The sequence below is a fragment of the Pseudochaenichthys georgianus genome, chromosome 13 (genome assembly GCF_902827115.2).
Source record: "Pseudochaenichthys georgianus chromosome 13, fPseGeo1.2, whole genome shotgun sequence".
Taxonomy (NCBI): Eukaryota; Metazoa; Chordata; class Actinopteri; order Perciformes; family Channichthyidae; genus Pseudochaenichthys; species Pseudochaenichthys georgianus.
Window position 1 is genome coordinate 32,625,277 of NC_047515.1, and position 60,625 is coordinate 32,685,901.

Sequence of the window (60,625 nt, forward strand, 5' to 3'; positions counted from 1 at the left end):
ACAATTCTTTAAAAAAAGGTTTTATTTGTTTTTTAATAACTAGCCTGACATTTTTTACCAGGCTCGGGATTCGAACCCACGATCTCACAGCTCTGGATATGGACTGCCTGGTTTAACTGAGCGATACAGCAGCTTGTGCAGGGATTGATTTGAGGTGACTCGATCACATGACCTTTTTTTTCGTTACCTTATGGCTGGCCAGGACACAAAATCTCTACAAAAAATGGAAACATAAAAAGTCCTGTACCTTGTGTGTGCTTCTTTCTTAAAGCTGCAAACACAAAATATTGTCACACCATCTACACTTTGCCATGCTGAAAACCACCAACCTTCTGACTCAGAGACATCCATTTACCCTTTGAGCCAAACACCCAGAGACACTTCATCAGTACATTTGTGGCGGTACGGGTTGCTATGGAGGACGAAACATGACATAAGTATAAATAAATAAATAAATAAATGTATGACTAAATACAGGAATAAATAAATAAAATAAGACATTTGGAAATAAATACAGAAATAAATAAATGCGTAAATAAATATGGAAATAAATGAATGTATAATAAATAAAATAAAAATATATAAGTTGAGAATAAAACAGAACACACGTATCTTTAATGTATTTCTACATTTATTTGTACTAACATTAATATATTTATTAATTTCTGTGTCTGGGCATGTTTCACACAATGTAGCCTTTTATTCTATGGATACGATAACATTTATAACAATTGTACTTTCAATTGCTCTGAACGTTGTGCATGTGTCTTTAACAATATCTTTGAGTTGCTTATTTTATTTCACTTCTTCTGACCAGTCCCCCTCAAATAGCACAATACAGGATAAATCAACATGATAACTGCATGGCTGGGATTGGACCCACCACCTTCTGACTCAAAGACAACAGCTCGTCCTCTTAGCCACAGCCAAATTATGGACTGTTGTTCAAAAATGATGAAGTCATAGCTGGAAAAGGTTATTTTTAAAAACGTATTTCATGTTCTGTCCTTCAAACCTGTGTGCTCATGTGCATAAAAGTACAAATTCACTCCAAATCACATCATAGCAAGACCTATAGTTGTGCGTTGTTAATGTTTTAAAAGCACATTTGTGGTCCAGAGGTCTATGCACTGGCTTTTCATGAAGGTGCTCAAGGTTCAACACCAAGGGAGGAACATCTTTTGTCTCCGACTATGCTGATGTTAAATCTAGAGAAATTGTCCCCTCCACTTTTTCTAACGAAATGAAATAAAATAGTGCAAGATTATGTTGCAAGAGAAGTAAAATATATAAATGTCAAATAGAATACAATAAGCTAAATGTTGCAGAGAATGTTGCAAGTGACCAAGTAAATGCAGAAATCCATATGTAAAATAGAATACGATAGACAAGAGCAGAATGTAAAATTAAACATTCTTATAAAAGTGGCTTGTTCCAGATCATTTATTCCACCATGACACGGACATAGACATTTGAAAGGAAATGTAAATAGATGGGGGCTAGTGAGTGATCTTCGAATAAAGGGAGCGCTGGTGCCATTCCCACTGCCTCTCACCGCATATTGCTCCTGTGGGGATTGCCGACAGTATTGAATCTATGTAAGTTGTTTTGGATAAAAGTGTAAAACAGTTGACATGTCATTGTGGTTTTGACTTAATACATTGGCATAGGTTGACGATAAAAGGTTTGAGAGACAGAAAATAAGTATATACATTTATAATACAACACAAATTAACATTGATATCAGCTGAGGAAGCAAGTAAGTTGAATTCAATTCAAAGTTCAATTAGTTTTGCTTCTCTTTTCCTACAATAGACCGTCTCTCTCTTGAGATGGTCCTAGACAGTCCCAGTAGGAAGGCATAGAGGGGAAAGAAGTGGGTGCTAATACACTGTCCCTGTCCTTACTCTCCATGTTATGTCCCACAGTGTCTTTAAGGTGGTGGAATAGTCCACACTGCTCCACCATCAACGGGGCCGGGTCCTCCTTTCCTGAGGGCGCAGGAGAATGCAGTTTGAAAGGTAAGTATCCAGCAAAGTTTTTCTATCGTGTATTAATAGTGAACAGATTTATTAAATCTTCCAGCATCACAACACTTGAGCAGTAAGGTTGATGAATACAGCTGAACGTCACATCACCTCTGGATAAACTCACTAGAGGGCATCTGTTAAAGAATATATCCTGTAACCCTGCAACGGTCATGTCTAATCAGAAAATAAATCTAACAAATACAGAAAATTCGAAACCAGAGGATAACTTTATCTAAATAATAAATTTAAGTTTCATAGGCGCTTAATACATTTGGTTAAAATACATTAGAAAAATACATTTCAATACATTTATTAGAACATTTGTAATTTTCCTCTTAACAATCCCTGTGTTTAAATTGTGGATTAAAATGTATTATTACGTTCAAAACTATAATAAACATAATGTTCTGAAAAATATGAATAATGTTAAGTTGTTTCATCCAATATGTCTGTTCATTCAGAGAGATACTCACTGGTTGAAGTGTTGGATCCCCAGCTTCTCTGCTCTCTGGGTTTGGTGGTGAATGACTCAGCTCTGCCCTCTGGTGGACACCACACATCTAGGGCTCCGGAAAAACCCACCCTGCACACATTAACAGACACATACACACATACTGTAGATAATGTATATAGTCATACAAGCATTGTAGACTGAGACATGCCTGTACACACACCTCTATATAACCACCATCATGTTCCTTGCAGTTTTACCACACATGGCCAATAACCTTTTATGTGTAAACCCCCTTTAAAAACAAAGGTCAAATATTAGCTATCATGGGGACTTTTGCCTTATCAATATGTTCCAACTGATAACAGCGATAAAGATAAACTCTGATCTAGTCAACTGGCCTTTTCGGAGAAGTGTTTCACGTGTTTCTTTATCATGGAAACCTTATACAGACATGATTGAATGACACTCACCGGTCCTGCAGGTCTGTAGTCCTGAAGCCTTTAGCAAATGGGTTGCTAGCAATTTTTAACTGAGTTATCTGAAAGAAAGAAGGTCAAATGAATTATTTCCCAATGCTAGTTAAATCACAATGAAAATCCCACTGATGCCAGATTCCCTACCCGATGATTCTGATAGGCAGTGACTGCCATAAAGCGTGTCTCAGGGAAGGAAAAAGAGCAGAAGTTCCTGTTTGCATTTAAGTGACTGTTGGGAGCTGGATCCACATACACCACATGGAAGCGCGGCTGATAGCGATGCATGGAGTTCAATATCATCTGGCAGGGAGGAAGGTGGAGAAAAACACACAACAGGTTAGACGAAAGAGAGTATTGGTTTGTTTGTGATGCAATGGAAATTAAAAAAATGTACTTTGTATCTTCGCTCAAGGTCTAGGTAAAAACATGTGGGAGTCACATTAAAGACATTGACTGACATGTCCGTTGTAATCCAGCAGGTTGTTGGTGAGCTTGAGAGTGTCGAAGGAAACTGTCTGCTTCATCCACTGGGCGCCACATGCAGGTGAGTCTGGGTGGAAATGCATCCTGCTTGGGGCTATGACATCTGCTCGCCCTGCCACCAACCAAGATGAGCTGTGGAAAGCATATCTGACACACACACACACACACACACACACACACACACACACACACACACACACACACACACACACACACACACACACACACACACACACACACACACACACACACACACACACGTTTCAAATTTGTATGGGAAGGTGAGGTGTGCTTTCAGGGTGGAAAATAGCACAGATAAAGGTTATACATGAACAATGATGGACTTGAATAAACATACACAAGCTCAAAACAATTCTGATTTCTCAATCTGTATGTGTGTCTGACCTGTATCTTTTATCATCAACGGGGATAAAGTCCATGAGCAGGACATATTCAGCAGTAGGATCCATCCCGGAGATTTGCACCTGGAATGTTGGAAACATCCTCCTGCAGTTTATGAACATGTAAATTACCACACTGTTGTAAGAGAGAGCAAACAATGGATAAGTGAGGAATATAAGTGTTATCGTCACCTTCCAGCTTTAGTAACAATCATCTCTGTGCCCAGCTGGTCAAACTGCTGCCAAAGCGCATGCATCTCCAGCTGAACTCTGACCCCACTGACTTGGGGAGTCTTGGTGCACGATAGTGACCCCCCGTCTGCACAGCAGGGCAGAGATAGTTCACAGCTCCGAGACAGATGAGGATCTATTAGGAGAGGAGAAATGTGTGCTGAACATTGGCTCACATTGGGTTCAGACTTTGTGTATAATGATCATTATGTTAATCTAAATAACTCAATTGAAATGAAAATGAACACTTACCATCCATAGTTTGAAGGTTTACAGGATGAATAATATGAACAAATTGTCGTTTTTGTCTTTAAAATGTTGTTCACTCCAGGTCTTTCTTCCACTTCTGACCAACAGAAGCAGCTCCTGTCATTAATGTAAGACCAGTAGAAAAGAAAACACACAACTTAACTTGGAAATTAAGACAAAACTCTTCCTCCCAGTCCAGTGTCCGGTGCTGCGGTAGATGTACATCCAAGTGTTAGGAGCGGCTGTTTGTGTCCAGGAAAAAGCTGGTTTTATACACCCAGAGACTCTCACTGGGGACCCCATGCCTGCCTCATCCATTACAATACTCGTAGTGCCACTGACATGCAATAATCCCAGCTGCACACGCATGCATTCATTGCAGACCCAAGCAGTGTGAATACGCAAAAGTGCGCGCACACACAACGTTTTTAGAGCATCCCCTGCTTGTATTTCCTATTGTCTCAAATAGCCTAAAGCCTTAAGTGGAAGTTATCTTGACGGACCAGTAGGACATTAATAACACCTTAATCAGCTCAGTGTTAAAGGGTGTGGACAGGTAAGGACAGCAACAAACTGCTTTTATTATTCATAGCCTATTTTCTTGGAGCAGAGTTTCAACACTTTACTAATTAGTGTTAGAGAGTCAGGAATTGTCTTGGTTTAAAGGTAATTCTAGTGTATTTATAAATGCAACATATCAGTGTCAGGGATACGTTGACAGGCATGGACCTCTATCCCTTGTCAAACTAGCTGTCAAGGTTGTAAGATGTTCGGAGGTTACTTTTTTCAGTGTGTTATGCAAGGCGTTGTGTACTATGAAAACCTTAACTAATGAAATAGCCTCAAAGTAGGACACACACAATATGATATATATTTGTAATGAATCAAAATGGTCTGCTTTGACATTTGAGATAAGGGTTTAGTGGTGTGGTGATTTTATACCATCAAGTGCCTCTATGATGGGACAGTGTTGAAGGGCTCCACCCTCAGGGATCTAGACCCTAATAAAGCACAACAAGTTAGTCAATAGGCCCCCCCCCCCCGATCAGCTCATTAATCACAGCTATCAGGACCACATGCGAATATATCTCATATGTTATTGGATGTCTCCTTTAAGTAGAACTGATTGTATCAATATTTTTTTTTCAAATAGACCTTGTGATCAATGATGACCTCTCAAAATGCTGTCTTTGTCATATCATAGTCTGTTGTACTGCTAAATTCCTGAGGGGATTTTGTTATAAGACCGCATTGTATATTTATATGCTTAAATTGGCTTTCTGTGGTGCACTGCATTGTGTTGTACATTATTAAGGACATGAATCTGCTTAAATACAGACAAAATCATTTCGGAAAGATTCAAGTTAAGAGTCAGAGAGCAAAGTATTTTTAACAGTCAGATGTTTATTGAGCTGTATTTTGTCGAGGCACGGTTTTCATCAGACAAGCATCATTACACGGATGTTTAAGCACATACAATTCCTACACAAGATGTAAGCAGTTGGCAATGAAGACTAAGCATGTTGGTGCTGAGTATGTATGTGTTTGTGTATGTGTTGGTCTGTGTGTGCTTGAGCATGTGCGCACTAAGGTGTTTGCATAAGATGGAAAGAGCAAGAGTCCCGCTAGTTTGTTGCAAAGAACTGCATCAATCAGGCATTGGCATTTTTGGAGGTCTGGCTGCACATTTGGGGAAAGAAGGAATGGAAAGGAATTTGGAATGGATCTAGGCCTGAAGTTAGGTGAGGTTAGTTACAGAAAGGGGTAGGGAGGATTTAGTGCTTGTTGTAGGCAGCAACGATGGTCTCAAAGATGGCAGTGAACTTGAGCTTGATGGCTTCGACTAAAGGTACGATCTGGGCTTTCAGATCAGCGAGCTTCGCGCTGTCCATGCTCTGGCTACTGGCGTAGAGATTCTTGATATATTCCTTGTATTCCTCGACGAAGGGAGTAACCTGGGTCTTCAGCACCTCCAGACGTTCAAAGAGCTTGGTACGCACAGCATCCACCATGGGCATCATGGCGGCCTTGGTCTCCTCAACGTTTAAAGCGATCTTCACACGCATTTCCTCCACAATGGGCTCCATCTTTACCTTCAGGCTTTCCAGTTCGGAGGTGTGCTTGGCGGCATACTCATGGATGATGGGCTCCATCCTTGTTTTGTAGTCTGCGATGTGTCTGTCGATGACTTCTTGCAGTGCAACACGTTTGGGCTCCAGCTCTTTCTTCAGGCTATCAATATCAGCCATGATGGAGGCACGGATCCCAGAGGTGGTTTCACTGAGGGTGCCTACGACACCGTCGGTGACTGGGCCCACGGAAGCCTGCAGAGTCTTGATCTGAGTGAACACGTCTTCCAAGCGCTGAGAAATGCCAACCCTGGAACAGAGATGGGAGAGCGGAACTTAGCTTAAGTCAAACACACACATACATGAGTAAATGGTGACTGGAAAAAAGTGACTGGGGAGAATGGGAATGAACCTGTGACATAGCCTTACTTGAGATCACTGTAATCGGTGCCATCGAGCTGGTCCAGTGCTTTCTTGGCACTGTCCTTCACCTGAACCAGGTACAGATCCATAACAGTACGGATATGTGCCAGCTGGGATGGGGCATCGGCCTGCATGGAAGCGGCATGAGAGCCTGAGAAGGAAAGGGGGAGAAAAGAGATAAACATTTAGGGTGGGGAGATGAAATAGATGGCAGTCTAAACATACAGTTTTTAATACATAAATATTCAGTTGTAATAATTTGAGATATAACGTAAACGCATGTTAAGCAATACTTTACATGCAGGTTAAATATGTTCCCTTTAGTAGGAAAAATATTAATTCCGAACTCACCGACAGCCAGCACAAGGGCGAGAGCGAGAGCAACGAATTTCATGATGGTGGTGGTCTAGAGTAGGAAAAAAAAGGCAACATGTCAAACTCACAGTTATACATGTAAAATGTGTTTCAATCTAACATGTTTAAATTACACAAAGGAGCAAACAAAAGCTATGTAATGATGGAAACTCAGTAAACTTTGAATCCCCCAATTAAAACAATTGGAAGGCCAGATTAGAAGGCTTAAAAGTAAGAAAGCTTAAACACACTGTAAGAGCTACACACGGGTCCCTGAGTCCACACTAAGCATATGGCTGCCTATTAAAGGCACCTTTAATCTGGGTAGATTATGCAGGGTTATACATTTTGAGAGACAGTTTAAGCTGATAAACAGTGTTTTGTAAACTAATCCAGTCTTCACAATAAAACAGTCATTGAGCTCAAACACAATCAAAATCCCGGCACACTCAAATTGAGGAATCCTTCTCTTCCTAAAATGAGAATGCTAAAACCAACAATGTTTACTATCACTTCAAGCTAAACAGCACTATCCCAAAGTTTCAATCAATTTAATTAAATATCTCTTATTTAAGAGTTAAAACCAAAACATGTCTTTATACAGAGAAACCTATCCTTTTTTCGTCAAAGCCCACAGATTGCTGAAAGCTTGCAGATGTGAAAAAATTCCCCAGCAGTCTAGTCTGACTACCCAATTTCCCAGTAAGAGCCACAGAGGCTGTTTGTCTTACCTGGAGGAGTTCTTGATGAGACTGAACAACTTGAGCCAGAGCAGACTTTTTATAGTGCCTGGATGAGGGATCGGTCTGTGTGGGGAGGAGGGGTGGGGGTGGAGGTGTGAGGCGTGTGTGTCTCCGTGGAGGTGGACCTCACCCCCTGCCATCTCTCTCAGCAGGGGAACTGAGTAGAGAGTTCAATGGTCGCCTGCTGGGAGAAGATCACTCAGCACACACGCTGACACACAGAGTCACAGATTGGCTTTACATTATCAGTAACTTTTATTGAAGCACAAATGTTTCTCAGCAACATCAGCTATCCTCTAAATGCACTAAGCCTTTCAGGGCAACAGGACATTTTACTGGTGATAATTCCAAGCTAAGCTTTTGTTTCTGCTTGACAAAGAGCTTTCACATTTGTTCTCTTGCAAAGCTACTCTTGTTGTGTGTAGGATAATAAAAGGCTGAACTAAACAAGCTAGTGTTAAGACGGAGCCATGAAGGTAGTTTAATTTGGAAAAGAGTGTGAAGGGACAGGAAGGCAGGGTTTGAAAACATTGATGTAGGAAACAAGAATAAAATGAATGTAAAGGTGTCCCTCAGGGGACTATACATGATCCTGTTTTTGTTTTTTTTACATTTGTGTAGCACAACTTCATACAACAGGTTTTTTTTGCATACTATTTGTTGCAGAAGAGTTTATAAGAGAACACATCCAAATGACTGACTGTTCCAGTGCTGTCATAGGCCTGAAAGTGAAACAAATAAGAGCAAACAGAAACATTGCTATCAACTCTGAAATGTAATCACATTCAGTCCGCAGTCCTTTCATTGTGAATGAAAAATATGCATGCAAACACACATTTACATTTTTTGAGGGGAGACAGGAGGATTTCGGTTCACTGTCCGCAGCTCTCCTATCTGACCCTGTCAATATACAATAAGCATCTCCTGTGGAATGTATAATGTATTGTGTATGTAATGTCCTGTGTATGTCACAATCAGCTGTCTTAGGAAGTCATCCTTGCATCCCCCCCCCCATTACGTTTTGTTTAGTTGTTTGTTGTTACATGTTTTGTTGTATGTTCTGTTATCTGGAGCAATGTCTGTTTATTTTATAACTAAAAAATAAAAAAATATATATAAAAAACACATACATTTACCAAGACCTATCAAATACCACGTAAGAGTGCACCAATCGATTGAGAAAAATGACTTATCTCAAGTTTGTGACTGGTTAGTGAGTGCGATGATTAATAGGTCAAAGGGTGGTGAGTGCCATGCTGTTTGTTGTCCTATCACAAGTGGACTTTGCCACCATGGCTTTGTGAAATTTGAGAAATAGAAATTACCATAGTATACAAAGTTACCTCCAATAATACATTGGATATACTATAGGTGCTATAATGTATTCTGTCACACAACCCTTAAATCCCTTAAAAGGTCAAAGTCTATTTGCAGTTTGAAAGAGATGAACCATGCCCATTTTAGAAATACAATTGTGCAAATGTCTCTTAAAACAGAGAGCGTGACATAATGTATGCATTTTTAATCATGCTTGTTCATTTTTTGCTAAAGAAATCATTTTGCACAAAGGCCAAAGGTGCAGGGTTATTGGGTGCAAGGTTAATCATTGTGATTGTTAGTGATAACCACCAAGACCCTGTGTTTCTTGCATAATATGCGGTATTGTATTTACAGTAGGATAATCGATGCACGCTTTTCTCTGAACATCTTCACTCAGAAAATCGTGCACTGTCAATACTTGCTCAGAGCGATTGCAACATTCAAAGGTCATATATTGTGCAACATGAAGCAACACAAGGCAGCAAACATTTCAATCATATTCAGTAGAAGTTGGAGATAATGCTTTTTATCTTAGAAACAACACTTACAACTTATTTGATCAGAACCAAATAACTAATGCAATTAAAATCTCTTTATTCTGGCTTATTTGTTTCCTCAAAATACCATAAAGTACACCTCCATGGTGGATCAAATTGTTTGCAAAAGGTCAACTAATATCTTTCACAGTCTCAACAAAATTCCTTTACTGCATTTATTGAACAGCTGTTTGGTCTAATTTCATACATTTGTGTCAGCGTTTGTAATGTTTATGAGTGTAAATCACAAGACACATTTCTATATTACATTTAAGATGGTTTCAATGCGTCTCTGACGCATTGACCAAATTACCTTTGTCCCTCTTTGTCTTTCTCTACTTCCATTTGCCTTTGTTATTTATCATTTGACACAGGTAATCTTGACCCTCACCCCCTGACTACAACACAATGTTTATAGACAGGAGCCAAGCAAAGCTTGATGAGGCTTTGATGACAGAGGGGTGACGACACTATCGGCTATACAAGCCACTTCAAGGTTCCGATTGTCGTTATCAATTTGTCAAATGTAAGGAAATAACCATTAATTGCTATATCTGAATTCCAGAGTGCTTTATTTAGCCAGGCAAACTGCAACAGACAAGCAAGAAAAAACAATGGTTTTGAACCAATGGTGGGCGTAAACAAGAAACCTGAAGGTGCTTTCTCTGACTTTGAGAAATAGTGATGGGCATAATGCAGTATTTTATCATTTGTTTTCTGACTAAACCATTTAACAAATGTGAAATAGGCCTTGACAGAAAAATTAACCTTATCTAGAACCACAACCTTTGAGACTGACACGTCAGCATCCACACAGAGCCTTCAAGATAACTGCGGTTGTAATTGTTATCAATTCAAACTAAGAACACCTAACTGGCAAGACAACTGCTAAGGTTGCATGTTCCCTGATACTCAAGTGACTAAACACCTTATTATTATTATGGTGAGTGTCACTAACATTTAAACAGGGAAACTGTTGATCCTGGGGATTCTAAAGATTCAGGACACTTGCAAACTGCTTAAGGGAAGTTCTTCACTGACAACTAGTTTGTGTCACAATCACAAAGATCTCAATAGCAACAGTTACATCAATCTAAATGATATTCTAACATGTGATAGGATTTCGTGACACCAAAAAAAGGGAACTTCTTTGATGCTGATAAACAACCAGTTTAACAGTGACCATCAACAACCAGACAGATGTGGAGTAATTGCCTGAAGCTGATAAATATTTAATCAGAAAATCACTTGATCAGGCCCTGGCTGAGGTTCAAAGGTCACGTCATTGTTCCAGCTGCCTCCATGATGGAGCACTGCTCTCAAACCAGCAGGGGAGGTTATCTCAGCTGCGAGCAACAGTGTGGAGCTCTCTCTCATCTTCTTCAAGATTTCAGAAAGCTGTATCCAAGTCTTCTTGAGAGTATTGAGGTGGTTTTGCAATGTCACATCTGTTGAGGTCGGTTTAATACAGATATTTTGACCAGAGACCTGGTTGCAGAGTGTCACTGCAGGTTGTATCGCTCTGCGGGTTGTGCAGCGGGACATCAAGAAAATCCACCCTGAACTCAAATAACCTAAACATTAGAGGAACAAAAAAGGTGCCGTGCATCTGTATCCAGTACAGTCACTAAGGGATATTGTTTGAATAAAAAATACTGACAAACCCTCACGTTATCAGAGAGTAATGAGGACAAACTTGGGCTACTTATTTGCCAACAAACATACAGTGAGTTGTTGCTCTGATAGGAACACTATCTTCTGCCTTTATGATTCTGTGGAGCAATTTGCTGCCTTTTACACTGTTCTTAAGATAATGCACTGTAGTTAAAGTGCAGAGTTAAAGGTTAGGCCCTGCTGACGTGATAGGAACACGTGACACACCTCTGAAAGCTCTTGCAACAGCAAATCCAACAATAATCTGTTTTCGGTGCAGAGTCTTTAAATGATCAACACATTATTTGAAAGTGTAATGGTTACAGGTTGAAAAACATTCTGCATATGTTCCTTCAAAAAGTAAACTGCCAGAAAAAGCCCTTTTCCCGCTCAATGTATTATTCTGTAGAGATACAGATACTTATAATTAATACTAGATAGTACAGATTTATATTTCACTAGAAACAAATTGCTATCGTAAGGCACCTTAATCTTCATATGTATTTTTTAAGTAGACTTAACTGTTTAATGCATTTTTTTAACAATTAAAATCCCACTAGTTTGAGTATTTTAAAGGTTTTAGGACTATTACATAAATTGTTTTATACTTTTGAAAAACAAATGGAACCCATTAATCAGTAGAGAAAGAATTTGAACACAATTACTTGGTTTCATTGCTTTTCTCAATTTATAACTATATTATCCACTCTTAATATAACTGGAGGCTGTGGCTCAGTGGGTAGTGTGAATCGAATCAGGGGATAGCAAGTTCGAGTCCCACTGCAGTCAGCATGTCGTTGTGTCCCTGGGCAAGACACTTTACCCCAAAAAGAAATGTAGAGATAGAGATGTAACTACCTAAACAAAAGAACAATGATTTGAAATGTTAACATTTAAAAAGGTTAACTTCATGCCTACTAAAACAAACACTTTAGGTCATGATACATGTTTGAAGTGCGAAAAATGCACACTGCAATTTCACATTAGGACTGTGTAATATGTGTGGTAGGTGCGTAGGTGTTGAACATCTGAGTTTCAAGGCCTGTTTGTAATGGGAGAGCTACCATTGCCCAAGATGTAGAGGCCATTCACCCGTTTACCAGAACCAGAACGCCCACTCAAGACAAATATAGGAGTTGAAGTGATTTCACTTTTCTGAACCCGTGCATGTCAAGGATTCTGGATCACTATTTCGTACCTATTAATCATTATTTGTATCTGTTTTTATTCGTTATTTTTATTTTGTGATACTTTTTACCAGAAGGAAGCATGTCTAAAAGAACCCAATATGTTAGAGGGGAGATAATATAAATGTTTGGCATGAGGATAATTGAAAACATACTCAAATAAAATAAAATCCTGCCAATCACTTCATGTATAAAAAAAAACATAAGCACAAGCTGCTTTTTAAAAGGTGGTGTTCCACAACAATACATTTAGCAATAATTATATTTTGCAACAATGTTTGCAATATTTCTTATAACTTAGAGGGGTATATATAACAATACAAAAATAATTTGTTGAAAATGTTGAAACAACTTGCTGTACACTACATTAGCCCTGAGAATGACTTGTATTTACCAAATAGTGAAACACCCCAGCTTCTATGTCAGAGAGGTTGACTAGAGACATACTTGTCACTAGAATCATTCATGTTGCATCTGTCCTCCCCTCGCCTGCTCTCTTTCTGGGTAAAGAGACTAGGACGGTCATACTATTTTTTTATTATTATTTGCTAAATGTAGGTGAGCAGACAACAATAGATTGCATGAGAATATGTGACGACAATCTGATATCACTCCCTGGCTCCGGGATGGGACAAAGGCATTCTTTAGCAACACAGTGTTAATGCAGCCCCCAGCTGTGAATGAGGGGCTTTAGGACAGAAAGTGCCCTTTTGCCACACCACAGGGATCCTTCCAAGTAAAGACACATGCAAAACAGATCACCTTTTCGCTTTGTAAAAATAATCTCACTCCCACTAAGCTGTTTTACACACATTTTAAAAGGATATTTTAATTTCAAGTCACAATGAAGACACTGTAGTGCTAACTAAAACAGTAAATGCTTCATCTGTATTTCAATGTGCCTCCTGAGGGAGACATGACAACAAAACTAGCTGCTGCATTCAAAACTATTTGAAGATATTTCAATAACAAGTCATACATGCTTATTTAAGGCAAAGATGACTAAAACATACTTCCCCTATACAAAGAACAAGATGACAGTACTGCTCAGCATGAAGGTGCTTCTTCAGTCCTAAACCACAAGAAAAAAGAAAAAAAACAGTTATAGGAGGATAAATACAGTAGCCATGATGCTAAGAAAACTTAAAAACCTTTGAGAAAAGCTAAAAGACAAATAAAGTTAACATGTAGTGACTGTATTGATATAACATTGTACAGCAATTGATGCTTTCAGCTACAATGCAAAATAGTACGCGCATACATAGGCTAATTGTAAACTGGTAAAAAAAATACAATGGAGATAAACAATGTGCACCATGTGTTCCATCATGTATTCATGTACTAATTACTTGACTAAATGTTACATCTGAATTTTGTATTCACTCATATTGGAAAGTTATGTTAACAGTCATGTTGTCTTTTCCCTCAAGTCAAGTTTAATTAAAGTTACTTCTGTGCTATTTGTGCAATATATATATATATATATATATATGCCGTTATTAACTGTGCAATATATGCCTGGCTGCTAAATCCCAATAACTGTTACAGGATGTGTATTTTGTATATTGTGTAACTTTTTATTTTATTCTATTTTTTTTTTACTTAGTACTTTTTTATGCACGTAACATAATGTAAAATATATAACACTAAGCTGTCTTTGGCTCTTTTTCTGCTGTAACAACGTACATTTCCCCTCTGTGGGAATAATAAAGGTATTCTGATTCTGAACACTTTTAATTGCTTATCCAAAAAGTTAAGAAAGCTTGAAACGGTCATTATGTTGACCAACAATGAATTTACGAGGGCACTTGAACGCCTCATGTGGCTCAGCCAGTCAGAGACGCGCCTCCATCGTCAACAGGAAGCGGGGGAAGCGTCCTTGGAGATGTTGTTGTTAGTGCTGTAACTTTAGCATTTTTTGCCCCTATGCGTTCACAATGTCTTCGTTAAATAACTGAAAACAAGTCGCTATTGCCACAGAGGCTCACAAGAAACCGATTAAAAGTTTGGAAGGTAAATCACCTTTGATGAAAAAGCTTTTCTCTAATTACTTAGCTGGATGAGCTAATGTTAGCTAGTTGAAGTTAGCTGAGATGCTTAATTAGCTTATCGAATTTCCCCCGCATTACTGTCCTTAAAATTATTTCACGTCGATATTGTTTTGTTTATAGAGATGCGAATGTGTCTGACTATTGTTTATCTCAGGCTTAGGACTTAATACTAATCCCTTGCCTTTCTTTGTAGAACAATATAGCTTGCTAGATTCATTGCTAATATTTTCACAAATAAAATAAAGATTTCACAAATCTGAAACTGTGTTATAAAGAATCTTTAGCCTCCGTGGGATAATCCAGTCCAGATTTGATGAGTCTAGGTCTAGTGGTTTTAGATCAGGACCTGGTCTAATGTGGTCAGGATGCGAAAAAAGCACTGAAATCTCCCTTGTTTGTATTTTCACAAATAGAATAAAGGTTTCACAAATGTCAAACTGGGTTATAAAGAATCTTTAGACCCTCTGGGATCATCCAGTCCAAATAAATCGGCTATGCAGCGATTTAAGAGGTTCAAACACGGAGGATCGTTCGCTCAGCGCTGTAAATTAAATGTCCCTTAACGTTCCCCTTAACTGCCGAATCGGATGCTCTGAATCGGAAGCCAACTTCAGCGTCGTGAACTATATTCAATAATCATTTTACAAATTGTATACACCACACTTCATTTTACAGTGCTAAACTTATTTTATTTTATAAATACTGCTGCTAGTTACTGTCCACTTGAATGTGTCCTTTTGTAAATTGTATATTTTTCTATTTTAAATAGCCTACTATGTGCATGCCTTTGTTTTTATAGAATAGTGTTGTTTTTTCTTCGTCTCTATATATACTTTGCTGTACCAACATACATTTCCACTATGTGGGACGAATAAAGGAATTCTGATTCTGATCATAAATGAATGAATGTGCTAATCTTGATAGCAAAGCATAATAGAATGACAGAATATTGTCGCAGGGCGTCTTTTGAACAGCACAATGATGATCTGAGCCTTTATTGGAACAGTATTATGTACAGTATATCTCCATTTTCCTGTACCATTCACCCTGTTGTGTATTTCTCTGCAGTAGCCATGACTGCAGCTGCTCTCATCGGAGACCAGCTGATCCTTGAAGAGGACTATGATGATAATTATACACCTTCTGAACAAGGTACACAGTGGTGATGGTAATATATCGGGGATGCATGTCCTTTAAGATGTCATAATGATTGACTCACTGTGTCTTGATTAGCTTTACCACAGATACTGTGCTACAATAAAACAGGGAAAGGGCGAAGATCATATATACCAAACAACAAGTACCCAGGAATGTTTTACACTGATTATTGATGTTGATTATTGATTAAAGAGACACTTCCTGCCTGCAACAAAATGAAAAATATGCTGTCTATTGCTACTTTTTTCACACTACTTATTTATTCAATATCTACATTTTGAGTTTCATCCCCTCGTAAAAAAATTAATAGTTACAAAGTGCATTACAAGATAAAAATACAAATAATAGACAAGCAATCATAAAAGTTACACGACATTGTGGAGGGACTTTGAATGGGAAAAAGTAAAAAACAACAATATTCAATAGTTTCACATAGGGCTGCTCAATTAATCGTATTTTAATCGCAATTACGATTTTGGCTTGCAACGATTATGAAAACAACATAATAATTATTAACGATTATTTATTTTATTTATTTAAAATTATTTTTTTTATTGGTTTTTCAGTTGAATTATACTTAAAATTCAGGGTAATCAACTGTTAAAAATATACTGTTCATATTTTTTATTTCAATAAATTGATGTTTTCAAAGTAAATGGATAATCGTTTTTTAATAATCGTGATATCAATTGTTGACCCAAATAATCGAGATTATGATTTTTGCCATAATCGAGCAGCCCTAGTTTCACGTATAAAATAAAAGTTAAGATAATGCCTTTCTAGTAACTTTTTTTCTAGGGCATACGAAAGAGGTTAAAGAGAGTCATATCTCTGAACAGAAAACATCTGCTTAGTCTTCAGTCTCGATTGAGTTCAGGTTGTAATCAGGCATAAAGTCCTTTATACTCTTATATCATTCTATTTTAGCATGTTTTGGGCTGACCTTGCTTTAATGAGCTGTTAAACCTACTAGATGCTCTATAATATACTACTTTTACATTCATTTGGTCTCATATCACTCTTTATCCTCACTCTCTCATCAGAGATCCATGAGTACGCAAGAGAGATTGGCATTGATCCTGAAAGGGAGTCGGAGCTCCTGTGGCTGGCCAGGGAAGGCATTGTCGCCCCTCTCCCCCCCGAGTGGAAGCCTTGGTGAGAGGGGAAAGATACTGGATAGTGGGGCCAGAGCAGCATGTCCACCCACAGAAAACATTCTTACATTACATTTCTAAAACAACCATATTCAGACATCGTATCTGGTGTGGAGCCTGTAGTGTTACTCTGAGTCATTATTAATCTAAATTAGAGTTAGATAGAATTGGAGGGATGAAACCCTCTTAATGGTCACACTTGCAGAGCACACAGCACACAGAACATGTGTTCTCTGCATTTAACCCATCCGAGTACCAGGAGTCTAGTGGGCAGCTATTGTACAGCGCCCGGGGAGCAATGGGAGTGGTGCCTTGCTCAAGGGCTCCACGGCAGGGCGCTTGAGGTGAACTGGGACCTCTCCAAGTAGCAGTCCACACTCCATATTTAGGTCGATTTGGGGACTTGAACCGGCGACCCTACGGCTCACAGTCCAAGCCCCTACTGACTGAGCCACTGCCGGAAAGTTGTTGTGAACAGTCTTGGTGATCCTAAGTGAGGCGTCAGATACAAGCATTCCCATCAGCGAGTTTGATTGGTTGTAGTGTGTTTGGCCAATATCAAGTTTGTCTCCTTGACCACTGATTCTTTGAAGGTGTTTTTGAAACCTGAAGGGGGAAATGCTAAGTAACTATCTTTTGCTCCATCATTAGTTAGCTGCAGTTAAATGCCTAACATTGGACTCACTCCACTACACATCCATATCAAGTAGGTCCTAGATTAAACCAGTTTAAGATATAGGTTAAAGGGTTTGTATTGGATTGATGGACCAGCAAACATCATATATTTTTCTGTTTAATAATATATATTGGCCCTATCGCTCGAGCAAATCAAATACCTGTCCAACCCTTTCTCCCCTCAACTGAGAGGCTGATGATGATATCATTTGATGTTTGTAAACTACTAACTATTGAGTCAACCAACATGATTAGTTTGCGTGTCAGTCATCACAAAATAAATCAGCTTTAATTCTTTATGGCCCAACAAATCTATCAGATAGAGTTTGATTAAATGGTGCAGCGTTTAGTTTCAGGGATCTATCCATACCCATCTACCCAGTATTTCTTATTTCTATCCTGCCTTAGTGACCCCCCCGATTCTCTCCCCTCCTCTCCCACAGCCAGGACGTGACGGGGGACATCTACTATTTCAACTTCTCCTCGGGACAGTCCACGTGGGACCACCCCTGCGACGAGCACTACCGCCGCCTGGTGGCCCAGGAGCGCGAGCGTGCACAGCTCACGACCACCACAGGAGGTGGAGGCGCGAAGAAGGACAAGAAGAAGAAGAAAGAAAAGAAGGAGAAGAAAGAGAAAAAAAAGAAGGAGCCGCTCAAGACTCCTGGAGTGAGTGATATTTTCCCACAGATTTCATTTTGTTGTTGTTGTTTTGTCCTTTAATCCACCATATGAATGTTGTGTTGCTTAGAGACCTCACCCTCACAACTCGTAAGCTATTTAAATGAGTAAATAGGCAAAAAGATGACCAAAAACAGCAAAGACAACCATCAACATTTTCTGTTTGACTTGATTGCTAAATTCTCTGTAATGATGCGTTTGTGTACACCGTGTAAATCATCATCATTAACATAGAACCATGAAAAGCTGTTTTTAAAATCTAAATGGAATTCAGTATCTGTGTCTTTAGTGATTGAAAATGTTAGCTCAGGTTGCTCAGTTCTCTTACGGTGTCTTTTTGTCCCACAGGCGCTGAGTTCCTCTCTGGGACGCCTACCGCCCCCTCTGGGCAGCCTGGCTCCTCTCAGAGGTCTGGACGCCCCCGGCCCGGCCCCCCTGTCTGGCTCTGCTCCCGCTCTCCGGCGCACCCTCGGGAGCTCTGGGGGACTGGAGCCGCTAAAGACATCGCTTGGGGTAAGATCCCAGGACTGTATTATTCACCTTTTTAATAATAAAAAAATGAGAATTCATCATGTAAGACAGAATAGTCTCACACAATTATTTATTGGGCCTTAATGCAAGAAAGCCTTATTCTTTATAATAGCATTATTTAAGATTGATATCGATTTTTCCCTTGAAATGATAAGGGACCTTTCTGTGATGCAATAATGATGCAATAATAATATAATGTATAATATATAATGGTATGGCATATAATGGCAATAATATCATGAATTGCTCACAAGACAATGATAAAAGAACCCTAAAATGAAATGTTGATAATGTTATTTACATACATAATGCCTACTCCCAAACCATTACACTTGACTGTGTTAGTAAACTCTTTGTCTTTCTCTGTCAGAGCCTTCGGGGCAGTGGAGCCTCGAGTGTTTTGGGCAACAGGAAGGAGGAGCGAGTGTCTCTCACTCTGCCTGGCTTTGATGATGATGAAGATGATGATGACAATGAGGATGAGAACATCTCAGAAAACGAGGTGCAGTACAACCTTAAGACAAGTGTAAGGGTTAAAACCAGAGGGTGTCAGTGACATTTTGTGTGAGAATTTGTGTTATATATAAATGAAGAAAGCTCTTGATGATGCCAAAGGACACTTTTCAATTCTTTACCAATCCATAGTTATTCATTTACTATATCAAAACCAAAGGCTCTGATCAAACAGAACTATTAGGGTGCAAAAGTGCACTTTAGAAGAAGAAAACATGTCGAAATATCATACCTTGAGCTTCTTGTGATCCAAATGATTATGATGTTTTACTTTTAAAGACAAGGTATTCTACATTTCAGATTTCTGTCTCCTGTAAAGTAAGTCAAAGGTCACCCCTCTGATTCTCACCTCTCCAATCCAAGACCAAGCAGGTACTGGCTGTTCTATGTATGCTCTATTTCCCTTTTTAAACACATTGTGATCTTTTTCAGCCAAGTCCTCGTGGTTCAGACCGGTTATTGAAGAACCTTCACCTGGACCTGGACGCACTCGGAGGAGGCCTTCAGTATGAGGTACACACATTGATTTGCTTTGTACAGCACTGATTCTACTCTATTTCTTTTCCTTGACATAAAGGAATAACAAAAATGAAAACAGCCGTTGATATATTCTGTCTGATTATTTCCTTCCAAAGAAATAACACTGTTGGCAATCAGGTGTCTTTTCTCTTCCATCAAGAACATTTAATTTAGCTTGATTCCATGTCGAATAGGAGAGTGTTTTTTTGGTATGAATCTGTTTTTTCTTGTATAATGGTTTATCACTTCCTCTGTAAAGTTAAAGTGTTTGATGTGTGTGTGTGTGTGTGTGTGTGTGTGTGTGTGTGTGTGTGTGTGTGTGTGTGTGTGTGTGTGTGTGTGTGTGTGTGTGTGTGTGTGTGTGTGTGTGTGTGTGTGTGTGTGTGTGTGTGTGTGTGTGTGTGTGTGTGTGTGTGTGTGTGTGTGTGTGTGTGTGTGTGTGTGTGTGTGTGTGTGTGTGTGCTCTAGGACAGTGAAGCCAGTGGCGGTGCTCCAGCTGAGGAGAGGACAGAGCCAGAGTTGCAGGACTTGGCTCTATCAGGAGACCACAGTCCTGAACCACCATCCCAACAGGTACAACAAAATAAAGCATACACACACTACCCACTTTCCCACCAGAAACAAAACCCACTAACCCACAACTCAATCCTGGGACAAATGACTCTGCAGTAGTCTCGGGTGGAAAAAAAGAACGACATACTTGTCTTCTTGCAATGGGAAAGGAGTCTATCTAGTATTTTATATTTTATCAAATATAATATGTAATAAGTATTTTTGTGCTGCTGGTATTCAAGAGGCTTAATAAATGATCCTTGTTTTGTACAGATCCAACCATGATCTTTTTAATACACTTTTCATTGATAATATGAATACATCTTAAAAAATATCCCTCTAATATTGCAAATCATATCACACTCAAAAATAATCCCCATTAATTCCAAAACATGCAGTTCCAGTAACAATGCATCCATTGATCACGGTACTATAAGACGTTTATAATGCAGGATGTAGATGCTAGTTCTCATTAGTCGCTTTCACACCAAGTACTTTGCTGTACTTAGTTCCCAGCACTTCCCCCATGGAGCTAAAGAGCAGATCGCGTTCACACCGGAATAAGTCCCCTGAGGGAAGATTACGCGAATGAAGCCGCTGACGTCACTTCTTCTTCTTCTTCTTCTTCTTCTTCTTCTTCTTCTTCTTCTTCTTCTTCTTCTTCTTCTTCTTCTTCTTCTTCTTCTTCTTCTTCTTCTTCTTCTTCTTCTTCTTCTTCCGCTTTGGGTTTACTGGCAGGCCGCAAACAACTTCACGGCGTATACTGCCGCCCAAAGTCCCCGTCCGGATGTCCCCGGAGTTGGGGACTGGCTTCAGTAGAAGCTGCTGGGAGTCCCAGCAGCTTCTACTGAAGCCTTCCGAGTAAATCGCCAGAACGCCGACACCTCCTCTTCACTCCACCGCTCCCATGTTTTATTTTGTGTTGCTCTAAGTTAGCCTCTCTCCGTTAGTGCGCTGGGCTAATGCTAATAATGCTAATACCAGCAAATAAAATGGCGGCTTCACAAAACGTTTTCGAGTTTTACGGGGTGTGGTTTGCAATTCGCCCAGCCAATCAGAAATTGGAACTTTCTTCTCTTCAGGAAAGGGAGGACACGTTCTCATGAACTAAGTTCTCTTTTTGGTGTGAACGCAAAATCCCAGGAACTAAACGGGAAAAGTACGGGGAAAAGTACTCCGGTGTGAAAGCGCCTATTGTTTTCACACCTTCTCTGTGTTAGTTACTTCCATAGTGGACATTTTCATTGTCTCATGTAATTGTGATTCTAAAGCATCTGTTATTGCTTCTCTTTGTCTCGTGTGACCTCTTTGACCTTTAAACCTCTCACCTCTGGGCTGTGACCCGGTGTGTTCCTGTAGCTGCTGTGCTGCTGGGATCTGTCCTACGGCCACGGCTGTCACTGTGTCTTCCTCTTTGTCCTGCTGTCCTCCTACTGTCACTGTTACTGGTTTGCTGTCTGAAAGTTAGTCAGGAGATATCGCCAACAACACTATGAATACTATAATTTCCCTCAGATTTGTGTATAAGCAGTAAAACTCTGCCCTAGTCCATAGATATTGCACAGTCTATATATTACGTATAATAATAGGTAGTATTGCATTTATTTATTTTCTAAAAATGACTCAATCTCCAGATGATTAAGCCAAACTAAAGTAGATGTTTTTGTAATTTCATCAGCACATTATGACTTTCTGAAAAGCTCAAATAAGGGAATCACATATATCAGACAAACCTGCTCGTGTGTGTGTGTGTGTGTGTGTGTGTGTGTGTGTGTGTGTGTGTGTGTGTGTGTGTGTGTGTGTGTGTGTGTGTGTGTGTGTGTGTGTGTGTGTGTGTGTGTGTGTGTGTGTGTGTGTGTGTGTTTGAGCGTTATAGAGACCCAGAACAACAACATGTGTATGGTTCTCTGTGTCTACCTGCATGGGTTTATTTGTGCACCTGTCTCTTTTAATAATCCATTTGTTGGTTGTCTAACATGGCTCATTTTGCCGATTCGTCAGTTTGCATGCAATAATAATAAGACCATCCTCCCCCCCTACAGTCTTTCAATTTGGGGTTACCATTTTTTTTGTCTGCCTCCTTCCCTTACGTGCCCTCCTCCACCCTTTCTCTCCCTTGTGTCTCTGCACGCCTTCCTTTGTGCCTCTGTCTGGGACGGATGGACTGTTCTTCCTCTTCCCCTCCACCAAGGAGTCTCTGAGGGGCCGCCACCTCCACCTGTCCTCACTGAGGGGCAGCAGAATCCACGTCAGTGAGGAGGTGGCCCGTCCTGAACCCTCTGCTGAACAGGAAATAGAAAAAGAGTTAACTGAGGTGGTGGAGGACGAGGAGGAGAAGGAGGATGTTCAGGTAGAAAAGGGAGAGGATGAAGCAGGAGGGGAAGCAGAGGAGGGAGGGATGGAGGAGAGAGGAAATGAGGAAGATAGGGATGAGGAAAAAGTCAAAGAAGAGGTGGATGAGATGCAGGATGAGCAGGGAGGAAGTAAAAGGTCTATAGAAAGCAAGAAAGAGTTGGATGAGGAAGAGAGCGACGAGATAGAAGTGGAATGCTGCAAAGGCGGTGATGAAGAGTCCGAAAACATTGAACACAGTAAACAGCAGGAGAGCAATGAAAGAGAGGAAAGGGACAGTGATAAGGACTGTTGTGCTGAAGGGGAGGGTTTAAATAAAGAGAAAGAAGAGGCGAAGGAAGAGGTGCAAGCAGAAGAAGAAGATAAATATGAATTTGAGGACGGTAGCGATGAAGATTTGGAGAAATCTTCCAAAAGTGGTCAAGATGTTGGAAGTGAAAAGGAGGAAAAACAGGGGGATGAGCTTGAGAAAAGCGTAGATATCGAAGAAGGGCAGGAGGAGAGCGAGGAGGAGATAGATGGGAAAAGGGAGGAAGAGGAGGAGGAGGGTGAGAACGATGAAGCTTTGGAGAGATGCTCCCTGAGCCAGAGGAACGTGACAGAGAGCGACGAGGTGCTAGAGAGATGTGGACAGAGTGGAGGAGAAACAGAGGGGGAGGAAGATGGGGAGGAAGAGGACGTATCAGAGGTCCAAAAGCCCCAAACTGCATCGGAGAGTGAGGAGGAAGTCGTGGAGGTGTTTGAGACCGGAACGGCTCTGAGTGATCGTAAAGCGCTTGACCAAAAGAGAAACACTCTCAGTGGCAAGAGGGACAATGGGACAAAAAGGTCCCTCATTCCTGCAGAGGTAGGGTTCGGTGTTCTGTGTGCTTCCCCCAACCAAACCACACACACATTTCACATCCTGACCCCAACCCTGATCCTGCCTGACCTCTGCAAGAAGGCGCATGTAGCTCCCAGAATCCACTGCCTTAGGGGCTCATCACTCACACACTGGAACAACATTTGGTAAAAGGACGCTGCATTCGAGCCCCTGAGGACTGGATTGGAAAGTGCTGACCCTTTATATTTGGCAGTACAGACTTTCCTTTGCTTTTAGATTGGTGTTTTATTTTCAGCTTTTTCACCAGACCAGTTTCTCCTTGGCCTCCCCCAATGTTCAGAGTCTGCTTGTTTCGCTTACAAACAATGGACCGTCTGATTTCGCAGCCTTGTTGCTTGTGTTTGCATGTATGCTGTTGCTGTTGCCTTTTTGTGACGTGTTTGTCATTTGGAAATCTCAGCATTCTTTGATGCTTAGTGTTGCTTGTGCAATTTAGTTTGCCATTGTTCATTCATAACTTTGTGTGTGTGTGTGTGTGTGTGTGTGTGTGTGTGTGTGTGTGTGTGTGTGTGTGTGTGTGTGTGTGTGTGGTGTGTGTGTGTGTGTGTGTGTGTGTGTGTGTGTGTGTGTGTGTGTGTGTGTGTGTGTGTGTGTGTGTGTGTGTGTGTGTGTGTTATGGCAGGAGTCTGAAGCCAGTGAGAACGTTGAGGAGGCTTCATCCTCCATAGATGTCAAGGTACTTAGGTCATGCTGTCACCACCCATTATGCACCATTCATTCATTAGATAGAGTGTTAATTGTCAAACTGCTTTGAATCCTTAAGCTTTCCGAAAAGATTCTGGACCTGTCCGGCACTGTCAGTTCTCTGGAGAGGGAGGAGACAAAAGAGAAGAAAGAAGGAGCAACAAAGACAAAGAAGGCAGAGGTTGCAAAGAGGTTGGTTGTTTTTCTTTGGTAACTTCTGGAAATAAGAGTCGGTGCTTCGCCTTAATTGCATCATCTCGTAATGGGGTATTGTCTTTATCAGGTTTTTTTATATTGTTTCACAAGGAATTGGAAGTTCATGATTTGAATTTTTTTTTTAATCTTGCACATTTTTAGATTACCCCTAAAATCTCAATAGAGAGGCGAAGTCCCTCCCCTTCCGGTGACCTCCGTGGGACCTTATTTCTGAAAAATTATGTATTGAAGTCAATGGAGAGAGAAAATGTATCTTTCGATCCCGTTTGAATTGTGCCACAAATTATGTCAATCTTAAAAAATCCACGTCAAAAAAGTCACAGTTTGTCGTAAAACTGTTAAAATATAAGACTATGAAAAATACGCAACTAGAAAGACTACAAATCCCAGAGTCCCGGTCCCGCATGCTGGCTCTCACGGAACTGACTAACTCCCCTTGTGTGTATGTGCAGCTCTCAACATGCCCAGACTTGTAGTGATGTTCACCTCTTTTAATACTTTCCGCCTCATTCTGAAAGAAAGAAGTGAAATGTGCCAACGGGACGGCCGTCTTGGTGTGTGGTGCGTGATGGGAGATGTAGTTCATTGAGCGGTTTCACACAAAAAACAGTGTTACTTCACAGTTTTACGGCACATTTTAATTTTTTTGAAAAACATCATATGTGTAATTCGTGGCACAATTCAAACGGGATCGAAAGATAATTTTTCTCTCTCCATTGACTTCAATACATACCTTTTCCGAAAAAAGGTCCCATGGAGCTCCACCGGAAGGGGAGGGACTTCGCCTCACTATGGTAATTATTGTGCCACACATTTTTGTCACACAAGTCCCAACTAATGAATGTATATCAACAACTGCTTCAAAAGGGACAAGGCCATTCAGGATAATATAATAATAATAATAATAATAACTGAGATTTCTATAGCGCCTTTCAAGGGACCCAAGGTCGCTTTACAGGAATTGGGGCGAGCACACACAAAACAAAACAAAGGTCAGACAGACAAAACAACAGATCGATTTAAGGGCCGAAAGCCTTGATGTATAAACAATATAAACTCTTATGGCCAATGGTACAACCTTTCTTTGCTTTGCTATAAGAGTAACACTTTTCTCCCTCTTCAGGATTTTGCAGGATTCTAGCAAAGACAACCCTTCAGCGTCTAAAGTGGACCGACTCGTCCTCCACCAGTCCAGCCCCTCCCTCTCAAATTCTTCTCTTTCTGAGCAAGGCGTCGGGCTCCATCCAAAAACGGAAAGCCTTGGCACCTCTTTGGTCATACAAAGGCCGGAAACCTCCAGAGGCCGGCTGTCCCGCACCCCCAACACCCAACTAGACGATGATGGAGCCTTCTTCAAAATCCAAAAGAGCCCAAGGGAAGAGGAGCCAAGCTGGAGAGTCAGAAGAGACAGAGAGAAGAAAGACAGGGAGAATGAGGAGGAGAATGAGGAGGAGGAGAGAAGGAGAGAGGAAAGGAGCCTGAAAGAGAGGAAAGAGGAGAGGGAGAGGACTAAGGCTGACATAGAGGTGGGGGAGGAGAGGGAGAAGAGAATGCTTCTCCTTCAGGAGGAGCTGAGGAGAGAGGAGGAGGAGGAGGAGAGAAGGAGAGAGGAAAGGAGCCTGAAAGAAAGGAAGGAGGAGAGGGAGAGGACTAAGGCTGACATAGAGGTGACGAAGGAGAAGAGAATGCTTCTCCTTCAGGAGGAGCTGAGGAGAGAAGAGGAGGAGGAGAGAAGGAGAGAGGAAAGGAGCCTGAAAGAAAGGAAGGAGGAGAGGGAGAGGACTAAGGCTGACATAGAGGTGGAGAAGGAGAAGAGAATGCTTCTCCTTCAGGAGGAGCTGAGGAGAGACGAGGAGGAGGAGAGAAGGAGAGAGGAAAGGAGCCTGAAAGAGAGGAAGGAGGAGAGGGAGAGGACTAAGGCTGACATAGAGGTGACAAAGGAGAAGGAGAAGAGAATGCTTCTCCTTCAGGAGGAGCTGAGGAGAGACGAGGAGGAGGAGAGAAGGAGAGAGGAATGGAGCCTGAAAGAGAGGAAGGAGGAGAGGGAGAGGACTAAGGGTGATGTAGAGGTGGGGGAGGAGAGGGAGAAGAGAATGCTTCTCCTTCAGGAGGAGCTGAGGAGAGAAGAGGAGGAGGAGGAGAGGAAGCTGAAGGAGGAGAGTGAGGAGAGACTAAGGTACGCATGGAGAGTATATCACACGTTGCTGCCTACACTGACCAACATGGGACTAAAACAAAGCTGGAGAATCATTTCTTTTCTCATAAATGCTTGTTTCCCCCAGTGCTCTGCGGCAGCACCTCCTGTCCAGGAGGAGAGAGGAGGAGGCCACGCTGAACCAGGAGTCTGAGAGGACGCCGGAGGAGATCAGAGAGTCGGCCAAGGAGGAGAGGGAGAGACAGCAACGCAAACTCAGGTCAGAAAGAAACCACAGTGAGGCTTAATCTGTAATACACTGTCTGTTCATTTGTCTGCTGTTACTCCACATATCCTCAAACCTATTTATGACTACCGTACGCTGATCAATTCATCGTATTTTAATCGCGATTACGATTATGGCTTGCAACGATTACGAAAACAACGTAATCGAAATGAAACGATTATTTTTTTATTATTATTATTATTACTTTATTTTTTTTATAATTTATTTATTTTTTGGTTTTTAAGTTGAATTATACTTAAAGTTCAGGGTAATCAACTGTTCACATTTTTTTTCTCCAATAAATGGATGTTTTCAAAGTCAATGAATAATCGCTTTTAATAAACGTAATTACAATTATTGACCCAAATAATCGAGATTATGATTTTTGCCATAATCGAGCAGCCCTACCGTACACAGTATTTAGACTACTGTACAGTATTTATTTGTACATTCTGTTGAAATCATTCTATCTTACTTCAACTATTATGTCTATCGCACTATTGTATGTATCATTTAAGTAGATTGTATGTAGCATGGTTGAGGAGCCTGGGACATTTAATTGCCAACAACAACAACAACAACGCTGTGACTTTTGTGCATATGACAAATAAAGCCTTTTATATCCTTTAGAATCCAATGTCTTGTTATCAAACTTTGAAAACAAGGATAGCTGATGACTGCCAAGAGTCATATAATTACTCATTACTTACTTATTTTAAACTCAGACATGAAGCCATTTGACAATTCCTGCTTCAGTTTGTATTTCATCTATTTAATTTAACACCGATGTGTTTCCTGCGCCCAGGGAGGAGAGCGCGGCCATGCTGAAGGAGTTACGCTTCACTCTGGAGGAGGAGCGAGGAGCGGAGCGCGACAGACTGGAGGCGCAGAGGAGGCGGGACATCGAACGTCTCCAGGAAGAGTCTGAAGGGGAGCTGCAGGCGGAGAAAAGGAGACTCCAGGGAGAGAGGGAGGAGAAACTGACCTCTCTGAAACACGAGGTAAATGAGGATGATGCTGGCCCGCTTGTGGCTAGATCCTTTCTGATTTCAATATTATGTAGCCATTCAAATGTTTGTTGTTGCACCTGCCTTGAGACTACTTTGCTCTATGCCTCATGAGGGATATCTGATGCCTCACAAAGTGAAGCTAAAGCTGAACACAAGTACCAGGAGCCACAGAGATATACAGACAGGTTGACAAGCATCTGTTTGAAGCTACATTCAAATAAAGTCACTGTTTAAGGGAAAACATGCCACCGATCAGTGTTGATGGGAAATGTAGTCAATTGATGCAACATTCCTGAGTTTCAAGCTTCAAAATCTGTTGGCAAGTAGTTGAATGCAAGGTAGAAACCATTACTACAGATTTTATTTTGATTCGCTGGGTAACCAAGGGCGCTCTCCAGATGCTGCTCTAACACAGAACTTCCTGTAGCGCCCCTGTAGCTCACCTTTTAGAGCAGGCGCATGTAGGAAAGCTGAGTCCTTGTTAGTAGTCCTTTGTTGCATTTCAACCTTGTCCCTCCCCTTTTTTTTTATTCAAATAAAGACAAAAAACTCCCAAATAAGAAAATAACCTCTTCAAGGTTCAAGGTTCTTTATTTGTCATATGAACATAGCTACAGAGTAGTTATGTCGATGAAAGTTTTAGGTCACAGGCTTCTCCAACAGTGCAACACAATAATACAGAAAAACAGAAAAATATAGTGCAAGTAAATATTAAAAAGTAAATACAAAATGTCATTGTGTAAATAAAAATAAAAAAGGGCTGTGGCTGCATTAAGCGTACAAAAAGAAAGCGATCGCAGGCTATGTAGTCATCGTCAACACTGAAATACACAGAATAGGTGGCAAATGTAAGTAATTGAGAATCAAAAACAAATGACTCAGAGTTCTTCGACGGTTTCAAGTTACTCACCCTCTTCATTACACATGAGTTTGACTTTATTTACTTTTAGTTGTTGTGTGCAAACAGAGATCGGGTTATTGGTTAATACGGTGCCGTTGGTCAAGTTGTGTTTTTGGTACATGGTGGCATTGGGCAGATTAATGATCTATCCACATGTGTGGCTGAATGTGTGTTTACACTACTTTGTCTTTATAAAGGTTAAAACCACAGAGCGGAGGAGGGAGCTCATGAGTCCACGTCCTGAACTGCAACTGGCAGAGTACCACAGAGAGGTGGGAAGGCACACACACCCGCAGAATTACATTTGTTCCATTACATTGACACAGACAAATATCTATTTCTGTCTTTCATTCTCTAGCTAGGTGGTGTTCTCCAGGAAGTGCGGGAGGAAGTGCAGCGTGATCACGAGAGGAAGCTGGAGCAGCTGAGGGAGGACCACAGGAGAGAGATGAACTGCATCCGAGAGAAATACATGGATGAGGTGAGAGAGGGTTCACAGCTCACTGCTCTTGCATGGGTCAAAACTGTAGAATATGTTGAAATGAGTGTTTAAAGAAGTGTAACATATTTTTGTTTCCAGCATCAACAAAGACCTTCAGGCTCTAAAATACAATAAATAAGATCCACACAAGTTTGTTTGCCTCAATGCAAGGAACAGCTGCGCCCAGAGACGTTTTATTTTCAGATTGTCCGTACGTCCATGTTTGGAAACCAAATATCTCAACAATACCTGAAGGGTTTTCTTATACATTTGGCACAAATGTCCACTAAAGGACAGAGGCCTGTACTACGAAGCCGGATTTTCACTTAGCGACGCTGGTTCACTTCTTACCGGGCTAGATCTCCATGGTAACTTATGCTGAACGGCACAGGTTAGGTTCCAGGATAAGAGCTCAACTCTTAGCACCGCCTGCTGACCAATCAGAGCTCAGTGTGCGGAGTTTAAAGCGATCAAGTCATATTACAGGAGAAAGGAAATACAGAAAAGCTGACGTTGCAGGAAAGACGGCCGGCAAAAATCAACTGACTGTGTGAACGATACCGATACCGATACCACTGAACAATACCGATACATATCGTGATACTTTGAAAATGTATCATCCCACAATTACTCCCATGAAGCGCTTTACGATATAGTTAACATGTCAAATGAATATTAAATTCAATTGTGGGACTTCTTGGACCTTTTAGTACTGAACAAACAATGAAAAATACATACAAGATATGAAGAAAACCGATTATGGAATATCTTTTATAACACCCGCCATCAGGTGTGCCGCGTGAATAGCACATCTTGTCAATGCAAACAGACCGTTATATCACCGTTATAATTAATGTTAAACCTGAGATTCGACTAGAGAACAAATACATAATAGAATAATGGTCATGAGATCTCGGCATTGCACAAACAAACCAATCTCATCTTTAAAATCAACATTTACCTTCACTGGTGAGAAAACAAATCCCATCACAGTTCATTTGTGGGACTTTTACCTTTCTAGTATTGAACAAACAATGAAAAATACATAAAATATGAAGAAAAACGATTATGCAATCTAATTCATAACACCCGCCATCACGGGCCACGGACTCACTTTTCAAATTAATTAAAACATTTTTTTTTTTTTTAAAGTATCGAAACCGGATCTGATTTCGGTACGGTATACCGTAGCCACCAGTAACCGGTATTTCGGTGATACCAGATACCGGTATACATCTCTACTTCGATGTGTCAAAGTGGCAATTTCTTATATTACTTTATATGGTAAAACCAAAGGATGATATTATGCTGAGAAACTGTTTGGTCAACTGGACCTGTTGTATCACACAGTAGCTTCCTGCCAAGGTCGTACCTGAAGAATGCGGCTCTCCCTATGGGAGTATTGTAAGATAACAGTCAGGAGAACGTCTTATCTCTTGTGTTCTCTGCACAGCAACAGTCCTCTATAACACACACACACACATTTACCCCTGTGTGCACTCCTGCAGACTACTCTGTACTCTGTGAGACATGTACCTTTGAAGCGCTTCAAATAAAGAACCAACAAGACAACTCTGTTTGCTTTCACCAGTTTATTATTGATTACACTCATTGTACATCTTTACAGTATTGACGAGTTTAAAATATCCACAACAGTCCCATTATCAAATCATATCACATCATAATGTATCATATATTTCCTGTATGCAGAAGTATCATTTTAAGCAACACATGAAGTTGACGAAACGCTCGAGTCAAATGTAATTAAAGTCAGATCCACTCGTGTCTTAGACGGGGCAGTGATATCATAAACCTGTTAATGCACGCATTCAAACACTTGGTCAAATGTTGCTAACCCCGCCCCTTTCATGTGAACGCGCACTCAGCCGAACAGAGAAACCCTGGCTTGAGTTACCGAGTTGATCCCCAGTGTCGTAGGACCGCTTAGCGAGAGTGCGTTTGTTTTGGGTTAGTTAAGCCGGGTAACTCAAACATATCCAGGGTCTGTTGAACTGGGTTCGTAGTGCAGGCCCCAGGTTTCTATTACCTCCACAAAACACGGTTTTGGACAATAAATAAAATGCTTATTATGACCGTTTCACACAATTATCTAATACTATAAAATAATGAAGTGATGCCATTTTGGACAGACATGGGTGTAAACTGCAACTTGTCAAAGACATTCAACAGTGATGTGGTTTTTATTGCAATTACAAAATGGTGCGTTTGTGTCTCAGGAGACGGCGCAGAGGGCGCGCTTACTTTCTTCACTGCAGGAAGACCGAGAGCAGCTGCAGGCCTCGCACGCTGTCCAACTGGAGCAACTCCGCTTGCAGCTCAACACACAGATTCAGAAGACACAGCTGACACACTCGCGCAAGGTGAGACCAGACAGATACGCACATTTTAAAACATATCTCACGTCTCAGATTGTAAAGAATTAAAGCATGTTTAGGGTATTTTGAGGTAGAGCAAAGTGAAGCGTCATCAACACTATATTCTAGAAATGAATTGTGTTCATTCTTCTTTCAGGAGTCAGAACTGGAGGATCTGACAGATAAGATGGAGCTGAGAGCCAAAGCACTGAAGAGCCAGGAGGCCATGCTGCAGAACAAGGTCTTTACCTCATACTGCAAGTACTGTTCATCATTAATACACTAACCCAAACCTAATGGTGTTCTGGTTTCTGTCTCTTTTTAGGCAGCAGATCTGAAGAGGAGGAGGAGGAAGCTTGGGGAGGAAGAAGAGGAAGTGGACAGGCAGATAGAGGTAAGACATCCAACTTGTTCCTAATAAAAAGAACAATATTAAAACACTCAACCATCTCTCCCCACGTGTGTGTGTGTGTGTGTGTGTGTGTGTGTGTGTGTGTGTGTGTGTGTGTGTGTGTGTGTGTGTGTGTGTGTGTGTGTGTGTGTGCGCGCGCGCGCGCGCGCGCGCGTGTGTGTGTGTGTGTGTGTGTGTGTGTGTGTGTGTGTGTGTGTGTGTGTGTGTGTGTGTGTGTGTGTGTGTGTGTGTGTGTGTGTGTGTGTGTGTCCAGACCTTACCCCGGCTGATGCAGGAGAGAGAGCAGCTGACGGAGGAGCTGGAGAGGATGAGAGAGGAGAGGCATCAAGCCAGAGAACTCCTCCAGAGAGCCAGGGAGGAGAAGAGTGAGGCCAAGCAGGGGGAGGAGAGGCTGAGGGAGGAAGGGGAGAGAGCCAGGGAGGAGAGCAGGAAGAGCAAGGAGGACAAGGGGCGACTGGAGAGCAAGGTGGCGCTGCTGCAGGAGAGATGCGACCGTCTCACTCGCAGAGCCAGGTACAGTTTAAAGGTCACCTATTATGCAAAATCCACGTTCTCACATATTTTCTACATCAACATGTGTCCCCTCTGTGCAAAGAGATTCTGAAAGTTTCAGGAAAAAAGATGCGCTCACTTTTTGTCCAGATCCATTTATATAACGACCTGTCTGAAAATGAGCTGATCAGATTTTGGGCACTTTATGATTTCATAACAATGTTTCGGCTTGTGTAGCCATTAGCCAATCAGCAACCAAGGTAACCCCCCCACCTTATGATTATGGGTAATGCCGCAATAATCTGTCTTCAGAGACATGTTTTGTATATATCTGAGACCTATAATATACTGATGAAAAACAGTATAATAGGGGACCTTTAAATCAGATGCAGGAAACCCCAACGTCCGATGGGGTTATTTATCTGAGGAGAATGCAATGATTTAGAAGATTATTTTTGTCCAATCAGTGAGCTGGAACCAGGCGAAGGAGTGAGTGCCTACCCGAGAGCAGAGGCTAAACGGGACAAGAAGAAGGCAGAGAGATCTGAGGTCACAGCGCCCCCCAGTGACAGGAGAGACTCCCCGCTGCATGTAGAAGACCTGGACGACCCCCCCCTCTCCCCTGTCCCCGACAGCACCAGCAGCGTGGACGAGTAAGGACACGTTGAATACAAAGATAATACACATTTTTGGCTTTTTTGTATTCAAGGGGTACAGATGTTGTCATGGTTGCTGATGGACCATAATATTGATATTTTGAAATATGTGTGATTTTAGTGCCACAGTAACAAATAGTGACAACTCCTACTTATACCAGTAAAATATAATAAAGAGGGCTTTCAAACTTCTCAAAGACACATTACGCAAATGTGTTTGGAGTCACTTCGTGATTGGTGCATTCACAGATGTGTTTGGGTGTTGACAGTCTATTGGCATATTTCATCATTTTATTTGATAGTGTTACATGTATTGAGGGCAAAAATCACACTCTTAAGAAATTCAGATGTCATTGCTCTTTGAATATACTTGCATAATTAGGCTATCGAGATACATTTTATAGTGGCGTAAGATGGTCTTAAAATGACATTAATGCTGTCAAAACAATTATTTATGGGACAAAATATCATCCAGCAAAATAAGTTATCCTGACTATTCACTGTTGACCAGAAAATCATAGTTAAAAAAGAAGTCCATGGGTACAAGCATCGGGACGTTCGGGACGAATCCCGATGGGCCGGTACTGATGTGGGCTGGTCGGACGACTATCCCCCCCCCCCCTCCCGTTGACAATTTACTAGCGGAATTTACTAGCGGTACCAAGGTGGGCCGGTCGGATAAGTCACTAGCACCCCCCCCGTTGACAATTTACTAGCGGTACCGAAGAGGGCCGGTCGAGAGTCCCGGGCTTATTTTTAGCCCCAGTCCGCCCCTGGGTACAAGTGTGTATTAAACCTCATCTTTCATCCCTTTGTGTCCAGTGTTCGACGCTACATCTCCTCACATGGCGCATCCATCCAAAAAACCAAACAGTTCCTGGATAGGGAGAGCAGCCGGCTGATGGAGAGACAGGCAGCTCTGCGGGCGGCCCAGAACGGCTCCTCCCAGGACCCCAACCAGGGAGGATGGGTGACTGAGGAGATGATAAGAAACCTACAGCAGGTACTGAATAATACTTGGTGTCATGAGGGGTGAGACGGAGTTGATTTAGAATAAGTGCTAAGTGCAGCTCCCTCTTCTCTGTCCTGTCAGGAGAGCAGGAATGTTCTGGAGCTGCAGCGGACGGTTCAGAGGGGGAACTCTCTGCTGCGGAGGAAAGAGGAGCAGCTCCAGCAGCTGGAGGGCTCTCTGGCTGAAGAGGTGTGAGACAACACTCAGATAAACAGATGTTTGGAGCTTGTATGTTTTCACTGCAGTGGACTCCAAGAGGTGAACCTGTACACCTGTTTAGTCGCAGCTGAGGTTAACAATTACAGCTTATAAGGAATCTATAAACATTAATAAAATATAGAAGTAGAATACTTTTGTGTTATCATGAATTTATTCCGCTGCTAGTTAAAGTAGCTTTTGCACATCGGAGTTAGCTTTAAATAAATTACACAATAAGTTAAACCTCATTTCTACACAGAATAGGCATTTTGATAGACTTTGTGTATTTTTGTGCTTTTTTAAGAATAAATCCAAGGCATATAATACTTATTATTAACTGCGCTTTGTCGTGTTGCCTTCTCTGTTTAGCCGCTGTTTGAGGATCTGTCTCGGCTGGCAGGAGAGAGGAAGGTGACCTTTGATGTGACTGACTCTGACCTCAGCAGCACGTTGGACCCCCCGGACGGACCAGGTAACACACCGTGACAGGACCCCCTTCTGTGATGCTTGATGTCACTTCCATTTTCTGATTCCTTTCAGCTAAATGTCACAATTAAGTTGATAGGAGGGTCTCAGGCTTCTTCCCGATCAGCAGAATCAGTCACGCTACAAAGTGTTCCCAAATGTTTCCAAGACATATTCTCTGTAATGACTGATGTATCAGAATATCATTTCACGTACACTGTTTCTCTCTGTCTCTCTCTCCTGACTCTCTTATCAGGAGGTCATCCTGATGTCCCGGACAAAGTGCAGGAGTTAGCAGAGTCCCTGCAGCAGATCTCAGGCCAGCTCAACAGCGTGCTGGGTGCGCTGGGTTCACTCGCAGAGAGGCAGAGCGCCCCCCCCTATACACACTTCTCTCTGTCTCAATCTCACTCATCCCCAGCTCCCCCCTCCAGCTCTGCCCCCGTGTTCCCCCAGATGCACCCCCTTGGCTACAGCTCCTCGGTCCCCCCTCCATCGACGCCCTGGAGCTGGGCCCCCCAGGGCTCCTCCACAGCCACGCCTTTCTTCAGCACCCCCGTCAGCAGTGGGCTGAGGGCCTCCGATGACCTCATCAACAACCGGTGGAGCCAGATATTCCCCGGTACGCCAGCAGACGCCTCATTCTGCTTCATGCTACATGAAGCCTTACTTGCTTTTTCTAAGACACGCTTAATAAATCTTGGGTCGTCTTGATCTTCATTATCACTTTCTTGAAAGGTAGAAGTGTTTTAACACATTTTCATTGGTTTTACTCTTTTTCAAAACAGTTTTCACTGATCTCATATAAAGACCTACAACTCATAAGATCAACTTTGAAAGAAAGAACGACAGTTGATAGAAAGCACCCATGAGAAACTGTTTTGCATAATGTTTGCACACTTGCTATATGATCAAAGATGTCAAATCAGGATAGTAAAAGGAAAGAAAAGACCAGCCCATAAAATAATTAAAAGTGGTTGTTTTGTATGTCTAGTAAAATCCTCCACTATCTATGCATACAACAAATGTGCCTGTTTTGGCACATGCTATTTGTATCGACACATGACACAGGCATATAGCACAAACTAGGGACTAACCTGTTCAAATTGATAGCTTTATTTTGATATCCTTTGTGAAATGAGTGACTGAAACAATATATTCATTTGAACACATGTTTGATGGAAATGTTTATTTGGTTGCATGTTTGAAATGTTGTGTGATTATTGACCAAACAAAGCTACTTTCAGTTCCGTTTGTGTGTAAACCGCTTTGATATCTTCTGAGTGGACACATGTGTTGAAGCAAAGGTTGATCAGCCTTATTGTATGTGTAAGTTGTTGTTGGTCCTGAATAGTTTTTTCTGTTCTCCAGGAGCAGCTATGGATCCACTCGCCTCCACCATGGGAGCAGCCTCTGCGTACTCAGCATACACTCCTGCTAGGTGACCTGCTACAATGTGCCTTTCAATCAGGCTATAGATTATACACATCCTCACTGTCTTTAATGTACCTACAACAGTCCTAACACTGTGTGTCTGTGTGTGAAGCGACCATGGTCGGAGCCTGCGGTCTGTGCAGAAGTCTGTGGAGGTGGACGGCCAGCGGCTGCAGGGCCTGATCGACGGAAACAAGAGGTGGCTGGAGATGCGCAAGAAAGACACCAGCATGTATCCTTTTATCACACACACACACTCACACACACATACATGATATCAATGTTGTTGTTTAATTAAAGAGCGCACAACTCAGTGTCAAATTACAACCTGATCTCAATACGACACACACTATAGTCTGACATACTGTGTGTTTATACCATTTCAATTTAGAAATCCCTTACAATGGAGTTTGGAACTTACAAAAGGCATCCTGGTATTTAGTGAAACACAAGCAAATCATGTTTTGATAAAATATATTATATTTGTTTAACTATCTCTTTTTACATATTCTTTACTTCCTTTGCTATTTTTCTACCCTTTTAGTTTATTTGTTATGTATCTTTTTGCTATTAGCACAAATCAAAACAAATCATCCATCAAGCATTAGTTCCTCTTTTTTGCATCACATCAGACTTGCAAACCTTTTATTTATTTAAAATATATATATTGGTGCAAACCATAAGCAAACACACCATCTGGTTTAAAGGTCACCATTGGTACGTGTTGAGCAATTTAGAGGACTGTTGCTAAGTGTCTCTAAAATGTCTTTTAACCAAATGTTCTTTTCATATCGATGTTTATTGATGTATTTTGGACTTGTTTAATAACCTTTTACAACTTCACATTATTGACATACACACTCTTGTCAAACATTGTCTTTAACTGATTCTTCCAGACCTTTGTTCACTCGCTATCGGGATCCTTCCACAAAGAGCAGCCTGGTGCAGCTAGGCCTTGACGATAACAACCAGATCAGAGTGTATCATTACTGAGGACATGAGAGGTCAGTGCGGTTGCACTGTGACTGTCCAGAGGACTTTGGAGCGTTAGTAACTGACAGCTCAGCTTTGTGGCGTTTACACGCGGGGTGAGTGCGGCGGACGATTCAGGGAGAAATATGTCACTGAGGCCTGAGGACCTTCACATGATATACGGCTTAAAGCACTTCCAACGCCACGTTTACAGATTACAGCTCCATGCCAGACTTGGGCCAAACTGTTTTTAAATGGTTACGTTTACTTTAATGTCCAGACAATGACAAAGAATCATTTACTGAACTATGTATACTTGTTTTACTGAGACCATCCCAAACACCATCCAGCTTATGTTGTGAACCCATTTGTCGGACATAAAACTACAAAGTAGAGCTTTTAGCTGCACACAGGTCAATATTCATTTCATGTCAGGTTACATTTGTATTTATGACACTCCTTTAAAAGTGACTTCTAAGTTCTAAGTGTATGTTTTAACTAATTATTTTAGATATGGTTGTTTTAGTATGTCAGAAGCCAATCCACTTTTATTTTACATTTGTTACTTTCTGTATGAATGTAAGATAGAAACATATATTTTGTGCGTATTTATGTGTTGATAATACTGTATTTTTGTATACAATATTTTAATAAATCTACTTTTATATATATTTTTGTTTGTGTTCTTTCCGTTATAATCAAATCCTGATTACCTAACAGATATACGTTCACGTCTGCTAATTTCTCTTACTTCCTGTTATAGTGATTAAAGGTGGGGTAGGTAAGTTTCAGAAACCGGCTCGAGATACACTTTTTGTTATATTCCATGGAATGCTCTTAACATCCCGATAGCAATGAATATCTTAAGTGCTTTGACAAAAAATCCATTAAAAAATGTCATCTGTAGAAGCCGTAATACTGTAAAAAGTACAACCATGGCCTACCTGCCTGTCAGCCTTCCATCGGGGCACAAACTTATCTCGTGCCCTCATTGGTCATGTGCGCGTTCGTGTGTGTTGGAGGAGGGGCTCTATAAGGAAATGGCAGATTTTCTCCGGTTGTGTATTTTCAAATTCGAGCGATCTCGAGCCGGTTTCTCAAACTTACCTACCCCACTTTTAACTGTAAATATTGATAACGGTTTTGCAACAAAAATATTCTTGTATAAAATGTCTGCTAACATTGTAGATTTGTAGTCTTCTCAAACATTACAACATATTTGTTATATGTATTTTACATTTTATTTTTTATATTAGGCAGTGCTAGTCTACATTTTGTCTTCAGTTTGTTTGTAGAAAAACAATGAAACCTCATCAAACAGTGATTTAAATTAATATCTAGATTAGATTAGTTTATTGTCATTACAAAATGCAAGCACAGTGTAACGACATTAAGGAGGGTCTAACCACAGTGCAAAACAGTCAGTTATATACACAATTATCAGTAGTTTGTACAAAATAAATGATACAAAAATGAAGGTAAATAGATGGGAAATGTATAAATAAGAATAAATACACAAGTTAATATCTATTTTGCACTTCTAACGTTACTTTATTTGTTAGCAGCACGATACTGTGTTAGGCTATAGCCTGTATTACAGTGTATTCCAGTTTTACACAGTAGTAGTAAATGTTAAGAAACAGTCATTACAATTTGGTGAATAGCAAAGCTGGCACTTTCATTACTCGATATTCTTGCCATAAACAAATAACATAGTAATGACAACATTGCTGAATAAAATGGTTATAATACCACTTAAATGGCAGTTATGAGTTTCTACCATGTTATCAGGTTTATAGATGACAGAACATCTGGTTCAGGAGTCGCTAACTGAACGTTCAGGAAGGAGCCAAAAAACGATCCTGAAAATGAGACTTTTATTCAATAACCTCTCATTGCAATATTAGACATTTAATCTGTTTATCATACAGTGCAGAGTAAAAAATATCATCGCATCCAGACTTGAGGGCAGTCATGAAGGAAATACAATCATCATCATTATATTGATATTCTCCAATGAGAAGGACGGGTAGCTGGAGGATCTGACCAATCAGAGCACAGTATGTGACTTACATGATTAGAACATCAAAAGGCCACTGACAGACTAGACAAAACTCATTTTCTCACACACAGACACACAGGCATACACACAGCATAAAAACAGTGAATTCAAAATGCATTGCTGACTTGTGAGTCAAATGTAATGCAGTATAAAATAAGTTAATTCTGATAGTTTCTTTGAGCGAGTGTTTACATTTTCATCAACAGCAGGAAGTAAACACTGATCACAACAGTTATATTGATGATGGCAGCGAGAGGACAAAACACTTCAGCATCACTTGACGTTGACCCAGTCTTTTTATTGGCACATACAAGTGTCCATACAAACGGAGGGAGGGTGGAGCTACTGCCCCCTCTCTGACCGGCTGATTGGCTGAGGCCTGCAGGCAGAGAGATGCCCGCCGTGCAGCCTGGGAAAAACCGGCTACTGGCTGTGCTTTTTTTGAAGAACATGAAGGAGCTGAGAACGGAGCGAGACGAGGGCGATAAGGCAGAGAGGAAGAGCTGAGCTCAGACGATCTGACACGTCTAGAAGGCGAGGATCTTGTCTCTCTGGATGGTGTCGAGGTCGTCGTCCATAGTCAGAAGGACCTAGCAGGGAAAGAAATATGTGAGAGGTTAGTATACACAAAGGATTGGGCAGCTGTTTTTTTTCCTCTCCCTCCTTTTCCAAATTATGGGATTCAAAAAAGGCGAAATTCACAAATAGCTGAAACTCTTTATGGCCGTGTTTGTACTGTTAAATCATGGGCGCAACATCTTTTGTGATAGAACCCTGAGAAAGGGAAGATAAACATTTTTAATGAGGCAACTTTATTCCATTGTTGGTGAATTGGCCCCATAATAGTACTGTTTACCAGTTCCCATATTGCAACAATATATTCAAGTTTTATATTTAAAATGTCAAGTACACATATATTAATATAAATAATATGTTATTTACATATGCTTTTAATGAGTGTCCAGAACAAAGAGAGATATCTATGTGACACACACATACACACAAAATGAACATGATCGTACCAGGAAGGATCCGAACATGGCGATGGAGGAGAGGAAGTGCCAAATGTCGTGGTCATCAAAGAATGAAAGCAGGATGCAGTCCCGGTTGTGTTCGCGAGACTCCGCTGGAGTTTTCTGTGTCGGGAGAGGAAACCACACACACAGTTAACGGATGCCACATTGTGTAGGCCAGTGTTTCTCAAACTTTTTCACACCAAGGACCACTTAACCAATAAAATACACTCGCGGACCACCTAACTCCACAAATATCAAAAAACACATCCTTTTTCTAGAACAGATTACAAATCGAATAAATGATCACTATCAAGTACGGTTTTTTTGTGTGTTTTCTTTTATGTTGCGGGTCTCCCCACGAGGCACTACCACGGAGTAGGGGGCGGGTCGTAACAGCTACAGACAAAGAATCAGCACTTTTGAAACAGGGCTGAAACAGAGGGGATTATGGGATTCTACAATGATCTGTTTGGTGTTTGGAGCCAAACACTTCAGAGACATGTTTTGTATATATCTGAGACCTGTAATATATTGATGAAAAACAGTATAATAGGGGACCTTTAAGAAATACAGAGCCAATGTGTGCTCTCACCGGCTAAAACTTTAGTCAACTAGGTGTGAGGGGCTAATGCTGCCTCTGTTTAACTGTGTGCGTGTGCGTGCGTGCGTGTTTGTGTGAGTTACTGACCTGCCAGGTGCTGAGACCCTGGAAGAAGAAAAACAGCGCAAAGCCCCACACCACGGCTGTGAACAGAATACACACCAACGCCAGACACCCGATCCTCTCACCGCTCCTCAACTGAAACACATACACAGAAAAACGTCAGAAATACAACAACAAAAAACGTTATTCTATAAAAACATGGAATTATGCAATGACACACCTTCATAATGATGTAAAAGGCAAAGTAGAGCAGCAGGTTGCAGATGGCGATGGCCAACAGGTAGGAGGCAAAGTCGTTGGGTCTCTCGAGGAGTCCAAAAGCAGCGCTGCAGAGGAAGTGAAACAGATGATTTAATCATGTGACCTATATTTACATTTCAATTGTCTGGTTAGTGTTAAGTAAAAATATCACTTACAGAGACCAGTTGATTATGTTTCCCAGTACGAGCAGAACCATACGGTCCTGTCAGACAGAGGAGAGATGATTTAGAGGTAGACAAATGACTGAATACAAGTAGAAGCATTCGAATGACACAATCTGATCCAAAAATCATCATTCGAGGATTTTTTGTATAAACTTTTAAATACTGTGATTAATTGTAAGCTTAGAGTAATACATGTTTAAAGGAATATCTTCACCAACAAAATGACCATTTGTATATCAATTTCTCAGCCTGTTACTTAAAAGTTCTGTTAACTTAAAAGTAAATGGGGTGCTGGTTAAGAACAGCATCAATCTTTATACACAAATGCATTGAAGGTGACACATGGGTGAGTAATTTAGTTTGAAGGTTATCTCGTGGCTAAATTATGCCTTTAAAACATGTTGTCGCAGCTGCTTCAGGTCATTACTCACAATGTACATGGGTCCACTGCACTGTCTGATGCAGTCTGTGTAGAGGATGTTCAACATCCTGCGCATGATCCCAGAGTCTGCCGCAACAATATACAGACAAGTGTGAAATGAAGCTTAGCGCAAGTTCAGACAGGAAGACCTAACACTCCGTATTGCGCGTCATGGCAATACTTGCTCCCTGCATCTAAATGACAGGGAGCGCCTCTCCTCAGCTAAACCTATCACGCCCCTTCATTACAGGGCTAATCATCGCACCTGTTAACCCCTCTATATATGCTCTCCCCTGTTCTATCAGCTGTCTTCCAGGTGTCAACGCGCAACCCTCCTCCACCCCTTCGCCTCCTGCTTCCAACTCAGGGCCAAGCTTAACCTTCTCCCTTCCAACCGGACCTAACCACTTATAACCACCACCAGTGTCTAGACCCAGGGGGGTTCATCGGAAATGGTTCTTCCCTTCCCGATTGATATCCTACTAAAACTTGGGCCTAATCGCCAAAACAACATTCATTCATTTGTGATGAACTGTCATCATTATGTTCCATTGATATAATGTGACCGATAATAAATATGTATTCCATACATCATGTCTCTCCTGATTGAACTGCAGTCAAACACTAGTCCAGAGTGTCAGGCTCAAATCCAAAGCACCTTCAGTTAATCAGTCAAAATAACACTTGAATGATTTATGATTATTCCTATGCATACATAAAACTAATTAAAAAGCTAATATTGTTTTGTCTGTACAGTTAAATCGTGCTGCTACACATTTGATCAGGAACAGATAAAAGCATTAATTGTAACAATACAACATTCATTTGTTATTTTTGGCTAAAAAGAGCTAGTTACTATGTTTTATCTATAGTTTCAGTTGTTCCTTACCCAGCCTCCATCGGCCCATGTAGTAGAGCTGTGTGCTGAGGAGCATGGTGGCCAGGATGTGGATCACAGAGAAAATAATCCAGAAGACCGTGTTTCCTTTCCCAAATACCTGAAAACAGAGCATCAAACACATACACAATGTTCCTTGTCTACTACATGGTCTTTGTGTGCGCGCGCGTGTGTGTGTGTGTGTGTGTGTGTGTGTGTGTGTGTGTGTGTGTGTGTGTGTGTGTGTGTGTGTGTGTGTGTGTGTGTGTGTGTGTGTGTGTGTGTGTGTGTGTGTGTGTGTGTGTGTGTGTGTGTGTGTGTGTGTGTGTGTGTGTGTGTGTGTGTGTGTGTGTGTACACTTACCACTCCCAGCACAGAGAAGAAGATGACCCCGGCCAGGCAGGCGTATGCAGTGTAAGCACTTGCGTTGATGTCTGGGTGTCTCTTCTGATACAACTTTAACACACACAGCCCAGCAATCATGTACATGAAGGAGGTGTCTGCAGGAAATGAAGAAAAATATGTCAACAACAAATATTTTTGTCGTATAAACATTACAAGACCCAGATTATTTGCACAGAAGGCATCGGGAAACTAAACTGCAATTTTCCTTAAAAGTGACTTTAGCGTGGGACGGTAAACCCCTGAAACTAATATAGAGGACAATCTGCACAAATGTTATTCCGTTGGATCAACAATGGTTGCAGGTGATCTCAGAAAAAGAACTCAAAGCTGTGTGGATTGTGGTCCGTGTGTGGTCAAAAAGAGGACCCGTGCAGTCTTACCGAACTGGAAGTTGGTGTAGTTGGGACAGACGTGGTAGCATGCGCTGAGCAGACCCTCCATCATCAGAGCCGTTCCCATGGCGTAATACAGACCATAGTGCTTTGGGATACCACATTCCTTTTGGGTGGGAGAAAGGAACACTGGGTTATAATTGAGCAATGAAGTTCTATAAATAGAACATTGTGCCTGTATACTTCCTTCATTACCTCTTATTTATTGAAGCAATAAGTTACCAAATAGTGCTAATTTAGCTAAGATACTGTTTTCAATCACAAAAAATGTGTATTTACTTTGGAAACAGAGCTAAAAACCCCTCTTTGCTGGGTGACACACAAATGACTATAAGTGTCTCAGTGCGTTAACTTCTGTCCGTGTTACTCACCAGCGCGTTCAAATCGTTGCGGAACAGGGCTCGATTGTGGACGATATCTTTTTTAAGGATGATAAGGAGGAAGAGGAATCCCAGCAGCACGTAACCGAGGTTACTGAGGATGTTGTTGAACGCACTGTGTATGAAAAATGGTGTGTGACAAGGGTTTAAACACCGATATGTAACCGTCTAGCCATACGATAATACATTTGGCATCCAAACGCACCTCAGAGCTCCCAGAGGGTGGGCACACAGGAAGTTGTAGTAGCAGATGTCCTGGTTTCCTGTTACATTCACCACCTAAAGAAAGAAAGAGAGTCAGTTTACCTTCTATTTTTATTTATTAGGGATGTAACGATACCAAAAACTCACGGTGCGATAATATCGCGATAAAAAGTCCACGGTACGATATTTATCACGATATTGAAAAATAACGAAAAAATATTTTTTTACTTGATTTTTTTTTTCTTTATTAAATAATAAATCGGATTTGTACAGCATTTTAGTAGGATAGTAGTATTTTAAAGTGTCAACAATATAATAATCAGACCCACTCACTCACTCAGCATCATCAAGGTTATCTTTTAGGAATATGAGCATGTCCACATTTCCAGGTAGAAGCTGGAATGTTTGGGCGTTTACAAAATCCCCTGCTGTGGAAAAAACTCTCTTGCTTGGTACTGATGTTGCTGGGACAGAGAGATATGCTTTGGCCATGGGTGACAGCAGTGGGTCAAACTGTGCATTGTCTCTCCACCACTTCAAAAACAATACAGTTTTTGCCAAGAAGGTGAGGCTTATTGACAGGGCGAGATATAAATATACTGTTGGTACTTGTCAATGTCTCTAGGTATGTACATGTAGCCCTGTAAATACGATGTCCTTTTGTGTTATCTGTTGTTTTATGTTCATGTTGTAACCAACTTGCTGCCATGTTGGACAAGTCTCCCTTGAAAAAGAGATTGATGATCTCAATGGGACCATCTGGTTGAATAAAGGTTTAAAAAAAAAAATATTATTATTATTATTATAAAAAAAAAAAAAAAGTCTCACGGTATTGAGTCATTTATTTACCACGATATCGCGATATTCGATATATCGTTACATCCCTATTATTTATCATATTTTATTTCACAGTCCATGTCTCATCAGCGTACCGTCTGGTAGGTGATGACCAGCTGGACGACTGGCAGTGCATAGAAAACAGCAATAGTAGCAATGTTCCTGAAGGGAAAAGAGATCATTATTAGACTTCCTCTGAATTGGGAGGATTTAGAAATCTTCACAAATGTATCATTGTACTTCATTCAATTGTATTCGAACCACTATCCTCACCAGAAGTAGATTTGGTATTTCTTGCTCAGAATCCTCTTGTCTTTGCGGGACAGGTCAGACACACATAGATATTTCTGTATTCAGGAGGGGATATTATTACACATTCCTCGTAGAATTAGCAACGGAAAGGAGAAGTGATATTTAAACATTGTGACAAAACCAAGCAATGTGCATTGAGTTGGAGAGACTGGGCAAACCTTGGTGCGGACGATGTTTTTGTCTGAGTTGATATCGTCCAGCGTGTCATAGTCGTCCTCCTCCACAGAGCTCAGAGACTCGTGCCTGCTTCGTCCAACGCCGTCCAGCGATCTCTCTGATGGAGAGAGATAGGGAATTCATGGAAGAAAAACAGAAACAAGCCTCTCTCGGTGGGACAATCTGGTGAATTACATGGATTCAAAGTTGTTGTTTTTTAAGGATGCAAAAGGTGTTTCAACACATCACACCTCTTAAAAAGTATTTGCATTGCAATGATTGTTGGTACTCTGATCCACCTAGTATCAAAAAGGTTTTGCTGTTTATTTCATTTGAATCAGATTAGGAATTTGCCACCTCCAGGCATCGACATTTGAGTCTCATTGATGTTTGATTCAAACGGTGCTGATTGATTTGGTGCAACTATTAAAACGATTTTGCGGCAGTGTGTCACCGATGCGGATGGCTATGTGGTGAAGGTGATAGAGGATTGTGCGCCGTTTGAAAGGCATCTGTCCTGATGAACAAAAGACACACAGAAGACAGGTGAGGGACCAGAAGAAGCACATAAGAAGCTAACTGCAAGCCAGGCTGTGGAGACATACTGCAACGTGAGAGGGGTGGGCCAGAGGAAATGTGTGTGTCTGTGTGTGTCCATACCTATGTATCCATAGTTGTTGTCAGTGGATGTGGCGCTGTCAGTGATGGCCTCTGAACTGAGAGTGCTACCGTTGTCAGCTGGAGAAAAAAACAGAAGGATTTTTCATTATTATTCATAAAAGCTACTCTTAAAGAAAGACGTAAAGAAATCTCCGAAACTCACCAAAGGATCCATATTCATACGGTGAGGCTGCAGTTTGGCCTGTGGAGATAAGCACGCACACATTTAAAACACATTTAAAAGTATAGGTGCACACAATGACACAGAGCACCACTTCAACCAATACTTGTTAGTATCTTAAGGCTACACACTAAAACACTACTGAGTTCTCATTCATAACACTCCGTTCGATGTCTCACTATGGGATGCCCTTCATCGGGGAGCAAACAGAAGCATCAATCTCATTACGCCAATCCTGATTGGCTGGTGATCTTGACGTCAGCGTCAGGGGAATCCACCCCCTTTAAGTAGCTTGCGCCACAACGCATGCGTCATTCAAACACCTCTTCTCGCTTCAGAGCAGATGGTACTCTATGGTAGCCGGGAAGCTTCACGGTCCACAGACTGAACCCAAATCTAAATTTCGGTCGACGGGCGCTCGCCGGCTACCCTTCCTGCTTAGCAAGAAGACTGCTAATACTAACACACCAGTTAGTATTATAATCGACCTCGCCGTTTCTTCTTCGGGAATGAAGGTAAGGTTTTGATTTTTTCAAGCTAGCAACACACCTGTTGCTAGCTTGCTTTCCCTCGCTACCGACACCACGGTAGCGAGGACGTTTCTCTTTTCTCTTTCTCACGGAGGAGGAAAGGATTAAAAGAATATTAACACACCAGTTAATATTCTTTGAGAAAAAAGACCTACACCGTCCTCTTTTTCTCCGGATTAAAGACAGGTTGGTAACACTTTTTTTCTCGACGACGTACCTGTTACGAGCGGGTCCTCTCCACGCCACGCGGCGAACAAGATGGACGCCTCTCTCCCTCACACCAGAGGAGTCAGGGACTCGGAGGCTCGACTCTGCGGGTTGAAAATATCAGGCACAGACTCACACCAGGTCTGCTCGTCCTGCCTCGGGCTGGAACACGCCAAGGAGGCTATTGACAACCCCGGCTCGTGCCCGTTTCACCATAAAGAGCCTCCGCCGACGGTTAGCACGCCAAGCTAGCTTGTCGGGACAGGACCCCCTCATGTCCGTTGATTTGCCGGCTGGCAATCAAGACGCGGGGGCGTCCGCCGCAGAGATTGAGCCCCGCACTGTGTCGGTCTGGGGCTCATCAACAGCGGCAGCTGCAGAACCGGAGTCCCGCGCCGTGTCAGGCTGGGACCCGGTGGCGGCAAGAGACGCGGGAACAGAGCCCCACGCTTTACCAAGCTGGGGCTCCCGGCTAGACCTCACCATGGTTTCGCCCGCGGAGGATGTCCTGGAATTGGATTACATGGAGGACGAAGAGGATGCCTCTGAGTTCCTCCTGTCTGATTCGGATGAGCAAGAAGACGATATCTTCATGTCATCGGCTCAAGCTGCAAAGCCGGGAGCGATGGCTGCTCTCCCGGGCGATAGCACACCAGCTTCGCCCTGTCTGAGCATGGACCTGCAGGCCGTGTGTCAGCGCGCTGCGTCCAGGCTAGACATCCCGTGGCCCGAAATGGCCAAGGAGACCTCCAGGTCCCGTTACGAGGGGAAACATTTTCCCCAAGCAACGAGGACAAAGAGGCAACTCCTTCCGGTCTTCCCGGAGATGTTGGATGAGGTGTCGGTCTCGTGGAGAGACCGGCCCTTTAGCAACAAGGCCCCAATCCAGAGTGCCTCCTCCCTAGACTGTGACGGTATGGAGAGGCTTGGCCTGCTCCGCATACCGCCTATGGAACCGCTGGTGGCAGCCCACCTCCTACCGAGGATGGGCCCGTCACCAAGCAGAAACCCCACGCTGCCAGCGAAGGCGGACCGATTCCAGTCGACCATGACTGAACGGTCCTACAGAGCCGCAGCGTTGTCCGCCAGGGCTCTGAACGTTTCCTCGCTGCTAACCGCATACCGAGCGGAGCTCTGTGAGGATCTGTCGAGCAATCCTGGACCGGCCGTTCTGGATGAGATGGCCGCGGTCCTGGACGGCAACGCTGTGCCGTCCAGGCCACGGGCAAGGTAATGGGGATCATGGTGGTGCAGGAAAGAGCTAGATGGCTCAACCTCACCAACCTCCCAGACCGGGAAAAGGAGGATGTGCTTGACATGCCCATCGTTCCCGAGGGGATTTTCGGCTCCGCTCTCGCCTCCATGCAGAGGAGATGCGAGTCGAAAAAGAAGGAGGACGAGGCCCTCCACCTCTGCCTCCCTCGAAGGGTCCAGCCGCTGCCTTCACAGCGGCAGTCCTTCGACCAAGCTGCCTCGAACCCTGCTCGGTTCAAAATACCCAAACAGCAGAGGTCGCAGCCCGCCCCGAGTCCCCAGCCCAGGCAGGAGACGAGGGCGAGTTGGCCTAGAAAATCTCCGGTCCCGGCTGCAGCCCAGGCGCCAGCAGTCGAGGAAGAAGACGCGAGCGGCCTGACAGCCCCTCCTTCTCTCCTCTGTGACAGAGCTGGAAGTCCACGGTTCCCCAGCTCTAGATGTGTTCCCGCCGCCTCGAGAGATGCCGCAACACCATCCTCAAGTCCGCAAAAACACATGTCACAAGTTTGTTGTTGTTTCTAAAATAAACCATTTTCCGCTGACGCATCCAAGCTTCAAGCCAAGGGCACAGCTCAAAAACATGAAAAGAAAAACAATAAAAACAATAAACAGTCCGTCAAGTGTTCCCCTTCTGAGAGCAGCTACGGCTTCTCTCAAAAGGCGGATTATAGACGGGTCTGTGAAGGCACCACCGTCACGCGCATGCTCAGTATCGGTGGGGATTGTCGAAATAGGGTACCACCGTGTTCAGACACTAGAGGGCCCCAAAACACAACTAATAGGGACTCACAAGCCCGGGGAGAGTCAGCCCATATTCTAGAGAGAGAGATTCTCTCACTTCTAGAAAAGAGGGCTATATCTATAGTACCCGCCGAGCAGAGTCAGATTACGCAGACAAATGTCCTCGTAAAGCACCTGCTCAACCTGGGTTTCATAATAAACACAGAAAAGAGCATGTTGTGCCCAGCACAGACTGTACTCTTCCTGGGTTTACACCTGAACTCGGTGCCCTTTACAGCCCGCCTGTTAATGGCACTACGTCACTGGCTGCACCCGACTTTTCTAGTACGGGGCGCGCCTATGGGTGCTGTCCTTTCACGGAAGGTGGTCACCACAGACGCATGTCTGACAGGCTGGGGAGGTATTTACGGAGGTCGTCCGGTGAGGGGTCTCTGGAACAGAGACCTCCAGCGGGCGCACATAAATTACCTGGAGCTTTTAGCGGTGTTCCTCACTCTAAAACGCTTTCTGCCTTTTCTCAGAGGACACCATGTCCTCGTGAGGACAGACAATACGACCACAATATCGTGTATAAACCGCCAAGGGGGTTTGTGTTCTCTCCAGTTACACATGCTGGCACGCAAACTGATCTTATGGAGCGGCAGACGTCTCCTCTCTCTGAGAGCGACGCACGTACCGGGAGTGATGAACCTCGGGGCAGAGGTACACCACTGTATGCAAACTGGACTCTACATCCAAGGATTGTGAGTCAGCTGTGGGTGCGTTACGGCAGAGCCGCAGTAGATCTGTTCGCATCAAAAGAAAATGCTCAATGTCAGCTGTTCTTTTCAATGCGCGATTTAAACGCACTGTTAGGCGTGGACGCCCTCGTGCACGATTGTCCTCCGGGTCTTCTGTACGCGTTCCCACCCCTGGCTCTGTTACCCCCCAACTCTGGCCAGAGTGAAGGAGCAACGCCACACACTTATCCTGATGGTTCCGCCCTAGCCCGCAATGTACGGGCTGGCGGAGATATATCAGCTGTTGTGCGGGCAGCCATGGTAGCCCCCACTACGCAGGGACAGATTGTCTCAGGCGGGGGGGGGCGATCCTTCACCCACACCCAGAGCGCGGGGCACTATGGGCCTGACCCGTGAGTGGTACAATCTGAATACAGTGGGACTCCCTCAGAAGGTGATAAACACTATTCAGAGTGCGAGAGCTTCCTCCACCAGGTCTCTTTACGACTGTAAGTGGAGGGTGTTTGAGGAGTGGTGCCTTCAAGAAGGGCACATCTCTTTTCAATGTCCTGTCGGGGTGATTTTATCATTCCTACAGGACTTGATCGAAAAACACAGAGCTTTCTCCACGATCAAGGTGTACCTGGCTGCTATTGCTGCATGCCATGTGGGCTTTGAGGGTAAGACGGCTAGCCAACATCCTTTGGTTTGCCGTTTTATGAAGGGAGCGCGCAGGCTCCTCCCTGTCTCCAGGTCGCTGGTGCCCTTATGGGACCTGGCAGTGGTTTTAAATGGGCTCAAAATGACCCCATTTGAACCCCTGGAGGGAGCTGACATGAAACATCTGTCACTCAAGACAGTGCTGTTACTGGCCCTGGCATCCGCCAAGCGGGTCAGTGATATTCATGCGCTGTCTGTACATCCCTCATGCACTCCGTTCGCCCCAGGGCAAACGAGAGTGTTGTTGAAGCCCAACCCTGCCTTTACACCAAAGGTGGTTGGTTCGTGTACCCCAATTGACATTGAGGCATTTCCTCCGCCGCTGTGTTCCTCCGGGGAACAGCAGCCGGATGTGCTGTGTCCAGTCCGTGCTTTACGCACCTATATGGACAGATCAAAAGAGTTTCGTCATAATGACCAGCTCTTTGTGTCCTGGGCTAACCCTCACAAGGGCAAGCCCGTTACTAAGCAACGGCTCTCCCAATGGATTGTGGAGGTAATTGCTTTGGCCTATACGAGTCAGGGGCTGCAGGCACCTTCGGGTCTGCGGGCTCACTCGACTCGGGGCCTGGCTACATCCTGGGCTTTGTTCAAGGGTGTTTCCATCCAAGACATCTGTGCAGCGGCGAGCTGGTCCTCGCCGCTCACTTTTGTCCGCTTTTACAGGCTAGACGTCTCCGCTCCAAGCGTGGCCCGAGCAGTGTTGGGCACCTTGTTGCTTATTTTGAATGACGCATGCGACGACTAGCGCAAGCTACTTATAGGGGGTGGATTCCCTGACGCTGACGTCAAGATCACCAGCCAATCAGGATTGGCGTAATGAGATTGGTGCTTCTGTTTGCTCCGCGATGAGGCGCATCCCATAGTGAGACATCTCACTATATGTTACTCTGAGAACTGGGGTTACGTAAGTAACCTATAGTTATTAGTACATGAACACAGAGAGGTGAGGGATGCAAAAACACATGCAAGGATCTAATTATTTCAGGCTCTAAATGCCTACATTTGACAGTATTAGGATGACAATGTGAGTGGGGAATGCTGCAAAATGTGTTGCAAAGAGTGGTGACTGCTGCAATGAGAGTGAATTGTTTAAAAAAAGTGTCCTTCAGTTTTAAAATCAAATCATGTCAGCATACACTGCAGTGAGCAGACACAGATACACACTGAGAGGTAGAGTTGGGCTAAAGAACCACAGAGGAGAATATATTAATCTCAGTAATTAACAACTGTATTTTTGATCTTGATAACTTGAGACAACTTCTATGTCATCCTTTAGTTTTTCCATCATGTTGTTTGTATTGTTGACTATAATGTAATATACTGATGTGTCTCTTCAGTAAACAAACAGTATAGCTGTGAGAAATAGTAGAATGTGTGACAAATACAGGAAAACCTAATAAAAGTGAGTCATGTGTGTATGTATCTGCAAGCCATAAAAGCTTCATTTACTTGAAATACTATCATTTTTATGTTAAGACACAGTCTCTAGAGCTCTACAGTCAATCATATCTCTTTATTGTTAGTCAATGAACACTGTTTATATGGCAGGAGAGTTATAGTATGTGAGCTAATGCAGGCAGAGCCTCTACAGACAGTATTAAGTGCAAGGCAGGAGTAACAGTGTCGTTATACCATCTCCGTTCTTCCCAAGCAGAGAGGCTGAACCACACATAAGCATGAGGGAGAGAGAGCGAAAGACACACATTCATTACACAGAAATGTTTAACTCTACATTAAAACGCTTAAGAGTTAATGTACCACTATACTGTCTGTTGGGGGTAATCTCACATTGAATATGGCACCTTCTCTCCAGTACACGTTCACAACTTTAAGATAATGGTACACTCCACACACCCTCTTACGAGCCCCTAATGGGCCGATCCATCGTAGCTAGTTGCTGGGTTACCTGTTTCCGCGGGCGACATGTCAGCAGGAATCTGAAACACCTCTCTCTTCTTCATTCTGCAGAGAAAGAGAGGAAAACTAATTAAAATCATTTGTATTCAGTGGAGTGCTCCTCTTGTGGTGCAGTTGTATACATCTACGTTCTTCTTGAACTGGGACCAGAATAACAACATGTATACATTGTGAACTTGTAAAGTAATGTTCTTTTACAAAGGGCTTAACGATTTTTAAACAACATATATCCAGAAAACCAAACACTCCAGTCTCTGTGGCTTTATCTGCCGTAATGACAATTGAAGGGGGGATACATGGGAAGTTTATGCATCACTGCAAAGGATTTAATTATTCTAACACAAATGCAAATTATCTCAGCAGTGAAACAAGTCTGGGTACATGAAGTGTTTGCAACTAACTGTTGATTTAGTGTCAGAGAAAAGTGCTGAATCGTACCGCTTGTTCTCCACACAGGTCATGAGCAATACGAGCAGATAGAAGGAGAGGAAGATGCCCAGAATGAACAGCATACCCCTCACATACACCTCCGCTGTGTGGAGAGAGACATACTGTTAGCATATTAACATGCTGGACCTCGCCAGCACTGCAGAATGAAATTATATATCATCATTACAGCTTACAATTGGGGGAGACATACATTATACAACATGCAGCATGCATAAAAGCAAAACTCGTTGTTTTGCATTATTTATTTCTCTATTAATTCCATTTCTAGAGAACAGAACGCTTGTTTATTACTTTTGGGAGACCTGGGTTTAATGAAAATCATCCTTCAAATATCATAACTTTCCCCCAGTTGCATATTGTGCTGATATACCGAAAACAACCTTTTACTGCAATGGCACAATTATAAAGCTAATGGTGAACCTGAACCCGTATCGAAGCTTCTTAACTGTGGGCATTTAACAAATTCATTTTCCTCTAAATAATTCGGAAAAGCTCTGTGGTTTACAAGAAATCAATATGGATTATTCCTCCCTCTGAACAGTATATATTTGTGAACACGTGACTTACAGTTGATAGCAGGGGTGACAACCACATCGATGAGCTTGCTGCGGTTGCCGGCGTCGATGAGCTCATCAGGACGGAGAGGGTAGAATCTCAGCGGACCGCCACACGCCTCGTCCTCTGTTTTTACCACTACCACCACATAGAAGCTGTTGCTGGGGAAATCTTTTCTCTAAATGACAGAAAAGGACATATGTTGTGATGGAAGAGCTGTATGCTTTGACACACAAGCTTTGACCATGTGAGCGACTGTGTGTCAGACCCTACCTGCACTGTGATGGCGCCTTTTTTGGTCATAGTCTGGTACATCCCAATGAAGGCCACATTGTTGTCAAGGTCATAGACTGGACACTAATAAGAAAGAGACAAGAAGAAAGACAAACATGGAATATGAAACACAAAGACTTAAAAGATAAGATGAACAGGATTGGATAAAAATAACAATATTATATCAACTAAGGTGATTCAAATATTAGTTAATCTTCTCAGAACATCATAACATTGACAGTGTGGGCTCAGCACAGCACCGACACTGTCATGAACTTCATTTTGCCCTCATGTGGCCAAATGGTGGTACTGCATGCTGTCTACAATGGACGGGCCATTTGAGGACATCAGAAGTCTGGTTTGAGGGGATGATGTAGGGAGGGGGAGAGTGTACCTGGATGTCCTGGATGGACATAACGGAGCAGGGAAAGGTCATGTCCGAGTTGACCTTGACGATCACAGTGTCCACCCCGTCTGGGAAGACATACTGGAAGTACTGAGAGGATGGGCAAAAGAAAGAATAGGGAAAAAGATGAATATGAAGAAACGATCAACCCCTTTTTTATGTTTCCTAGCTTTTCTTCACTATCTTTATAATGCGTGAAAGAGGTTGGGATAGACAATAAATGTGATGGAACATAGGTAAATAAACTGAAGTACTGGTACACTAATTACCAACCTTATGGATTAAAGGGTTATGATTCAAGGGAGAGGTGCTACAAAAGGTCATAATGAAAAACTAGTTTGTTCCTCTTTTAAGGTAAAAGCAGAACGTGTCAATCCAAAGGATGAACAAATTGAAGTCACAACAGGGTGGGGTAGGTACTTTTGGAGAAACCAGCTCGAGTGCGCTAGAATTTGAAAATACACAGCCGGAAAAAATCTGCCACTTCCTTACAGAGCCCCTCCTCCAACACACGAACGCGCACATGACCAATGAGGGCACGAGATAAGTTTGTGCACGAGATGGAAGGCTGACAGGCAGGGAGGCCATCCAGTTATTGTAGCCGGGCCGGCTAAAATGACTAGTCGTGCTTTTTACAGTACTACGGCTTCCACAGATGACATTTTTTTATGGATTTTTTGTCAAAGCACTTCAGATATTCATTGCTATCGGGATGTTGAGAGCAACTCCATGGAATATAACAAAAAGTGTATCTCGAGCCGGTTTCTCAAACTTACCTACCCCACCTTTAAGAATTGTGTGAAATGTGAAATTCCCTAATTGTGCTTTCCTCAGCTTCTCTCCCGATAAAAAGTACCAGTGTTTAATAATAAGCTGTATGTATCATTGTTGGGAAGTGAAAGGAATATTTTTGTATGTGTGACGCAGAATCAGGCTTGACTTTAACAGTGTATTACTTACTTTGTAAAACAATATATAACAAAGAAATACCTTTAATAAATGTACTTTTTCTGAACAATAGTATCCAATACCGGATCACCCCATTGTCACCAATACTGGACGCATATATGCAGTCGGTATCGGATCTCTAATAACAACACAAAGCTTTGGTATTGAGCTGAAATACCTGAGGTTGGGAGGGTGACGCAGTGAAGCTGAATTTCGTGTCCGTCCTGTAATCAAGGTAAAGAAAGCATGTCAGACATACCAGTAACAGACCTGTTTGTGACTTTACATCCTAGCTTAAAGTAACATTCATGAAGCTGAGAATGCAGGTAGCTGCTGCACCGTGTGTGATTCTCTCAGATGTCACTCACTGCAGGGTGAAGCTTTCAACACGGCTGACCCTGAGCTGGTAGTTTGTTCCCTGGCTGGACAGGGTGGACACATCCACAAAGAAGAACTGGTTCTCTGAGGAGGCCCGGGTCGGAGGCTGGCACAATGTCCGGCCCACATGATTGTAGGGATACTTTCTCTGGTATCTGGAGAGAGATAGAACAAAAATAAACTCAAGTTACCATTCAACAGGTTTGAATTGGATGACATGAGTAAATCTATGTTTTCACAAGAGTTTTGAAGATTTCCAAAAATCGGATGTCAAATGTTCAGCTTTAGAGCTAATTATCTCATCACATAGTGCTCTACGGTGAGTGACATGCATTTCTGGCAAGTCTAGAGATTGTCCTGAACATTTTGATATGGAACACAAAAGATGATTTAAGGAGACATCTACAAATCGAGAAAATACCCTTAGACTCCAGAGGGTAACAAGTATCTACACATGCATGGAAAAGTACTTTGAACTAAGTAATGGATGAATGTATTATAAAAATCTAAGCAAGAAAATGTACTTGGTAACTGAGGATGGAAATTATTTTATTAGATTACTTAATATAATAGCAGCATACGACATTACCAAGGATTGTTGTTTAGGAATCAGATGACCAACAGTAACTAAATAATGCATATTGAATTAGCTTTGAGCACAATTAAATCAATACCCAGCTCTAGAAATTGTTTTGCAAATGCAAACAGCATAGATCAAATTGAAGTGGGAATATTTTAAAAAGAACACGTAACAGAAACTATATGAAACGAAATAAATAAATACTGATGACTTTGAGGTTGGCTCATTTACAGTAAACTGGGCTCCTCAGAAATCTTCACACCGGAGGATCTTAAAAGGAGGAAGTGAAACACCAAGGTTTTTTAGTCATCTGCTAAAACATGCATGGCCATGAGACCTACACAGGCAAGACTGCAGTGAGGTTATTCTAGTGTTGCACAACCACACAAAGTACCTTGGAGTGTGGGAGACACATCGCAGATGGGCTGTGAGCCAATAGCTAATAAACAGCTGAACTTCTAACCTGTTATGAAAAAGGCTGTGTGCCTTATAACCAATGAGAACACTCCGGAGCATATGTAAGGCTGTGTTGTTTAGTCCCCACATTGACAACTGGTGAGTCTTAGTGCTTGCTTACTTCATCAAAGAAATAAATACTTTGGATTCTATCAAATGTCCACATACAACTATGATATCTAAATAAGCAATATTCCTAAAATGCAGCATCTCTTGGCATACATTTGACCCTGGATCTAAAACACATCCTTCTCCAACATATATCCAAAGAAAAAGCACTGTTAGCATACATTTACAGATTTCCTTCACTTATATGGTTATTACTCACAGCTCTTGACAACAGACAAGTACATTAGCTCTATCTCATGACCAGAAGTCATATCTGTTTACTGTCTAGTGAAAGCAGCAACAGGACGCCAGACACTCCCTAGGAGAAACCTTGGACTATTGCTCTCAGTATCATCTGAGTGTCTGCAGTCAATTACAAGAACATACATAAAGGCCTAGTTTAACAGACACAAGTCTGTTCATCGGGGTGGTACTTAAATTATGTTCTATAGTTGATTTTTGTCAGTGTAAGCATTGTTTCAAAATATTAAAAAATACAGCTCTATCTGAACCTACGGCTGATTAGTTCCCTTTCTTTTCTAATTCTCTATAGAGAAGTTTTCACATCTAAACAAATGTGAGTGCTTAGTTGTTCAATTTACCAAAGAGGAAGTTGTGTATGCCCTAATGGTTTGGAAAACGTATTTGGTCTATGAAGTAGAGTGGACTGTACTGATTCATTGTACAACCATGTGTTGTACAAGGACAACACACACTTATTACTACTAATCTCAGCCCTGCTCTACAATTCACAGAATATAATTGACTAAAACCTCAGAGGAGTTAGGGTAATAGCTAGGATGTTGCTATGGCAAGCAGAAGCCAATAAGGCATTACGCTGGTAATAAACTGGAAATGTTGTTGGATTGTTAGGACTTCAGAAGTGTTTCAGGAGAAAAACATTAAGGGTGAGTTTAGCACATTTAAGTGAATGACCAAAAACAAAGTCTACATCAGATGTTAGGATTCCAGATGTGTCACAACTAGGGTATGCAAAGTTAAAATACTCACAGGCCTCTTAAAATGAGAGGGATTTGAAACGACAGCACAGCTTGCTTCTGTCGTACCACAAACAATATGGGACTATCAGAACCTCCTGACAACACGTCCACAGTCACACGAACTCCCTCCGTCTGTCACCCAGAGAAATAGAAAACAAACATATTACTCAATTGCTTCATATTAAGCTATAAACCAATGTAGCAGTATGGCGATGTAAACTCACCTTGTTCCTGGAGATAGTGTGATTAAAAGCATAGATGGTCTGGTTCTGACTTGTTACAGTGTCATTGTATGTCACATCAAACTCGGCATATTTCTGGACCACATTTGTGTTCTCCTCCACCGCCCCAATGCCGCAAACACACTGGGTCACACAGAACCAGAGCAGGGCTGGTCGGATCCAACCAGCAGGTCCACAGCTGTTTTTATGTCGAGACTTCCAGCAACTCCTTAACACCATTTTGTCTGACACCGTCTTCCTAAACTGAAACGTGATTCTAGCCTGGGTGGCAATACTACTAACCGCTCCACCCCATTCATCAACAAATATAAGGATAGTTAGCTAGCTTTACTTTGGCACTGCTATAACAGACAATAACAGCTGCTAAGCTAAAGAGAAAGCTACGTGTTTACCTTTAGATACAGATTAACGGTTTGTCCTATTTGCAAATAATCGAAGCTCTCTGCTGTGCGACCAAGAACAGGTTCCAACACAACACAATTGATGAAAACGATTCTCAATTCCTCTTTATCTGAGAGACTGACCAGCTGTTAGCTCGCAGTGCTAACATTAGCACTGATGGGTAGGACGTCGGTAAAGCAGCTCCATGTTTTGATCGAAGTTTTAGTTCCAGCTTCGCGGACCGAAAAATGTAAAAGTGTTCAAGTCTTTCCAATACCAGCGGTTGTCACGGCATGTGTTTGCGGCGCTGCGGCATTGTGAAAGTATGTCTCGGACGGAGAGTGAATAGATTTGGCATGTGTATGATATTATCGGAGACATTAGCGCCCCCCTCCACGCTCAGACAGTAAACAAACTGTGCGACGTCATGACGTAATGTCTCTGTCCTCTAGAATTGATTTTTCAATTGGCCTAATCCTAAACCATGTTTCTTAAAAATAGTTAATTTAGGCAATGCAGGCCCTGTTCCCAGATACATAATTCAATTTATTCCAAATCAGGTTAGGCAACTATCTACAACCGTAGTGAACAGCTTTTCCTGTAGGCCTACACATGTATGAAATGCATTTGTATATTATTATGTATTTGTCAAGACTTCTCATCTTAATTTAATTAACATTACAAGCTCTCCACTCACTTTTAAATACACAATTCAGCTAATTTATACCAAATCAACATATCAGTTCATCATGCAATAACACTATTTACATATATAGGCTAGTGAACAGCTTTTTTAGTAGGCCTACATATCTGAAATGAACGTTTTTTTGAAATTATTATATATTTGTACGAGTTATAAACCCAGACAAGCTAACATTATTAGATCTGAAATAATTAGAAATGATAACCATGAAGTAGAAGTAGAAATGTGGCATCTCCTGCAGCAGAGTTTGGATACAGTTAGAGACTGTTCCGCACCTTATGCCTTTTTCATAATATAAATAAAGAGCCATTGTACCATTTGTTCTACTATTTTGATCAATAAAATGTTATTACCACATATTTGCTAACCTTTATGATAAGGAACATAGTAACATACATATTAGCAAATGTGATGTGATGTTGTATAAGAGAGCAAAATCCCCTCTAGCTTCTGATCATTATTTGCATGTTTGGCCACATCCATATTTTGTCATAATGAGCTGTCAGGTAACATTGATCCTCCTCCCTGTGATTTTTTTGCACCCAGTTGCCTCCACAAAGTCTTCAACAGGTGGCCTAATGGCAGCCTTATATTATTTTGCAAATCTATAAACAACCGAGTACTCCTATTATTTATGTTTCAGTCTTTTTGTGTCTGGGTCTGCGTAATCATAAATCATGTTTCTTCGAAATTGTTAATGGTGGCGATGCAGGCCCTGTTTTTTAGATACGTCATTCAGCTAAACACAATCAACAAGTCAGTTTATGCAATTATCTCAAACCTATTCACCTACATTGAACACAATTCTGTTTAGGGCCCTGGGAAGCAAGGCAGCTGCCAGTGCTGCTCTTATATTGTCTTATCCAGTTTAGGGTAACATGATGCAGGAACTCTTTTCTACCATGCAGTGGTGCTGTCTACAACCATGTCAGGAGGCTGTAGAATGGAATAAAATACAAACAATCTCCCCTCATATTTAAACTGCAGAAATCCAAAAAGATGTTTGTTCAATGCGTCTCTTTAATTGTGTGTCACTGGTTGGCACATTGTATAGAAGCTATCAAAAACGATATATATATAAAAATATGTCTGTAGAATAAATTACACACAAACAAAAAGAATGATGCTACATGAGACGACTTTAATAATATAGTTTACACTCATATGGACAATTCAACCTGAAAGCATGGACAAAATAATGAATAGGCCTATACTAAAACAGTTAGGCCTATATGTGATGGTCCCCAAGAAGCCCCCCAGTGTTTAAGCGAGAGTGTATGAATCAAAAAGAATATGTATTAAACTAAGAATTGTTGCCTTTAATTGTGAGCAAAGAAAAAGCCTTTCATATATGCAGGTTCAACAGAGTCTGCTATATTGCACTGCCCAGGATAAACAAAAATACATTCTGGTCTATTCACGTTTTTAAGTGACCATACATGCTCCTGACACACTTGGCTGTAGGTATAGGCCTACCCATATTCATATTAGTGATATAATTTATTTTAAACTATGAAATCGGCAAATATAGGCAACTAGTAAAATGTATGTTTGGTGTCAAAGGGTTAATAACACTATACTGATGTGAACTGTTCATACGAGTGTTAGATGTAAAAAGCATTTGATCAAATAGGAATACGTAGCTTTGACTCATA

At 41.9% G+C, this 60,625-nt stretch overlaps 4 protein-coding genes across 6 annotated transcripts; 1 reads left to right on the top strand and 3 right to left on the bottom strand.

Annotated features, from left to right (window-relative positions):
• Nucleotides 1-677: 677 nt before the first annotated feature.
• Nucleotides 678-4,411, bottom strand: LOC117457667 (T-box transcription factor TBX1-A). The gene is made up of 8 exons (XM_034097862.2): nucleotides 4,328-4,411; nucleotides 4,037-4,211; nucleotides 3,849-3,950; nucleotides 3,419-3,590; nucleotides 3,105-3,260; nucleotides 2,955-3,022; nucleotides 2,504-2,613; nucleotides 678-1,991 (listed from the first exon to the last, which is right to left on the bottom strand). Exons 1-8 carry the CDS (start codon nucleotides 4,332-4,334, stop codon nucleotides 1,807-1,809), a joined length of 975 nt encoding a protein of 324 aa, XP_033953753.1. The 5' UTR covers nucleotides 4,335-4,411; the 3' UTR covers nucleotides 678-1,806.
• Nucleotides 4,412-5,708: 1,297 nt separating this feature from the next.
• LOC117457847 (apolipoprotein A-I-like) lies at nucleotides 5,709-7,945 on the bottom strand. Its single transcript, XM_034098090.2, has 4 exons — nucleotides 7,902-7,945; nucleotides 7,168-7,222; nucleotides 6,823-6,967; nucleotides 5,709-6,703 (listed from the first exon to the last, which is right to left on the bottom strand). The coding sequence occupies exons 2-4, from the start codon at nucleotides 7,208-7,210 to the stop codon at nucleotides 6,100-6,102; spliced, it is 792 nt and encodes a 263-aa protein (XP_033953981.1). The 5' UTR covers nucleotides 7,211-7,222; nucleotides 7,902-7,945; the 3' UTR covers nucleotides 5,709-6,099.
• A 6,523-nt stretch (nucleotides 7,946-14,468) lies between these two features.
• LOC117457412 (centrosomal protein of 164 kDa-like) lies at nucleotides 14,469-38,021 on the top strand. The gene is made up of 28 exons (XM_034097495.2): nucleotides 14,469-14,622; nucleotides 15,729-15,812; nucleotides 16,862-16,973; nucleotides 18,091-18,316; nucleotides 18,677-18,841; nucleotides 19,230-19,385; nucleotides 19,805-19,885; nucleotides 20,360-20,464; nucleotides 22,635-23,642; nucleotides 24,301-24,354; nucleotides 24,442-24,554; nucleotides 25,702-26,754; nucleotides 26,861-26,992; nucleotides 27,804-27,999; nucleotides 29,107-29,181; nucleotides 29,268-29,390; nucleotides 31,628-31,771; nucleotides 31,923-32,006; nucleotides 32,091-32,159; nucleotides 32,431-32,690; nucleotides 33,137-33,322; nucleotides 34,148-34,328; nucleotides 34,419-34,526; nucleotides 34,905-35,007; nucleotides 35,257-35,622; nucleotides 36,372-36,441; nucleotides 36,547-36,666; nucleotides 37,331-38,021. The coding sequence occupies exons 2-28, from the start codon at nucleotides 15,734-15,736 to the stop codon at nucleotides 37,425-37,427; spliced, it is 5,466 nt and encodes a 1,821-aa protein (XP_033953386.1). The 5' UTR covers nucleotides 14,469-14,622; nucleotides 15,729-15,733; the 3' UTR covers nucleotides 37,428-38,021.
• Nucleotides 38,022-39,268: 1,247 nt separating this feature from the next.
• Nucleotides 39,269-58,652, bottom strand: sidt2 (SID1 transmembrane family, member 2). Of its 3 annotated transcripts, XM_034097350.2 has the most exons (26): nucleotides 57,869-58,652; nucleotides 57,655-57,776; nucleotides 55,490-55,654; nucleotides 55,300-55,345; nucleotides 54,162-54,263; nucleotides 53,768-53,851; nucleotides 53,507-53,672; nucleotides 52,928-53,021; nucleotides 52,479-52,534; nucleotides 52,205-52,231; nucleotides 46,381-46,419; nucleotides 46,218-46,295; nucleotides 45,560-45,675; nucleotides 45,363-45,436; nucleotides 45,185-45,251; nucleotides 44,254-44,327; nucleotides 44,040-44,163; nucleotides 43,657-43,774; nucleotides 43,235-43,371; nucleotides 42,884-42,992; nucleotides 42,005-42,081; nucleotides 41,565-41,611; nucleotides 41,369-41,474; nucleotides 41,173-41,283; nucleotides 40,491-40,604; nucleotides 39,269-40,058 (listed from the first exon to the last, which is right to left on the bottom strand). In XM_034097350.2, the coding sequence occupies exons 1-26, from the start codon at nucleotides 58,103-58,105 to the stop codon at nucleotides 39,996-39,998; spliced, it is 2,553 nt and encodes an 850-aa protein (XP_033953241.1). In that variant the 5' UTR covers nucleotides 58,106-58,652; the 3' UTR covers nucleotides 39,269-39,995. The 3 variants fall into 3 exon arrangements, with proteins under 3 accessions (XP_033953241.1, XP_033953242.1, XP_033953243.1); XM_034097351.2 differs by lacking the exon at nucleotides 52,205-52,231; XM_034097352.2 differs by lacking the exons at nucleotides 39,269-40,058; nucleotides 40,491-40,604; nucleotides 42,005-42,081 and having other exon boundaries at nucleotides 41,187-41,283.
• Nucleotides 58,653-60,625: the final 1,973 nt, after the last annotated feature.

Coding starts and splice junctions, on each gene's coding strand:
- LOC117457667 (XM_034097862.2), bottom strand. Junction 3,951..4,036: donor ATTGTTACTAAAGCTGGAAG/GTGACGATAACA, acceptor CATAAACTGCAG/GAGGATGTTTCCAACATTCC. Junction 3,023..3,104: donor CTGCCTATCAGAATCATCGG/GTAGGGAATCTG, acceptor TCTTTCTTTCAG/ATAACTCAGTTAAAAATTGC.
- LOC117457847 (XM_034098090.2), bottom strand. CDS start 7,210: ATGAAATTCGTTGCTCTCGCTCTCGCCCTTGTGCTGGCTGTCG. Junction 6,968..7,167: donor CGCCCTTGTGCTGGCTGTCG/GTGAGTTCGGAA, acceptor TTTCCTTCTCAG/GCTCTCATGCCGCTTCCATG. Junction 6,704..6,822: donor ACCGATTACAGTGATCTCAA/GTAAGGCTATGT, acceptor TCTCTGTTCCAG/GGTTGGCATTTCTCAGCGCT.
- LOC117457412 (XM_034097495.2), top strand. CDS start 15,734: ATGACTGCAGCTGCTCTCATCGGAGACCAGCTGATCCTTGAAGAGGAC. Junction 15,813..16,861: donor TTATACACCTTCTGAACAAG/GTACACAGTGGT, acceptor CTCTCTCATCAG/AGATCCATGAGTACGCAAGA. Junction 34,527..34,904: donor AGGGCTCTCTGGCTGAAGAG/GTGTGAGACAAC, acceptor TTCTCTGTTTAG/CCGCTGTTTGAGGATCTGTC.
- sidt2 (XM_034097350.2), bottom strand. CDS start 58,105: ATGGTGTTAAGGAGTTGCTGGAAGTCTCGACATAAAAACAGCTGTGGA. Junction 55,346..55,489: donor GTTGAAAGCTTCACCCTGCA/GTGAGTGACATC, acceptor CCTTGATTACAG/GACGGACACGAAATTCAGCT. Junction 53,022..53,506: donor TGTCACCCCTGCTATCAACT/GTAAGTCACGTG, acceptor CTCTCCACACAG/CGGAGGTGTATGTGAGGGGT.